At 40.6% G+C, this 72,089-nt stretch overlaps 1 long non-coding RNA gene across 1 annotated transcript; it reads left to right on the top strand.

Annotated features, from left to right (window-relative positions):
* The first annotated feature begins 25,823 nt into the window (after positions 1–25,823).
* LOC126293635 (uncharacterized) lies at positions 25,824–49,552 on the top strand. Its single transcript, XR_007552328.1, has 2 exons — positions 25,824–26,082; positions 48,685–49,552. It is a non-coding gene; the product is annotated as an uncharacterized LOC126293635 (long non-coding RNA).
* The last annotated feature ends 22,537 nt before the right edge of the window (positions 49,553–72,089 follow it).

Here is a 72,089-nt window from a genome sequence, read left to right as displayed (position 1 = left end):
CAGCGCATGCGTAGGCTTGTTAGTGCTAACAGACAAGAAACAGTGGATTAAGTAACAGCAGAAATTAATGTGGGATGTACATCGAACGTATCCGCTATGACAGTACGGTGAAATATAGCGTTCATGGGCTATGGTAGCAAATGACCGACAGCACAACATCGCCTTAGCTCGTGACCGTATCGGTTGGACCCTAAGACGGCAGGGAAACTGTGGCCTGGTCAGGTGAGTGCTGATTGTAGTTAACAGTTGGTGGTAAGGTCCCAGTGTGTCGCAGACGCAACAAAGCCATGGACCTAAGATGTCAACGAGGGACTGTGCAAGCTGATGGTGGCTCGATAATGCTGGTGGCTATGTCTGCATGCACTGAATTGGCTACTTGGAGACCATTTACAGCCATCCATGGACTTCATATTCCCAAGCAATGAGGGAATTTTTAGGGATGACAGTGTGCCACGTCACTGGGTCACAATTGTTCGCGGCTGGTGGGAAGAACATTCTGGACAATTCGAGTGAATGATTTGGCCACTCAGATCGCCCGACATGAATCACATCGAACATTTCTGGGACATAATCGAGAGATCAGTTTGTGCATAAAATCTTGCACAGGCAACATCTATAATTGTTGGCTATAGAGGCAGCATGACTCAATATTTCTGCTGGGGACTTCCAAAGACTTGTCCAATATAGATAGTTTATCCATTCTGAGTACTGAGGATCTCGACAATTCTTGCGTGTTATCGACGTTATACTTGCAAGACATCGGTCGCAGGTATTCCAAGACCTTCGAGAATGTTTTAATTTCAAGTTCGAAGCCAGATAATAAATGACAATAGAAAAATTTTTAGTGTAATGTAATTATAATTTTCAGGTTTTTTTCCTTCAATTGTACTGTGAAACCTTTCTTCTTTCCAGGTTCCATTATTCTGTGTCAGTGGAAATACCTTATAGATCTTAATGACTGAGTTTGCGACTATCAAAATATAGCGACATAAATAGCAGTATCTTTTGACTGCATTGAACTAGAAGCTTAACATTTCTACACCACCAAAAATCTCTATAGACTTCAGTATGTGGTACGAATTTCAACTAGATACTTCTACCCATTCCTGAGAAAAAGGGGCTTACCAGACTGTGAGACAGGCAAACAATCAGATACAAATGACAAAAAAAATATATTTTTATAATTAGAAATTAACAATTTCTGATTTTTCTCTTTGCTTGTACTGTGAAACCTTTCTTCTTGCCAAATTTCATGCTTCTAGATTAACAGGAAGTACACAATAGGTTTTGATGTCTGAGTTGGCGAATTTCAAAATATGTGTCATAAATAGACATACATTTTGATTGGGATTACTTAGAAACTAACGTTTATTATGCCTTCAAGAGACCACAGACCTTTACTCGTCCCTGAGTAACAAAAAATTCTGAACAGACAGACAGAGGGATGGACAACAAAGAGACCCCATAAATGATTCCTTTTTACTGGCTGGAGTATGGAACTCTAAAATATGGATGTAAGATTAGGGCTTAGTGTCCCATCGACAGCACGGACATCAGGGACGGTGCACAAGCTCTGATTGTTTCAAGGTGGGGAAGGAAATAAGCCGTGACTTTTCTCAGGATCCATCTCGACATGTGCCTAGAGCGATTCACGGAAATCACAGAAAGCCTACACCTGGATTATGGGTCACCATCCCCCCCCCCCTTCCCCGCGATTGCGAATCCAGTGAGCCAAACACTGTTTACCTCATCGCAGCACGTGTACACTTATTGAAATTGTTGGAACTGAGTCACATGTCAAAAAATTTGGGTGAATAATAGAAATATAATAAATCGTTACTAGGATTTTTCGATACGATGACTGCTATAAAGAACTGATATGAGTAAAAGTGACAACTGAAAAGTGTCTAGTAAAAAAAGTGCCTGAAAACAATGCCATATCACATATGTTGTGCATATGTTCATATTAAATGATAGTCTATGCCCATCGCTCCTTGTTGCCGGGCCTTATGGCGGGCGACAGTTTGTTATCCCACCATTGTCTGTATTGATATTTCTGTATCAATTTGCAGCATGCTTATGTAGAATGTTGTATCTGTCATGAAAATTCTTTGACTGTGTATGCATGTTTCAGTTTTGTGAAACAGTCTGTCTTACCACTTGTCAATGACCGAGGAGAGCTAGGTCAAAAGCTTGTGGGATATTAACGACCTGACACTTAAACTTTTGAATGATGTTGTTTGTATTATGTTTGTGGATTTAAATAGCTAATGGAATGATGATCGTATAATGAACTGTAAATAACTTGGTCCATAGTTAGGAAACATAGGGTTGAATGTACAAGATGTGGGAAAGCCACGCAGCTACAGAAGTATCCTGGCGGAGTGGAGAAGGTGTGGTTGTCGCGCAAGTGGCAACTCGTCCTTTGTGACAGGTAAGGAGTCTGGGCTGAGCAGTGCTGTGGTTAACACCTCACTAGCAGCAGCAGATCATATTGGCTAATATTTCTGGTGTTTTGAGGCCACAAGAGCTTAAGGGCAGTAGTCATGGACCTCAGATGCTGCATTTGGTGATTCTATTATCATGGCATGGTTTTTGGCGCTGTTGTTGTTGTGGTCTTCAGTCCTGAGACTGGTTTGATGCAGATTTCCATGCTACTCTATCCTGTGCAAGCTTCTTCATCTCCCAGTTCCTCTTGCAACCTACATCCTTCTGAATCTGCTTGGTGTATTCATCTCTTAGCCTCCCTCTACGATTTTTACCCTCAACGCTGCCCTCCAGTACTAAATTGTTGCCCTCCAGTACTAAATTGGTGATCCCTTGATGCCTAAGAACATGTCCTACCAATCGATCCCTTCTTCTAGTCAAGTTGTGCCACAAACGTCTCTTCTCCCCAATCCTATTCAGTACCTCCTCATTAGTTATGTGATCTACCCATCTAATCTTCAGCATTCTTCTGCATATATATAAATATAAATACAATTATATAATTTAATATATAAATATAATTCCGACGCCAAGAAGGTACGTAACAGGGCGAGGCCAACAGTACTGCTATGATTGCATCGCCCCCAGGTTAATAAACACTGCAAATTGTGTCACCAGCCTTCCACTAAATTGTTTGCATTTTGTACTCTGTAAACGGGCAAGGTATTTGTGAAATTTGGTTGAGTTTAATAATAATCATGGTGTTACTAAAAACTCTAATTACATCCATGATTGTCCCAGATCACAAACCTGGACAGGATTTTTCAAATGTTCAAATGTGTGTGAAATCTTACGGGACTTAACTGCTAAGGTCATCAGTCCCTAAGCTTACACAATACTTAACCTAAATTATCCTTAGGACAAACACACACACCCATGTCAGAGCGACGACTCGAACCTCCGCTGGGACCAGCTGCACAGTCTAAGACTTCAGCGCCTTAGACTGCTCGGCTAATCCCACATGGCTGGACAGGATTCCTATCCTAGTGAATTTACTTCTGAGTGTACTGATTTATTACGAAAATGTGGTTGAATTTAATATTGTATTGTCATTTGCACAGCCAATTATAATTTTGAGTAGGTCAAAAGACTGCTTATGAAAGCATATTTGCATATTTAAAAAGTTACAGTCTTCTGTGCTTTACATCATTAATAAATTAATGATAACAGTGCTTACCATTCCTCAGACATACTTGAGTGGTTTTGTTAATGAATATGGTTCTTCAAACCATGAAAGTTTAAGGGCCCTCATGTACTGGGCTAGTTAGTTGAAGCAAAACAAAGGCTCCTTCAGAGCCAGGGTAGTTAGAGTTGTATTTTCTTTAACTGCTTCAAACTGAGTTTAAGGAAGACATATTTACTGTGTTAGCTATTCTAATGCAAGTCAGTTAACGCACAGGCACACAGATCCTGCACTAGTCTATGATGTTATAGAGTATGATCATTTATGGACTCTGTGATTTATATCAGCATCATTTTGCACTCTTCCCTTTTTGGTATTACTACTAGTTGCATGTGTGTTGATGGTTGGTCCCATAAATTGTTATATCTAGTTCATGTAAGGTACATGTTGGGAGTATTTGTTACTGTTTCCTATGTTACTGGCCATTTATTTGTTTGATTTTCAAGTTAGTAGTACATTTATCTGCAAGGGTAGGTTACTGTACTTTAGTGTGAACAGATGTAAAGAAAGAGTTTAGTTTGTGTGTCAGTGAAGATTAGGTTAGACTGAAAATGCCTTCTGCTTTACTATATTGCTTGATACAAGAATGCCTAATAAGGCTGGCGACCGATTTTACTGTTACAACTTTCTTTTGTGGTGGGAGAACGTCTGGTCCCTGACCCACTGGTTTACTGTTAGTTATACTCTGCTGGAGTGTTTTGGAAACGAATCTCAGTTTGATTGTTCTGTTTCCATTACGTTATCTCACGCTCACAACTTTCAAAAATTCCTTGCAAAGGTATAATGTTAGCATCGAATGCCATTTAAGGTGGTCAGTGGTACCGTTATACCTGGACTTAGATTTCGACAAGATAATGCCCACCTGCACACGGCTAGAGTTTCTACTAGTTGTTTTCGTGCTTGCCCAAACCCTTCCTTAGCCAGTAAAGTCGCCACATACCTCCATAATTGAGAACATTTGGAGCATTGTGGACAGGGCCATTGAACGTAGAATTCGTTTAATTTATATAAAAATGAGTAAGATGTTACATTTTAAACTTCATGTTTAGAAAAAACTCAAATTTCATAGTTAATTATCTCAATTTTACAACAAATTTTAATAGATTTGGAAATTCTAGAGTTTTGTATTATGGAGTTTGTGTTTGATATGCATACCAAGTTTAAAAGTAATAGGATATTTATTTTGGATGTTACATGTACCTAAGTACAGAAACTTTGGTTTTGCAGAAAATGGCTGTTAAAGTTTCTGCTTGTTTTTTTTCCATTCTTTTAGAACTGTTCAGCACCATAAGCAGGTTCTCTTTCATTTTCTAAATCAGATTTAGTCCATTTCCCATTCCTGTGATGTTCTCTTCTTGATTTTATCATCTAAAAAAAAAAATATTTATCTTCTTTCACCACATGCTCTCTGTCTATTACATACAAAGCACAGATGCAGTTAACTTCGGGTTTAATTCCCATTTTCTCTAAAACATATTTCCTGGTTTGCACACCATCATTAAAACATGAAACTGTATCATAAACACCAATGGCGAGTGCATTTCTTCCCACAAAAATGGTTTTTGGCAGTCTTTCCCATACACATTGGTTGAAACTTTCATGTGGATATTAGGTACCGCCATGAAGACATTTCTTCAATAAGTTTTCGTTTGCAAGTTTCCTTAATATGGGTTTGATGGCTTCCATTACAGCAGTTTGGTAGATTATTCCTGCGATTATATTCTTCACCACCAGCAACTGACCTTTGGTTGCAGTCTTGAGTCTGTGGTGTAACATTTGTTGTAGCACCCTTCACTGTGAATCGGTTGCCCTGGTGATGTTGTTGACTGTTGAAGCAATGAATTCTAGGCAACTTTTGCGATGATTTGCCACAACCGAACAAAAAACAACACACCAAATGAAAATCGTTTCGAAATTTACAACACCACACTGCAAGCCTTTCAAACCAGAGAACAAAAAAATTCAGCGATCAAAACAATGCACGTCCATAGCAGGTGAGAAAGTATCGATATCAATAGTCCTTTGCTTCTCGTATGACAAACTGCGGCGCAAATGTAAACATTCGAATTTCGAATTATACAGAGCGAAATACACTTAGGTGTGACAGTAGAATGCTTCGTAAAGGGTGGTTCCCCTGCTTCTTGGTACACTTAAGACCAAATAAAGCGCCTTCTAATCTCTCAAATATATATGTTTTATACACGAAACTATTCAGTATGGGTTGGCAAGAAATCGCATATCTATTACAAATCACAGGGATTCAGAGGTCACAGATATCACAATAACAACTTCATAGAATCTGACTGCGATTTCAGTCACAACTAGGAGTCGCAAGTAGCCTTTAACAGTCAATACTGTGTGAGAATGTTGACCGAATTTCGTACTTCTTCCTGTGAACCTATTGTCTAGCTGCGATTTCAGTAAAACGTCGCTTGTAACAACCAAAAAGCACAAAAGCATAGTTAACGTCCAACGCCGTAAGCCATTTGTCGGTCGAATTTCGTACTTCCTCCTCTGAAACCCTCCTCTAGCTGTGATTTCAGTGACAAACCACAAGTAGAAGTCGCAAGTAGCAACTGAAAAGCGCAGTTAACATTCAACGCCATCTGCCATCTGATGGCCTAACTTCGTACTACTGTTTTTCTTTGTGACACGCTATCGAGTCTAACTGCGATTTCTGTGACAAGTCGCAGCTAGAAGTAGCAAGTAGCAACTAAAAAGCATAGTTAAGATTAGACACCGCATGCGATGTGTTGTTCTACGTCCGCACTTCGTTTTGAGAACCTTGGGTCTCACGATATGGATGTATTGTATGGTCCAAGAAATGAACCAGGAAGCTAATTCTTCTGAGAAAAATATTATAGTTTGTTGTGAATTGGTGCAGCTGAGGGATGTGAGGGCCGAACAAATTATGCCAACAGACAGACCATAGCCTAACCTGGAATTTTCTTGACATATTTTAACACACTCTTCATCATAAAAACTAAAACTGCAGCGTAATTTCAAAAACAGATAATGGATACGTCTCTGATAACTATTTTGATGCATATTACACACATATATCGCACACAAACTACTAAAAATGCAATCTATGTAACTTTTACCAAATGTTTAACAGCTGCATACACAAGACGGATAATTTTTCTGACAGTACGATATGCAGTTAAAGTTTTGTCTGTCTTTTTAAGTATTGCTCTAGTATTATTCACAATGTCAATTTGTAACTGTAAGCTCAGAGCGCTTTCCATTGTCTTCGCTTGCACATCATCAGCCTTAAAAGATGCAACCTTCCAACTTAACCTAGACCTTGGGCTACACTTCAGGCCAGTCTGTCATCACAACCAAAAAGGCAGGAGGGATAGACAGATCAGTATCACACTCTAGCAAGTCTTTATCATTAAATACATGGCAGAAAATTTTTGGGTATGGGATGAAAGATGAGAATGAAATTTTCATTATTTACTCATAGTATAGTTCACATTTATTTATCATCCCTTTCACATGATGACTTCAACGACTCCCTGTAACAGTATTCATTTTGCACACTTATGTTATCAAATATGGTTCTTTTACGCTGTGAATTCTTCAGGAATCATCTTGAATCTTCGCGATTATCTCTTCTAGAAGTGAAAGGGCTCATAGAGCAGCCAACAGTACTCATTTTGCAGACTTATGTTAGCAATTATGGTTCTTTTACGCTGTGAATTCTTCAAGAATCGTCTTGAATCTTCACGATTATCTCATCTAGATGTTGATGGGCACATAGTGCAGCCAGTAATCAGAATGCGCACTGTGTCTGGAAAATCACTAGGATTATTAAACTTTTATATTTCTACTATTTACTAGTAATATAATTCACATCATACAACTGTTAATACAAATACTAGTACTAATACTAATACTAATACTAATACTGCCAGGAAGTTTCATATCAGCGCACACTCCACTGCAGGGTGAAAATCTCATTCCGGAAACATTCCCCAGGCTGTGGCTAAGCCATGTCTCCGCACTAACCTTTCTTTCAGGAGTGCTAGTTCTGCAAGGTTCGCAGGAGAGCTTCTGTAAAGTTTCGAAGGTAGGAGACGAGATACTGGCAGAAGTAAAGCTGTGAGTACCGGGCATGAGTCGTGCTTTGGTAGCTCAGATGGTAGAGCACTTGCCCGCGAAAGGCAAAGGTCCCGAGTTCGAATCTCAGTCGGGCACACAGTTTTAATCTGCCAGGAAGTTTCATATCAGCGCACACTTCGCTGCAGAGTGAAAATCTCATTCTGGAAACTGTTAATACTTCTGGTAATGAAAGCAGTAGTAGAAATCAGAGCAGCGAGAAACTTAACATCAGGATTGAGGGTCACGAAGTCAATGAAGTTAAGGAATTCTGTTACCTAGGCAGTAAAATAACCAATGACAGACGGAGCAAGGAGGACATCAAAAGCAGACTCGCTATGGCAAAAAAAGGCATTTCTGGCCAAGAGAAGTCTACTAATATCAAATACCGGCCTTAATTTGAGGAAGAAATTTCTGAGGATGTACGTCTGGAGTACAGCATTGTATGGTAGTGAAACATGGACTGTGGGAAAACCGGAACAGAAGAGAATCGAAGCATTTGAGATGTGGTGATATAGACGAATGTTGAAAATTAGGTGGACTGATAAGGTCAGGAATGAGGAGGTTCTACGCAGAATCGGAGAGGAAAGGAATATGTGGAAAACACTGATAAGGAGAAGGGACAGGATGATAGTACATCTGCTAAGACATGAAGAATGACTTCCATGGTACTAGAGGGTGCTGTAGAGGACAAAAACTGTAGAGGAAAACAGAGATTGGAATACGTCAAGCAAATAATTGAGGACATAGGTTGCAAGTACTACTCTGAGATGAAGAGGTTAGCACAGGAAAGGAATTCGTAGCGGGCTGCATCAAACCAGTCAGTAGACTGATGACAAAAAAAAAATAAAGGCACTTGAGTGGGAGGAGGTTTCACAATTTGCATAAACAATGCCTCTACGTTCATTCGCGCTGTGAATTCTTCAAGAGTCATCTTGAATCTTCCCGATTATCTCTTCTAGATGTGGATGGGCACATCGAGCAGCCAGTAAACGAAATGGGAATTGGATCTGGAAAATCACTAGGATTATTAAACTTTTATATTGCTACTAATTACTACTAATATAATTCACATAATATAACTGTTAATACTTCTGGTAATGAAAGCACTTGAGTGGGAGGAGGTTTGACACTTTGCATAAACGATGCCTCTACGTTCATTCATGCTGTAAAATCTTCATGATTATATCTTCTAGATGTGGATGGGCACATAGAGCAGTCAGTAATCAAAATGGGAACTGCCTCTGGAAAATAACTAGACTTTTATATTTCTACTAATTACTAGTAATATAATTCACATAATACAACTCCCAATACTTCTGGTAATGAAAGCACTTGAGTCGGAGAAGGTTTCATGCTTTGCCTAAACGATGCCTCTACGTTCATTCACGAACTTAGAAACTAACCTTTCTTCTGACGAAGATGGTGAAAAAGATTTTTCCTATTCTTTTGTCACTGATATTTTGAATTATCTCTATATCAAGTGACTGATAATGGGGTTCAAACACTTGTGAAGTTAAGAACTTGATTAGAATCCATATTTTAAACATGAACTCCTATGGTACTGTGTGGTAACTTATGTTATGATTCTCAACATCACACTGTTAACATTTTCACACTTGTTCCATTAATTAAACTAAAGCCAAAGGAAGAACATAGGTAAAACATACTTAATACTGATTGTGTTGTTGAGCTGACAGTTTCTCTGTGCACAAGGGTTTCTTTCGTGTATCATGTAACACCTGAGGAAGAATTGTTGGAAGTATTAATAATATTACTTCAGGTAACTTTTTGTCAGTTGGATTACTGACACATTACATTAGTCCCTCATTAATAAACGCCTATGCAGGCGAGAACACATTTCTGGGTTGCATTGACACAGTTCAATTCTTACTTGTAACTAATGACAGTGATAAAGCGCGTAAATCAGAAGTCACAGAAATCGCGTAAGTTGCAGGACTAGCAGAAGTCTATGTTTTCTCATTCAGATCATACGATTAGAATTACGGGGGTGTAGGACGTCAAAAATTTAAAAAAAAATCGATTTTCCTGAAGTATGCCTATTTTATAGCGCATATCTTCCTGAATAGTAGGGATGGGCTAAACTGTGATTCTCTGATATCAGTGATTTCTGTGAATGCTGCTTTTCGGTAACTGTGATTCTTAACTGTGATTTGTCGCAGAATGACAGAACATATACCTCATGTGACATTATGTTATGGGCTCCATATCTACGATATGCAGTTTTAGTTTCTTTATTGGTTTTCGATTCCCCACAAAGGGAGTGGGCTGGCAGCAGCTTCTTCAGCGTACAGGATGTTTTAAAAACGTAAAAAGAAGACAAGAAATAACAATAGCAGGTGATAAAAACGGTGACTTTTACATTGTAAAATGGCGTAAATTTGTGGAAGTTAAAATATAAAATAAGAGATGGCGATGATAATTTTAAAAAAGCAAACAGGTACAAAAGTAGACAGACAATTAAAAAACACAGCGACAGTCTGGTTTCTGTTTCGTGAGAGATAAAAAAGTGACATGTAGTGACAGTATGGTTTCTGTTCACAACACCAGGGAAAAAAGCACAACACTTAACACTCACTTAAGACACTGCACTAGAAGTTGGGATGGAGACGACACACTACAGCCTAGGGCAGAAGGGGGGAGGGGGATCCGGACACATGATGGGAGAAAAGGGGAGGAGGAGCGAAAAAGAATAGGGGGAGAAGCTGATGGAGGGAGAGGACTCCTAAGGGGAGGCAGGGCGTATGCGAGAGGGAGTGGGGAACAGCAGAGGAAGGAAATCCAAAAGGGCTCGGAAGAGAGAAGGGAGTCAAAGAGAGGGAAAATGGGGAAAAGGGAAAAACAGGATGGGAGAGGGGGAGTGAAGAGGGAGCCTGGGAAAAGGACAGAGGCAGGGAGGGGGAGCTGAGCATCAGTGTTGATAGGAGGGATAAATGGAGGAAGAGAGGGCATCATCCTTGGCAAAGGAGATGAAGGGTCTGGAGATGGAGGGTAGGTGGGACACAACAGTGAAGGCACGGCAGCAGGTGGGGTTGGAGAGGAGAGGAGCAACCAGGGGGGAAGGGAGGCATATATGAAAGGCGAGGCAAAGTGCATGGCGCTAAAGAATCGGGAGGGACTTATAGAGTTGGGCGGGGGGGGGGGGGGGGGAAGAGGGAGAGATCCAGGTGGGACTGGCATAGCAGAGGATGGGACAGATCAAGGAGTTGGGGGTGTGGAAGATGGTAGGGGGATTCAACCCCCATGTCCAGCCGGAGAGGACTTCATGGAGACAGAAGTGGTTGTGGGTTTTGGATTGGATAGAGCGATGTAAGGGGTCCAGACAGAGGCTTGATACGTTTGGGGAACATTAGAATACGGGACATTTTCCACAGGTTAGGGTAGAAGCTGGTGGCAAGATTTGCGTTGTGGAATGCGGTAGGATTTGCAAGGAAGGAGGGAGGGCAGTGTTTGGGGTGGTGGTAGATAAAGTGGTCGTGGCTGGGGGCAGTCTTGCGTTTAGTCCTGTGTATTGTCAGGAGTGTTAAGTTCCGATGGCGGTGTGTGGTCCAAGTAATGGTTTCTAGGAGCAATGGAAGTATCCGTATGTTCGATGATGTCGGGAGAGATGGAACAATGAAATTTTGGATCATCTGGAATAGAGAAGACTTTCGTATGATGCTGAACTGCTAATATAGCTAACAGCATTGGTAGAGCTACTGAAAGCGAATTTGTTATTTCTACACAGGGTGAACCTCTAATTGTAGTTATATTCAATTTGTTTATCAGTTAGAACTAGTAATCGAACAGGATAAAGAAACGTTTTTTAATCCTTTTTCCTCAGTATTTCACGCAAAATTAATCCTCATACAAAAGTTAAAATATTATGGGATATGAAGAGAAGTAGGCTCATGGTTCTCAACCTATCTCTTTAACAGAAAACAGTGCGTGTCTGTATCGGGCTACTACATAAACCATTAGGTGAGGGGTGCCCCCGGGCTCTATTTTAGGTCCCTCGTTTTTCTTATCATATATGAATGACCTTCCATATGCAGTGTCACAAAATGCAAATTTTGTCGTATTTGCAGATGATACAAGTACTGGTATAAAAATCAGTACCTGTCATATCACTGATAATGAAATATTTGTAAGTATCAGCTAATGAAATATTTGTAAGTATCAATCGGTGGTTCACAGCAAATGGATTGTCGCTGAATCTTGACAAGACCCAGTATGTACAGTTTAGTACCTCACAAAGAATACCTGACCCTATAAGTGTAATGTGTTCAAACAATGAAATTAAATCTGTAGACTGTGTCAAATTTTTAGGGCTATAAATTGATCACAACCTAAATTGGAAAACTCACACTGCAGACATAATGAAATGCCTTAGTTCAGCTACATTTTCAGTAAACATGACAGCAGAAATAGGTGATTTAAAAATGAAGAAGTTAGTTTATTCAGCCTACTTCCATTCACTAATGAGTTACAGAATCATCTTGTGGGAAAACTCCTCTCACAAAGAGAACATTTTCAAAATTCAGAAATGAGCCATTAGAATTATATCTGGTATCAGTCCTAGATCGTCATCTAGAGACCTTTTTAAGAAACTTGGTATTCTAACTACTACTTCTCAGTAGATATACTCATTGCTGTCCTTTTTCATTTCCAACATGTCTCTTTATACACAAAATAGTGCAAAACATTATTATAACACCAGAACCAAAAGCAGTCTGTATAAGGACTCTAAAAGCGTAACATTATTACAAAAAGGAATAAAATACAATAGGAACTCATATATTCAATAACATACCAGACCATATCAAAGGCATAATAAGCAGTTCACATAATATGCAAAAGACTGGAGATTTCTCAAACTGGGGAACAATCAAGAATGGGATGCCACAAGGTTCGGTCTTGGGTCCTCTGCTGCTCTTAATATATATTAATGACTTGCCATTCTATATTCACGAAGATGCAAAGCTGGTACTTTTTGCCTATGATACAAGTATAGCTATCACACCCAACAGACAAGAATTAACTGATGAAATTATAATCGATGTTTTTCAGAAAATCATTAAGAGGTTCTCTGCAAATGGGGCTCTCATTAAACTTTGACAAAACACAGTATATATACATTTCCATACAATAAGTGCAATAACACCATTAATAAATATAGACTTCGATCCGAAATCGGTAGCTAAGGTAGAATATTCAAAATTTGTAGGTGTATGCATTGATGAGGAGTTGAAGTGGAAAAAAGACACTCAAGATCTGGTGAAACGTTTCAGTTCAGCTACTTATGCTATCGGGGTCATTGCAAATTTTGGTGATATACACTCCTGGAAATGGAAAAAAGAACACATTGACACCGGTGTGTCAGACCCACCATACTTGCTCCGGACACTGCGGGAGAGCTGTACAAGCAATGATCACACGCACGGCACAGCGGACAAACCAGGAACCGCGGTGTTGGCCCGTCGAATGGCGCTAGCTGCGCAGCATTTGTGCACCGCCACCGTCAGTGTCAGCCAGTTTGCCGTGGCATACGGAGCTCCATCGCAGTCTTTAACACTGGTAGCATGCCGCGACAGCGTGGACGTGAACCGTATGTGCAGTTGACGGACTTTGAGCGAGGGCGTATAGTGGGCATGCGGGAGGCCGGGTGGACGTACCGCCGAATTGCTCTACACGTGGGGTGTGAGGTCTCCACAGTACATCGATGTTGTCGCCAGTGGTCGGCGGAAGGTGCACGTGCCCGTCGACCTGGGACCGGACCGCAGCGACGCACGGATGCACGGCAAGACCGTAGGATCCTACGCAGTGCCGTAGGGGACCGCACCGCCACTTCCCAGCAAATTAGGGACACTGTTGCTCCTGGGGTATCGGCGAGGACCATTCGCAACCGTCTCCATGAAGCTGGGCTACGGTCCCGCACACCGTTAGGCCGTCTTCCGCTCACGCCCCAACATCATGCAGCCCGCCTCCAGTGGTGTCGCGACAGGCGTGAATGGAGGGACGAATGGAGACGTGTCGTCTTCAGCGATTAGAGTCGCTTCTGCCGAGGCACACAGGGCCAACACCCGGCATCATGGTGTGGGGAGCGATCTCCTACACTGGCCGTACACCTCTGGTGATCGTCGAGGGGACACTGAATAGTGCACGGTACATCCAAACCGTCATCGAACCCATCGTTCTACCATTCCTAGACCGGCAAGGGAACTTGCTGTTTCAACAGGACAATGCACGTCCGCATGTATCCCGTGCCACCCAACGTGCTCTAGAAGGTGTAAGTCAACCACCCTGGCCAGCAAGATCTCCGGATCTGTTCCCCATTGAGTATGTTTGGGACTGTATGAAGCGTCGTCTCACGCGGTCTGCACGTCCAGCACGAACGCTGGTCCAACTGAGGCGCCAGGTGGAAATGGCATGGCAAGCCGTTCCACAGGACTACATCCAGCATCTCTACGATCGTCTCCATGGGAGAATAGCAGCCTGCATTGCTGCGAAAGGTGGATATACACTGTACTAGTGCCGACATTGTGCATGCTCTGTTGCCTGTGTCTATCTGCCTGTGGTTCTGTCAGTGTGATCATGTGATGTATCTGACCCCAGGAATGTGTCAATAAAGTTTCCCCTTCCAGGGAAAATGAATTCACGGTGTTCTTATTTCAATTTCCAGGAGTGTACATCTCAGTAAATTAGCTTACCACGCCTATTTTCATTCTCTGCTTTCGTATGGCGTCATATTCTGCAGTAACTGATCATTGAGTAAAAGAATGTTCATTGCACAAAAGTGTGTAATCAGAATAATTGCTGGAACGCATTAAATCAATTGCAAATGAAAGATGGTCGCCTCGCTTTAAACTGCAGTGTTTTAACGGGGTCTGCTGTGTAGAGATGGACGTTAAGATCAATATTGCATGTCACATACCTGTTTGTGGGTATAAGGCACAAATTGTTTATACTGGCCAGGAAGCTACATGTCATATATGTGACGAAACCGGCCACTTCAGACAGGAATGTCCGCGGCGAACTGTTGTTCTTAAAAGTAATTTGATACAGCGTCAGAAGCTTACCTTAAATGATCTGTTACCAAAGAATAGCCCGCAACTACTGGTTGAGGATGTTAACGCAGCGGGCCAAGCTGATGTCTCCCTTCATGATAACAGTCAATTTCACCCGTTAACAACAAAAGGAAACCCTGCTGCCACTACTCGCGAAACTGAAACGCAACCGAAAAAACGACCTCTGGAGATAACTGATAGTTGTTCAGAGCACGAGCTGTCTTGTCCCACCACCTGACTTTGCAAGCAAAAACAGCGCAATGAGGAGGCAGAGGAACCTGAAGGCAAAATGCGAATGGAAACTAATGAACAGAAAGATAATACACATACGGTACCAGAAAATGAAGGGGGTGTAAGCAGCATTAATTTTCAAGAAACGACAGGTGCAGTAGCCGACTGCAAAGATCAGAATCTATCTATTAATAAACAAATTCAGGGAGAGGTTGCAAAACTGCAATCTCCATTTGTTTCCCGCGATCAGGAAGCGAGTGAAATTAATAAAGAACGAGGAAGTTGTTGCCAAACTGAAATCAAGGTCAACACCTCAGGGCAGGCGCCGGCAACCGAAATTGCGAAAGCGGCTGCTGCTGCTCCAGATAAGCCGCGAAGTAAAATACCGACGCAACCAAATGAGAATGTAGCTCGTAACAAAGGGAAGCGAAAATCCGGTAGGGGCGACCCAAGCCCAAAGAATCTTCAGTCCGAAACGGTCGTACACGAATCACTGGAGGAAAAATCAGAAAGATTACCAGGAAATCAGTCTGCTTGCGGTAGAAGAGAAAACATCAGAAGTAGAAAAAAACGGGACAGTAACTAATAAACTGATTGAAGTGTTATTCCATGTTCAGCCTTCCGAGAAAACTGTTACAGCTTAACTGAACCCTGAACCACAGGAATCTAAATTAGTTCATCAAAACAACTACATAGTGACAGCACAATGACGCAGTCTTATTCTGTCACCACTATAAACATAAATAAAATCACGACCGCTTTGAAATTATCGGCCCTTAAGGAATCCGCGACTGATATTGCCCTGTTACAAAAAGTTCTAATTTCGGATTTGGTAATTCCCGGTTTTGTCAGTTACATAAATGTGCCTCCCGAAACAAGTGTTGGAACAGTTATTTTTGTGAGGGAAGAGATTACGGTAAGCGAGGTGGAACGACTGGAATCCGGAAGGGGAATAGGACTAAATATCTATGATGTGACTATCATCAACTTGTACGCCCCTTCAGGAAGTTCTCATCGAGCTGACAGGGCACGTTTCTTCATAGATGACCTGATATACTTGTTGAGGAAATCGCCAAGACAGTTATTACTTGGAGGTGATTTTAATTGTATTTTAAATCGAAAAGATCAGTTACCTAATTTTAATTTCAAAAGTGAACTAAAACAACTAGTTACTGGTTTAGAATTAAAGGATATATGGGAAATCAAATACCCCTCCACTGTTGAGTTCACTCATGTCACGGCAACATCATGTGACAGGATTGATAGACTATATATTTCTAAAAATCTTGAAACTTCCGTGACAAAAGTAGAAACCATTCCTACGTACTTTTCAGACCATTCAAGTGTCTAAGCTTGCATAAATCTAACAAGACGGCCGGTTCGCCGTTTCAAGAATCAGTAGAATTTGAACACTTCCTTGTTAGTAAATCATGATTTAGAAGATCTGATTAAAGAAACATGGGCAATATGCCTGCGAGCCCGTAGTAGATATGCCACTCCTATTGACTGGTGGGTTAAAATGGCAAAGCCAAAGTTGAGGAAAGTTCTTATCAATACAGTGCCCAGAGCGCAAGGGAAATGAAATGCACTATAGAGCATTACTATTCCGTTTTGAGAGATCTATATGATCAAGTCTCAGCAGGTTCCTCACTTCGGATAGCAGACATCAAAAATGTCAAAGCCAAGTTACTTAATATCAAGAGAAGTCAAATGGAAGGGTTGAAAATAAAAACGAAAGCAAATTCGGTATCATAAGATGAAACTACTTCCCTATATCATTTGGTGAAGAATACGAAAAACGGGAGGACTTTTATTGATGAAATTCGAACAAAACACGGTACGATTCTCAGAACCCAGCAGTATATCATGGACGAGATTTATCGCTATTATTGCGAGCTATATTCTGTACATCAAAGTGGTGATGCTTCCTTGGAAGAATTCCTTGATATCCTAGCCCCACAGCTGACAGAAGATGACAACGAAAATTTTCTCGAGATTGTCAGTGAAGAAGACGTGTATGAGACTCTGTGCGCCTCACCACCAAAAAAATCCCCAGGATTGGATGGTCTGCCAGGAGAGTTTTACGTCCGCTACTGACCATAAGTAGGTGCGAAAATCACGGACATTGTAAATGAGGTTATTGAGGGTAAAATAATTCCAGCTGAGTTTAAGGAGAGTAAAATTGTTCTGGTGCCAAAAAATAATAGAAACAAAGATATAAATAATTTTCGTCCAATTTCACTGCTGAATTCTGATTATAAATTAATAGCTAGAATAATAAACAAGAGAATTTCATGCCTTACAGATAAAATTATTAGTCAACATCAGAACTGTGCGCAAGGCAGAATCATTTTTCAAAATCTAACGGAATTCAGGGATATCATTGCAATAACTTCTGTAACAAACATAAAGTGTGCTTTATTGATTTTAGATTTTTATAAAGCGTTCGATGTAGTAAATCATGAATAACTTCTACAGACATTGAAGAAAATAGGTTTCAATTATAGGGTCATGCAGTTGATTACGAGCACAGCAACTGGAATAAATGCTAAAATAGCGGTGAATTGTCAACAATCCAGGCCGGTGCAAATACGAGGTGTTCCTCATGGAAGTCCTTTGTCCATGTCGCTCTTCGCCATTTCGCTGGAACCTTTCCTCCGACATGTCCATGCTAGATTAAAAGGCTTAACATTATCAGGAAATAAAACAGTTATAAGAGCCTATGCTGACGATATAGGGGTCATGATAAGGAATAATGACGAGGTAACCGCGCTAGAAACAGTGACTGATTCGTACTGTAGAGCATCTGGAGCCAATGCAAACGGAAGAAAAGTAAGATGTTAAATCTCAGAGCTTTTGATAACATCAACGTCCAATGGGCAAAATTAGTCCGACAACATACAACACTTGGGATCACCCTGACAGCATGCCCTATGAAAATGCCTGCTTTAAATTGGAAAGATGCAGTAGATAAAGTGCAAGGAGCCATTGTAGAGAATTTAACTCGATACATGAACCAAGTTCAAAGAACACAGTATATCAACTCATGGATCCTTGCTAAGGCTTATTATACTGACCAGCTGTTTCCAATACCGAGAATGATAGCGAGGAGAATAATGTCCAAAATCGCTAACTTTTTGTGGAGAGGTGAAGTGTTCAGAGTACCTGCTAAAGTAGCCACTTTAGATCCTAGAAATGGTGGACTAGGATTGACTGATATAACGGATAAAGCCTCTGCTCTTTTTATCTAAAGGCAAGTTAATTTAATAACAGACTCGCGAGAAAGCATAAGCAGACAACTTTTCGAGATCATTAAACCTCCAAGACTGCTTCCCCCGATTGACGTGCAGAATATCAACAGTCGGTTACAGCACATGAGGATTTTCTATGTTGAGTCTAGTTGTGTCAGTGTCGAACACAGGCAGTCCCAACACTTAACATCGAGAGCCATAATGCGGGAACGAAAGAAAAGCGAAGGAAGGAACAATATAGAACGACAGTTTCAAAACATTGAGTGGACTGAGATTTGGAAAAACATTAGTTCTAATGTGCTCACATCTAATATAAAAACGTCATTGTACAAGACGGTTAACAACATAGTTAGTACCAATGGACTCTGTGAAACAAATTTATATCAACAATGCCACCTAGTTGACACAGTAATACATAGATACACTTGCAGTGGTCACATGAATAGTTGGAAGTGGATCCGGGAACAAATAGCTCTGATTACAAGAACATCCCCTGAGTATATATCGCTGTCATTGATACACAGGCCTGAAGCACGCTATTTCCCAGAAGCAAAATATAACGCTGTGTACTGGTTGCTGGGAAATTTTGTTAACTACGTCCTTAACAAATTAGGATCCGATAGCATCATAGAGTTCAAGGTACACATGCTGTGTGAGTTCCACAAAATTAGAAGGTATTCGAATCACGAGAAAAAATTCGGTAATATGTTAAAAATTGTATTTGAAAGAATGGGCATTGGTTAATATAAAAAAGAAGACTGTTTGACAGTGAGGTATTGTAAGTACCTTAATGATACTATTTAAGATTTTACAGCATATTTGTGATGTGTGCTTTTTCTACTTCAGAGAGCAGTTTTTGAAATGTATAAGCTAATATACAGAACTTATGTGACATTGTGATTGTGTGTCTAATAGTGTCAAAACACAAAACATTAAAGGTGCATTATTGGCTTATACTAGAAATTTGGAAATAGACAGTTTTTATGGAAATGTCCTCATCGATTTGTTAAAACCATAAGATTTTATCTGATAAATGTAATATTCAATGGCTGGCTCATTGCCCTGTTCATTTTTGCTCTGTAATGTGTAAGTAAGTTTCGCAGTGAAAGACTGCTTACATAGATCTAATCACTTCAGATACTTAAGATTCAATTAATGTCCAGAAAGTGTAGTTGGAAGGCTAGTCAACTTTATAATATATCTCCTTTCCGCTATTCTCAAGTATTTCATAAATTGTCTAATATGATTATTAAATTGTTTTATATTTATATTGATCCCACCAACTTGCTGATATCCATCATAAAGAACTAGTTATGCTTCTGAAAGATTGGAGCTCATGTAATTCAAAGTGCAGATTTTACTTCTTCGGGTTGAAGTTTGAATGTCTTTAAAAAAAATTTCTTCTTGTTTAACTTAATTCTTTCTGTTAATTTAGTCAGTAACACAATCTTCTGTTGTCTTTCCTTAACATAAACGTAATTGAAATGATCAAACCATTTTGTTTAAATAACTTCAGGTATGTATAACTTAGTATGTATTTGGAATGTGTAACATTGTTTATTTAATAAATGTTTTTATTTAAAATATTGATTAGGTAAAGACTTGTCATGCAGTGGACCTGGGTTCGATTCCCACTGCTTGCAACTTTTTTCATTTAATTTCATTCCCCGCATTGTTAAACTATTAATAATAAAATTTAAATATACTTAAACAGGTCATATAGTATAACGTAACTGTCAATCTCTCTATATAAAAATGAATGTATGTATGTCTGCCCTCTGTGCGTTCACAAACATTCATCCGATTACGATGAAATTTTAGTGATTTGTTCTCAATACGCCCACGAACGTTCCTAGCCGGAAAAAAAGAAATAAGACACATTCTTGAGGAGATATGACGTCATAAACAATGAGATGCCACTGCAGGAAATTACCCAAATTTATGCATCCACTATTTCAGAATGAGAGCACTTAGTGACTAGCAACAAAAGTTACATACAGTTTCAAACCTTAACGAAAATTTTTCTCGCTGACGCCCCCACAAAATAATGAAAAGAAAAAATGTTGTCGCTTACTACATTTTCTCAGTGTTGAGAGGCCAGACAAACGTGTGGTTCCTGAAGAGGACCAGCAGCCTTTTCAGTAGTTGCAGGGCAACAGTCTTGATGATTGACTGACCTGGCCTTGCAACACTAACCAAAATGGTCTTGCTGTTCTGGTACTGCGAACGGCTGAAAGCAAGGCGAAACTACAGCCATAATTTTTCCTGAGGGCATGCACCTTTACTGTATGATTAAATGATGATGGCGTACTCTTGGGTAAAATATTCTGGAGGTAAAATAATCCTACACTCGGATCTCCGGGCGGGGACTACTCAAGAGGACGTCGTTTACACGAGAAAGAAAACTGGCGTTATACGGATCGGAGGGTGGAATGTCAGATCCCTTAATCGGGCATGTAGGTTAGAAAATTTAAAAAGGAAAATCTATAGGTTAAAGTTAGATATAGTGGGAATTAGTGAAGTTCAGTGGCAGGATGAAGAAAATATTTGGTCAGGTGAATACAGGATTATAAATACAAAATCAAATAGGAGTAATGCAGGAGTAGGTTTAATAATGAATAAAAAATAGGAGGAAGGGTAAGCAACTACAAACAGAATAGTGAATGCATTATTGTGGCCAAGATAGACACAAAGCCCACGTCAACTACACTAGCACAAGTCTATATGCGAATTAGCTCTGCAGATGACGAAGAAATTGATGAAATGTATGAGGGGATAAAAGAAATTATTCAGGTAGTGAAGAAAGACGAAAGTTTAATAGTCATAGGTGACTGGAATTCGAGAGTAGGAAAAGGGAGAGAAGGAAACATAGTAGGTGAATATGGATTGGGGCTAAGAAATGAAAGAGGAAGTCGCCTGGAAGAATTTTGTGCAGAGCATAACTTAATCATAGCTAACACTTGGTTCAAGAATCATGAAAGAAGGTTGTATACATGGAAGAACCCTGGAGATACTAAAAGGTATCAGAAAGATTATATAATGGTAAGACAGAGATTTAGGAACCAAGTTTTAAATTGTAAGACATTTCCAGGGGCAGATGTGGACTCTGACCACAATCAATTGGTTATGAACTGTAGATTAAACTTGAAGAAACTGCAAAAAGGTGTAACTTTAAAGAGATGGGACCTGGATGAACTGAAAGAACTAGAGGTTGTACAGGGTTTCAGGGAGAGCATACGGCAACAATTGACAGGAATGGGGGAAAGAAATACAGTAGAAGAAGAATGGGTAGCTTTGAGGGATGAAATAGTGAAGGCAGCAGAGGATCAAATAGGTAAAAAGATGAGGGCTAGTAGAAGCCCTTGGGTAACAGAAGAAATGTTGAATTTGATTGATAAAAGGAGAAAATATAAAAATGCAGTAAATGAAGCAGGCAAAAAGGAATACAAACGTCTCAAAAATGAAATCGACAGGAAGTGCAAATTGGCTAAGCAGGGATGACTAGAGTACAAATGTAAGGATGTAGAGGCTTATCTCACCAGGGGTAAGATAGATACTGCCTACAGGAAAATTAAAGAGACGTTTGGAGAAAGGAGAACCACTTGCATGAATATGAAGAGCTTTGATGGAAACCCAGTTCTAAGCAAAGAAGGGAAAGCAGAAAGGAGGAAGGAGTATATAGAGAGTCTATACAAGGGCGATGTACCTAAAGACAATATTATAGAAATGGAAGAGGATGTAGATGAAGATGAAATGGGAGATATAATACTGCGTGAAGAGTTTGACAGAGCACTGAAAGACCTGAGTCAAAACAAGGCACCGGAGTACACAACATTCCATTAGAACTACTGACAGCATTGGGAGAGCCAGTCCTGACAAAACTCTACCATCTGGTACGCAAGATGTATGAGACAGGCGAAATACCCTCAGACTTCAAGAAGGATATTATAAATCTAATCCCAAAGAAAGTGGGTGTTGACAGATGTGAAAATTACCGAACTATCAGTTTAATAAGTCACAACTGCAATATACTAACGTGAATTCATTACAGATGAATGGAAAAACTGATAGAAACTGACCTCGGGAAGATCAGTTTGGATTCCGTAGAAATGTTGGAACACGTGAGGCAATACTGACCCTACTACTTATCCTAGAAGAAAGATTAAGGAAAGACAAACCTACGTTTCTAGCATTTGTAGACTTAGAGAAAGCGTTTGACAATGTTGACTGGAATACACTCTTTCAAATTCTGAAGATGGCAGGGGTAAAATACAGGGAGCGAAAGACTATTTACAATTTGTACAGAAAGCAGATGGCAGTTATAAGAGTCCAGGGACATGAAAGGGAAGCAGTGGTTGGGAAGGGTGGGAGACAGGGTTGTAGCCTATCCCCGATGTTATTCAATCTGTATATTGACCAATCAATAAAGGAAACAAAATAAAAGTTCGGAGTAGGTCTTAAAATCCATTGAGAAGAAATAAAAACTTTGAGGTTTGTTTATGACATTGTAATTCTGTCAGAGGTGGCAAACGGTTTGGAACAGCAACTGAACAGAATGGACAGTGTCTTGAAAGGAGGATATAAGATGAACATCAACAAAAGCAAAAGGAGGGTAATGGAGTGTAGTTGAATTAAGTCAGGTGATGCTGAGGGAATTAGATTAGGAAATGAGACACTTAAAGTAGTAAAGGAGTTTTGCTATTTGGGGAGCAAAATAACTGATGATGGTCGAAGTAGAGAGGATATTAAATGTAGACTGGCAGCGGCAAGGAAAGCGTTTCTGAAGAAGAGAAATATGTTAACATCGAGTATTGATTTAAGTGTGAAGAAGTCATTTCTGAAAGTATTTGTATTGAGTGTAGCCATGTATGGAAGTGAAATGTGGACGATAAATAGTTTGGACAAGAAGAGAATAGAAGCTTTCAAAATGTGGTGCTACAGAAGAATGTTGAAGATTAGGTGGGTAGATCACATAACTAATGAGGAGGTATTGAATAGAATTGTGGAGAAGAGAAGTTTGTGGCACAACTTGACTAGAAGAAGGGATCGGTTTGTAGGTCATGTCCTGAGGCATCAAGGGATGACAAATTTAGCATTTGAGGGCAGTGTGGAGGGTAAAAATCGAAGAGGGAGACCAAGAGATGAATACACTAAGCAGATTCAGAAGGATGTAGGCTGCAGGATGTGGGCACAGGATAGAGTAGTATGGAGAGCTGCATCAAACCAGTCCAAACTGAAGACTATAACAACAACAGCAATACTATTCTTAACACGTTTCGCAAACGCGTTAAAAAAGTATATAAAACCACAGGCGTATTCCTAAAAAACGTTGTGCCAAAATTTTAAATCAATTGTTCAACAACCTTCCGAGATTTCTTCCGTTGCGAAGCACGGGCGTACAGCTAGTGTTAAATAAATATCTTAACTGCAGCAATGAAGGACGTTATCGCAAGGTAAGGAAACAGTCTGAAATAGAAATAAAATTTACGACGCAATGAATGGCAGATTTTTTTTTGTACTTATGTCATACTTTTGTAAAAACATTTAAAGCCATGTGGTCCACCGCTTTCACTGTCACTATGTTCCGATTCAGTGTTTGATTAAAATAGAACAGAAATACAATTTACAACAAACTAATAGGAGATTGTTTTTGTTATTTATTCAACCTGTGATCTTTTGTAAAACCACTTCACGCCATGTGATCAATCGCTTTCATTGTCACTGTCTTCCGTTTGTGTGTGTCTGAGTCTTCCTCACTTACATCTGATGTTGCTGTGTTAATGATAATTTCGTCCATAGCAATTTCGACGACACCATCACGTTTCTTCTTCTGTTTTTTAACTTTCTTGCAATATCCCTTCCAATCATTGGCAGTAACGACTGGAAAGCTGCGTCCACAAGATTCAGCATGTTTGTGGCAGCCAAGTCCCCTGAAATGTTGTGCTCCCTAACATGTCTTTTTTTTATCTTTGCCCATGCTAATTCTATTGCGTTTAACTCGCAGTTGTAAGGTGGCGAGCGAATGACCTGCTGGCTTTTGCTTTCAGCCAACAGGTTTACAGCAAAAGACTTCTCAGCTGGCTTATTCGCTCGTACTTTTGCATACAGCTCGTCCTCCCTCATACACTCATCACAGGGGATATTTCTGCGTTACAGCCACTCCAGATTCGCACTTTCGTGTGAAACTTCGTTGGAGTTCTCTCTGTTTGCCTGTTATGGTAAGGAGCGTTATCAATAACTATTACTGAATTAGGCGGAATATTTGGCAGTACCTTCTCTCCGAATCACTTCTCAAAGTTTGCCGAATTCATCTGACCGTGATAATCGCCCTTTGTCGATTTTGCACAGAACATAAGTTGCCCTTCCTTGACGAACCCACTCCTGGATCCGACACTTGCAACTATCAGTCTTCTCGATGAGCTCCCCCATGTAGTGACACCAACGACACTCTCTTCAAGTAATAAGTCACCCTTCCTGTACCAACAATTATTAAACTTTAAGTTATTATCGATCCACGATTCATCGAGATAAAATATTTCTCTGCCTCCTTCCCTGAAGTTCTTCATGTCAACAATGAAACGAGATCGCCAGTGCACAATGTCTGGACGTTCTAACAACCCATTCCCCTTGTTTCCCGCCTTACACCATATGAATCCCATAGACAAAAGTACTTTTCTCAGCGAGACAGTACTCCACTTCCAGCCTATTTTGTCGTGCAAAACTGGAAGCAGTGTTCGCAGGCTCGGCGCTATCTTCCGCACTGAATAAAATTTTGCTATCGTGTCGCGAATGACACGCTGGTTGAAATCATCGATCATTACTTCGATTTCTCCACTTTTTTTTCCTAAGTTAAAAGAGAGAGAAAGATTTATAAGAAAATGCCTTCTGCGCTGCACGTATTTTTTTGAATTTGGAAATGTACTGTAATATGAATGTGTTTCGAAATAATACAGTAACCAGTGGTGTTTCCATAAAAAGCAATACGGTAGCAAGGAAAAATGAAATATAAGATAATTCGGACGAAATAGGGGGCTCCTTCAAAGTGATCGTGAACAAAATATCTGAAATGGAAACTCACCTTTTCTGGCCAGGCGTTTGTGGTGATACGCCAGGATGATTCTTGGAAAACTGTTTGAACCTTCCAATGCTACGCATGCTTTGTCCTGTGTATGAAGCAGCTCTCACTGAAGATTTGTAAATGGGATGAAGCAATTTTTTCTGCTCCCTTTCCCTTTCGCAGCATTCAATCACACGCAATATAATTTTGCGAGCATCGCTACGTAATACTGGTTTCCTTCTATCCGTAGGCCAACCGGTAGGGGTTGTTGGCGATTCCCGAGATGGGCCAGTAACTGCCTCTTCACTCATTTTGATAATGTGTAGTACAACTGCACAATAAAAACACCCAGAACAATACAGCGCAAAACAATAATGAAGCAGACGACAATGGCTACCTTGTACACCACAGTCAGTAATGTTGGCAGCAGTCGAAACTGCGTGCCTACCGCAGCCTCCCGTCGACTTCTATCGATTCAGGACTAGGGAGAGCTCTGCGAAGTTTACGAACTGTAGGTGTCGGTAGAGCGTGATTGGCTGCAATCGCTGTAATTGTTATGTTCGGCGGTTAACGTGTACGTTTGGATGTTTTGTGTCGTACTATTCAAGCTCAGAAGGGAGAAATACAGTGAGAAGAAGAGTGAGACTGATGAAAATCTGTAACGCATACCGGCAGCTTACAAGTCCAGCACAGTTGTGTGTAGTAAGTACAATTTTCTTACAATAACTTAATGAAATTCGCCAACTAGCACATCACGTTGCAAAGACTTGCGTTGTTTGAACTTGAACAAATTTTGTGACGAAAATTACTGCATAATGTGAGGTTAAATTCGTGATTTATCGAGACTTTTAAGTGCAAAAAATGTATTTCAATTTTGCATTTAGTGTATCATTAGAAGTAACAAAGAATTCGGACACTACAAGAAAAAAAAAAAACGTAAGTGCTAATGTAATGTAATGGGAATGGTATTGCTTCTTTTTAATTTTTCTGTATTTTGTATTTGTTTAGGTAAAAGTTACATAGATCACCCGTTGCAATTAATGGTCACAAGAAACCAAAACCTCGGGTTATGCACGGATGAGGCCGTCACGACTATGAGTTTCATGGAGGTCCAATATAAGAGTTACCAGCAGTTTCTGTAACACTTGCACAATCTCAAACGCAAACCCTAGGTACAATATGTGTGTAAATTGTTGTAGACTACATAAAAAGTAACTAAGCCAAGGGAAGGATATTGTTGAAGGATAGACGTTAAGTTTTTTATGTAAATTTTCTTTCCAGCAGTTTATAATTAGTATGTGATGACGGGAAACTGCCATAGTGTATTACTCAGTCGTATGCACAACATATATCAAGTTAGTTATCAGTAATGTGTGCAATGTTTTGTTGTTCCACACACTAACATACATTTTTTTTATTTCCAAATATAATTGTAACGGACAGTTAAAGAGCTTTTACATATTTCATTGCAGCAATCGCAATTAGATTTTCTGGTACTAATTTACTATAATACACTATTTTGAGTTTTGATTTCTTTCTTCTGTTTAGAAGTAAACCCTGTCAGGATTTGGTTCCATGGTCATGTATAATGCTGTTCGTGGTATACAGATTAAGATTTTTCTTTCATATGTACATTATGTTGTGATAGATGTACTCACACAGAATACTGTCAGAAATTCTAGATTCTTGAACAATTCTTTAGTGTGCCCTGTTGCAACTATTTGTACATCTGTTTTCTGTATCTTAAAAGTAGTCTGTATATTCTCACCACTTATTCCGCAGCACATTATCCCAAAACAGGATTGAATGCTTACATCCAAGGTACGCTACTTTGAGTCATGAAGTACTTCACACTGGTGCAAGGATTCACAGGGCATAACATGCTGAGGATAGCTTCTTTGCCACAATTCTCACACTCTGTCCATTTCAACTGACAGTGTACATTCATCCCCAAGAATTTGGTATCAGTTACACAATCTAGTACATCATTACTTACTTCAGTACAGAATCATTGTTTTTTTAATTTGATCGGAAGTTAATACGGTTTGTCTTTTTTGCATTTAAAGTTGATCTATTCTTTAATGAGCAGTCGTGTACATCTCTGAGAGCTTCATTGTATTTGTCTGCTAACTGAGTTGATTTTTGTCTGTAATCACTATGGTGCTGTCATTGGCAAATAACATTTTTTCTCCATACTTGACACTCTGTGGGGAAATATGCACCTGGTTTTTCAGGTATTACTTTAACCAGTTCTGTGCCATACCCCTTAATCTTAATACTTCTAATTTGTGTAGTAAAATTGAGGTGTGCTTGCTTGTGGGGTGATTTGTATTTTTCTTTTGCTGATGAAGGCTGTGGCCGAAATCTTTATGTAAGTGTCTTTCATTGCCCTGTATGCAACATAATGTGTTGTCTTTTCTTGCATTGTCAACAATATATTCAGGTATTTCTGTTTAAGAAATAAGCTTAAGTACAGTGTATGTTTTTGAAGCTGAGTACTAGCCTACATGTTGAAACTGGAAACTACTGGTGTTAGGTACTAAAAACCTTAGATAGAATGCAACATAGTGTGTTTTATCAAGTGTTTGTTCCAACTTCATTCATTAAAGAATACTTACTATTTGTATGCCAAATGTCAATAAACATAGCCAAATATTAATATTCTGCAGTCTTCATTGTGATTAGGCTGGGGGCAGTATAGCTGCGAAACTATAAAGACCTTTTTGAGTAACATTATGGCTGTGTTTTTAAATTTTATTTCAATCCACAAATCATTTATATGTATAAGGTTTTACAACTCCTGGTAAGCTGGGTTTTTAATTCTTTATGGCAGAGACAGTGTTCATTTACTGAACGCAAACTGCAGTCTATTTTTCAGCCACTATTGAGGCTCATTAACTATATGAGACTGCATGTTAATGTGCAAGAGCATTACACTTTGCGCTATTCTATTAGTGCCGTTGATCCTTTGAAATTTACAGAAATAGCACTTCGTTTTCAAGAAAGCAGGGGTATTGTCACATTGTTTTGTCTTTTTCAGATCCAGGTTTGGCTTATTTGTTGCTTCTCTTAAGAGTATTTATGGGGGCACTTTTTGGATTGGTGCCACAAATTCTCATGCCATGTTGGTGTCTAAACTGAATGGGGATATTTTATTATTTGTTTAGCCTCTTGAGCTCCTTTGCTCCCATTGTCCATTGGTACAACTGGATGTCTGGAATGAGTAGGCTCTCTCTTCATTTGTTAGCTAGTTAGTTCAATGTTCCAGGGTTGATTTGCACACTAAATCATAACTATGTGGAATGAGTCAATTTTTGTTTGCGTCCAAATTAATTTATAAATATGGCTGAATGCTGAACATTTGTAAGTTTACTATTAAATATGCAGATGAGACTGCATAATTCCTACTCACCACCATTTACAAATTACAGAAATAGAAATTCCTGTATGAACTACACGGTGTGAAGGAGAAACTTTTTCAGTTCGTTTTTGAATTTTACTGTCTGTCGTACTAAAATGACTGACACTGGGTAAGTTATCAAGAATTTTTGTGGCATCATTCTGCACCCCTTTTCCTTCTAAAGACAACCTCAGTTTGGAGTAATGAATGTCATTTTACCTTATAGTATTGTAATTAAGTAAAGCATTCTTTTTGAACTGCAGTAGATTATTTTAAAAAAAAAAAAAAAAAAAAAAAAAAAAAAAAAAAAAAAAAAAAAAAAAAAAACCTGGAGACTTTAAGGATGGGCTACCCAAGAAGATTATTCCATATGATATTATTGAACGAAAATAAGCAAAATATGTCAATTTAGTGATTTGTCTCTCCCGAAGGTGTGCAATGATTCTAGCTGCAAATGTGAATGAACTAAGTTTTTTTAGGAATTCAATATATATATATATATATATATATATATATATATATATATATATATATATATAGTTTAAATTTTACATCAGTATGCATATCTAAGAATTTTGAAGTTTCCACATTGTTTACACTTTTCCTCACCATGTGAGGTTAGTGTAGTGCCCCCTGATGTGCAGAACTGAAGATGTTGTGTCCTTTTAAGACTGAGAGTGAGACCATTCACAGAAAATCCTCATCTATATTCTGCAAACCACTGTGAAGTGTCTGGCAAAGGGTTCATCCCATCGTACCAGTTATGATGCTCTCTTCCTTACCCATGCACGTATGGAGTGTTGGGAGAATGATTGTTTGAATTCCTCTGTGCATGCAGTAATTATTTTAATCTTATTCTCACAATACTTGTGTGAGCAGTATTTACATAGTTGTGATTTTTTCCTAGGGTATCATTTAAAGCCAGTTCATGAAACTTTAATAGACTTTCTCAGGATGGTTTATGTCTATCTTCAGAGTCTTCCAGTTCAGTTACTTCAGTACCTCTGTGCCACTCTACTGTAGAGCAGACGAACGTGCCACCAATTATGCTGCCCTTCTGTTTATGCATTCAACATCCCCTGTTAGTTCTGTATGGTATGGATTATACACACTTCCACAGTAGTCTAGAACAGGTCACATGAGTGAATTGTAAGCAATTTTTGTGGACTCCCTGAGTGTGTTTGGGGGGTAAGAATAGGCCCGAAGTATTCCTGTCTGCCGTAAGAGGTGACTAAAAGGAATTTCATATGTTTCAGCCTTTATGTAATGGTCCCCAGTAGGGTGTGGCCTCCATTCTTCAAAATTATCTTTAAGAGCGAGCCAAATGGGGAAGGGTACCTTACTTAAATGGTGCATCGTGTCCATCATGCATTGAGATCTTTAGCCCACTTTCTCATCACATTTCAGCCCCACTCATTCTCCATCTCTTGGGCGAGGACACCTTCCTGGGAGTGTTTTCCACCATGTACTATGCAGTGTCACTTTCTGTGTCAACGATGACCACAGACTTCTTCGCACCTGATATCCAGCATGGTAGTCAGCCCATTGTGTTGGGGCCGCCATGAACCCTGTTGGTTGTAGCCCCCAACCACACAGGAATTGCTCTGCTGATGCATGCGTCATTAACCTCCCATGTATGCCAAGGGGTAGATGCTCATCCACCTGGGGCATCGGGAATCCCGGCAATGGCCATCCTGCCAGGTGGCCTTTGCTGCAGGTGGGTGGCACCTGTGGGGAGGGCCCCTGGTCGGAGTGGGTGTAATCAGGGCGGATGACACGCTATGAAGTGAAGTGTATTCCAACATCTCTTGCTGGTGGTGAAACACTAGCAGTCTTTAAGCGATCACGAGCTCAGTTCAACGCACAGAAGTACACCCCAAATCGTTCCCCTCCCTGGCCACACTATGGGAGAAATGTCAGGGTAAGGATGGCAGTGGATCTTATTTGCCCCGGTACCTAGTATGTTAGAGAGCTGATGGGGAATCTTTAATGATGATGAAGCCTCAGTTTTTTGTTGAGCATTTAGAGGACAGGTTTAGGCAGATGGAGGGAGTGCCTAAAATGAGATCTGGGCCAGTCTTGATCAAAACAGCATTCTCTGCCCAGTCTCGGACGTTACTCGCTTGTGACAAGCTGAGGATGTTTCTGTAACCATCACGGCCCATAAGAGCTTAAATATGGTCCAGGATATCGTATTTCACAGAGACGTTGATATGCGGTCTGATGATGAACTGCACGTCAATTTAGTGTGGCGAGATGTACATTTCGTCCGGCGCGTCCACTGAGGTCCGAGGGATAATTAGGTTGCCACCGGTGCCTTCATCTTGGCCTTCATGGGGTGATATATTGCCCGAGGAGGTCAGGGTGATGATATACCACGGAAGTCGTTCCAAGGCGTGGCAGGCAGCGAAAGGCGTCCCCGGGGGCTGATAAGAAAGCCTCCCCGGTGCGTCTAACAAACCGGTTTCAGGCAGTGTCTCTGGCTGAGCCAGATGCAGCTGCCTGCCCTGTTTCAGAGGATCATTCTCAGCCTTCAAGGTCCGGGCAATCGCAGGGGGTGGGCTTACTGGTAGTTGGGAGCTCCAATGTTAGGCGCGTAATGGGGCCCCTTAGGGATACGGTGGCTAAGGAGGGGAAGAAATCCAGTGTGCATTCCGGGAGGAGTCATTCCTGATGTGGAAAGGGTCCTTCCGAACGCCATGAAGAGCACAAGGTGCAGCCAGCTGCAGGTGGTGGCACATGTCGGCACTAATGACGTGTGTCGCTTTGGATCTGAGGAAATTCTCTCTGGATTCCAGCGGCTATCTGATTTGGTGAAGGCTGCCGGTCTTGCTTACGAGATGAAGGCAGAGCTCACCATCTGCAGCATCGTTGACAGAACCGACTGCGGACCTTTGGTGCAGAGCCGGATGGAGGGTCTGAATCAGAGGCTCAGACGGTTTTGCGACCGTATTGGCTGCAGATTCCTTGACTTGCGCCATAGGGTGGTGGGGTTTCGGGTTTCGCTGAATAGGTCAGGAGTTCACTACACTCGGCTGGCGGCTACACGAGTAGCGGAGGCTGTGTGGCGTGGACTGGGCGGTTTTTTAGGTTAGAAGGCCTCGGGAAAGTGCGGGATGGGCTGCAATGTCAAAGGGTGCTTGGCAATTACAGGACGTGCTTGGATCAAGGAACAGTCGGAATTATTGTTGTAGTTGCGCTGGAAAAGTCCCTGAGCTTCAAGCGCTAATAGAAAGCACAGAAGCTGATATCGTTATAGGTACAGAAAGCTGGCTAAAGCCTGAAATGAGTTCTGCAGAAATTTTTACGAAGTCTCAGACGGTGTTCAGGAAAGATGGATTAGGCAGAATTGGTGGTGGAGTGTTTGTCTCTGTCAGTAGTGGTTTATCTTGTAGTGAAGTCGAAGTAGATACTCCGTGCGACTTGGTGTGGGTGGAGGTTGTACTTAACAGCCGAATTAAGTTAATAATTGGCGCCTTCTACCGACCCCCAGACTCCGATGATACAGTTGCGGAACAGTTCAGAGAAAGTTTGAGTCTCGTAACAAATAAATACCCCACTCATACGGTTATAGTTGGTGGGGACTTCAACCTACCCTCGGTATGTTGGCAAAAATACTTGTTCAAAACCGGTGGTAGGCAGAAAACGTCTTCCGAGATTGTCCTAAATGCTTTCTCCGAAAATTATTTCGAGCAGTTAGTCCACGAACCCACGCTAATTGTAAATGGTTGCGAAAACACACTTGACCTCTTAGCCACAAACAATCCAGAGCTGATAGAGAGCATCATGACTGATACAGGGATTAGTGATCACAACGTCATTGTAGCTAGGCTCAATACCATTTCTTCCAAATCCACCAGAAACAAACGCAAAATAATTTTATTTAAAAAAGCAGATAAAGTGCCACTAGAAGCCTTCCTAAAAGACAATTTCCATTCCTTCCGAACTGACTATGCGAATGTAGACGAGATGTGGCTCAAATTCAAAGATATAGTAGCATCAGCAATTGAGATACTCATACCTCATAAATTGGTAAGAGATGGAACGGATCCCCCGTGGTACACAAAAAAGGTCCAAACGCTGTTGCAGAGGCAACGGAAAAAGCATGCGAAGTTCAGAAGAACGCGAAATCCCGAAGATGGGCTAAAATTTACAGACGCGCGAAATTTGGCACATACTTCGATGCGAGATGCCTTTAATAGGTTCCACAACGAAACATTGTCTCGAAATTTGGTAGAAAATCCGAAGAAATTCTGGTCGTATGTAAAGTACACAAGCGCCAAGACGCAGTCAATACCTTCGCTACGCAGTGCCGATGGTACTGTTATCGACGACTGTGCCGCTAAAGCAGAGTTATTGAACGCAGTTTTCCGAAATTCCTTCACCAGGGAAGACGAATGGAATATTCCAGAATTTGAAACACGAACATCTGCTAGCATGAGTCTCTTAGAAGTAGATACCTTAGGGGTTGCGAAGCAACTCAAATCGCTTGATACGGGCAAGTCTTCAGGTCCAGATTGTATACCGATTAGGTTCCTTTCAGATTACGCTGATACTATAGCTCCCTACTTAGCACTCATATACAACCGCTCGCTCACCGATAGATCTGTACCTACAGATTGGAAAATTGCGCAGGTCGCACCAGTGTTCAAGAAGGGTAGTAGGAGTAATCCATTTAACTACAGACCTATATCATTGACGTTGGTTTGCAGTAGGGTTTTGGAGCATATACTGTATTCAAACATTATGAATCACCTCGAAGGGAACGATCTATTGACACGTAATCAGCACGGCTTCAGAAAACATCGCTCTTGTGCAACGCAGCTAGCTATTTATTCGCACGAAGTAATGGCCGCTATCGACAGGGGATCTCAAGTTGATTCCGTATTTCTAGGTTTCCGGAAAGCTTTTGACACCGTTCCTCACAAACGACTTCTAATCAAGCTGCGGAGCTATGGGGTATCGTCTCAGTTGTGCGACTGGATTCGTGATTTCCTGTCAGGAAGGTCGCAGTTCGTAGTAATAGACGGCAAATCATCGAGTAAAACTGAAGTGATATCAGGTGTTCCCCAGGGAAGTGTCCTGGGCCCTCTACTGTTCCTGATCTATATAAATGACCTGGGTGACAATCTGAGCAGTTCTCTTAGACTGTTCGCAGATGATGCTGTAATTTACCGTCTAGTAAGGTCATCCGAAGACCAGTATCAGTTGCAAAGCGATTTAGAAAAGATTGCTGTATGGTATGTCAGGTGGCAGTTGACGCTAAATAACGAAAAGTGTGAGATGATCCACATGAGTTCCAAAAGAAATCCGTTGGAATTCGATTACTCGATAAATAGTACAATTCTCAAGGCTGTCAATTCAACTAAGTACCTGGGTGTTAAAATTACGAACAACTTCAGTTGGAAGGACCACATAGATAAAATTGTCGGGAAGGCGAGCCAAAGGTTGCGTTTCATTGGCAGGACACTTAGAAGATGCAACAAGTCCACTAAAGAGACAGCTTACACTACACTCGTTCGTCCTCTGTTAGAATATTGCTGCGCGGTGTGGGATCCTTACCAGGTGGGATTGACGGAGGACATCGAAAGGGTGCAAAAAAGGGCAGCTCGTTTTGTATTATCACGTTATAGGGGAGAGAGAGTGGCAGATATGATACACAAGTTGGGATGGAAGTCATTACAGCATAGACGTTTTTCGTCGCGGCGAGACCTTTTTACGAAATTTCAGTCCCCAACTTTCTCTTCCGAATGCGAAAATATTTTGTTGAGCCCAACCTACATAGGTAGGAATGATCATCAAAATAAAATAAGAGAAATCAGAGCTCGAACAGAAAGGTTTAGGTGTTCGTTTTTCCCGCTCGCTGTTCGGGAGTGGAATAGTAGAGAGACAGTATGATTGTGGTTTGATGAACCCTCTGCCAAGCACTTAAATGTGAATTGCAGAGTACTATATCCATTCCACGATGGGGTGCGTTAAGTGCTGGAAGTTTGACCATATGTCTTCCCACTGTACTTCCAGTCACATGCCAAGATGGCGGACGCCCGTCACATCCCAATACTCCATGTGCCCCACCTCCCATCTGTGTCAACTGCTGAAAGCTCCATTTGCCTTGCTCGGCAGACTGAAGGATTCTCCAGAAAGAAGGGAAAATCATGGCATACAAGACACTGGACCAACTGACCTACGCTGAGGGTAAGAGAAAATTTGAATGCATGCATCCTGTATGTATGGCATCGTCTTCCGCTGTCACTATAACAGTTCTGGCACCATCAGCTCCGCCAACCCCAGTCACATTTCAGAGCTGGAAGACTATACACCTGCCTCCTTGATGGTGGGGGGCACTTCCCTCCGTGTTGCTCCCACACAACCTACTTCGGGTGCAACATCCCCTCCCCGAACCATTGTGGACGTCCGTCCCCACTTCTAAGGCGAGAAGAGTAAGTCTTCTTTGGCTTCTCTTGCTAGGAAGGGATCCTTTCGGTCACTCCCTTCTCAGGTTTTTGCATGTGGGAAATATGACACCTTCCAGTGGCTGAAAAGCTCAAAAGCAGCTGGTTGTAGGGATTCACGCGCATCCTCAGGACTGAGCCAGTGACATTCTCTCAGACAGGGAAACCCAAGGAGCAGTGAGAGAAATCCAAAAAGAAAACACCTAAGACCAATGAAATTGTGGTGGCACCCACACCACCGCTACCTACAAGCTCTGCGTCTGAGGATTCTGGCGTCCACTGAGGACCTACATCTTGCCAGACCCTCAGACACAATGGATATAGACTGCTCAGACAATAATTCAGTGGCAGCAGGTGACACTGAGGCGTAAACTATTTCATTCAATGTTCCATGCCTCCCCAGTCTCACGATAATGTCATCCTCCAGTGGAATTGCGGCGGTTTTTTTCCACTGCCTGGCTGAGCTACGGCAACTGTTAAGCTTTACAACTGCTATCTGCATTGCCGTCCAGGAAACGTGGTTCCCGGCAGTGCAAACCCCTGTCCTTCGCAGCTATAAGGTATATTACAGGCACCGTAGCAACTATAATCGAATGTAAGGTGGAGTCTGCGTTTGTCCTAAACTCGGTCTGTAGTGAGAAACCCCTCTTGAAGCTCTGGCTATCAGAATAAGTACGCCACGAGAAATAACTGTCGGCAATGTATATTTTCCTCCAGATGGTGCAGAACCCCTGAGTGAATTAACTGCACTGATTGATCAACTCCCTATACCTTTCTTACTTTCGAGAGATTTTATCCCCCATAACCCCTTGTGTGGTGGCACCGTGCTTACTGGCCGAGGTGTCGAAACTGTATTGTCTCAGTTCGACCTCTGTCTCTTAAATACTGGGGCTGCCACACATTTCAGTGTGGTTCATGGTGGTTACTCGGCCATTGATTTATCAATTTGCAGCCCAGGACTTCTCCCATCTCTCCACTGGAGAGCACATGACAACCTGTGTGGCAGTCACCACTTCTCCATCTTCAGGCGTCAGGCCCACAAATGCCTGCCCAGATTGGCTTTAAACAAAGCGGACTGGGAAACTTTCACCTCTGCTGTCGCTGTTGAATTTCCCCTGCATGGTAACATCAATGTGATGGTTGAGCAGGGGACTGCGACAATTGTTTCTGCACCGGAAAACACGATCCCTTGCTCTTTAGGGTGCCAGAGACATAAGGCAGTCCCTTGGTGGTCACTGGAAGTTGCTGAAGCAGTTAAGGAGTGTTGGCGAGTCTGCAGCAGTATAAGTGGCACTCTGCCCTGGAGCACCTCGTAGCCTTTAAATGGCTCCGTGCCTGCATTCACCAACTTATTAAACGATGGATACGTCACCATCCCAAGTCTGGGCAAAGATAAAACATCTTTTTGTGTACCATACCCCAACACGTGTTCCCGGTGTTATCATAAATGGCATTTTATCTACTGACACAAATGCAATTGCTAAGCATTTTGCTGAGTAGTATGCTTGAGCCTCTGTATCGGAGAATTGCCCTAAGCCTTGCACACACGCAAATGGTGGCTGGAAGGGAAAGTCCTCTCATTCTCTACATGCCACAGTGAATCCCACAACACTCCATTTACAGAGTGGAAACTCCTCAGTGCCCTGACACAGCGCCTGGGCCTGATCGAGTCCACAGCAAGGTGACTAAACACCTCTCATCTGATTACAGGCAACATATCTTCATCATCTTCAACTGGGTCTGGTGCAATGGCATCTTTCATCTCAATGGTGGGAGAGCACCATCATTCCGGTGCTCAAACCTGCTAAAACTCCACCTGATGTGTATAGCTATTGGCCCACCAGCCTCACCAACGTTCTTTGTAAGCTGCTGGAACGTATGGTGTGTCGGCAGTTGGGTTGGGTCCTGGAGTCATGTGGCCTACTGGCTCCATGTCAGGGCGGCTTCAGACAGAGTTGCTCTACCACTGATAATCTTGTCCATTGAGTCTGCCATCCGAACAGCCTTTTCCAGATGCCAACACTGTCTTTCTTGACTTATGTAAAGCATACGGCACAACTTGGTTGCGACATATCCTTGCCGCATTGTATGAGTGGGGTCTCTGGGGCCCGCTCCTGATTTTTATCCAAAACTTCCTGTTGCTCCATATTTTCCGTGTCCAAGTTCATGTCTCACGTAATTCCATCCATATCCAGGAGAATGGAGTCCCGCAGGGCTCTGTATTGAGTGTCTATTTTAGTGGCCATTATCGGTCTAGCAGCAGTTGTCGGGCTCTCCATCTCCCCTTCTCTGTATGCAGTCAACTTCTGCATTTCGTACTACTGCTCCAGTACTGGTTTTGCTGAGCGTCGCCTACAGGGAGCCATCCACAAGGCGCAGTCATGGGCCCTAGCCCATGGCTTCCAGTTTACTGCCATGAAAACGTGTGTCGTGCATTTGTCGGCATATTACCGTTCATCCAGAACTGGAATTCAATAACGGTCCATTCACTGTAGTGGAGATGTATCGATTCTTAGGTCTGGTTTTCGATGCTCGTTTGACTTGGCTTCCTCATCTTCATCAGCTTACACGGAAGTGTTGGCAGCACCTCAGTGCCCTCCGCTGCCTGAGCAACATCAACTGGGGTGCAGCTCGCTTCACGCTGCTGCAGCTCTACACAGCCCTTGTTCAATCCTGTCTTGACTATGGGAGTGTGATTTATGGTTCGGCAGTGCCCTCAGCATTGCATTTGCTTGACCCATTGCACTGTGGCAGAGTTGGACTAGTGGCAGGAGCTTTTAGGACACGTGTGGTGACAAGCGTACGGTTGAGTCTGGAGTCCCTCAATCGAAGATCAGACATGCATAACTGCTTGCCAGTTAAGTTGCACACATTCATAGCTGTCCTGAACATCCTAATTACAGTCTTCTTTTCCGAACCATGGCAGTTCACCTCGTCAGCCTAGCTTGGGTCTAACGATTGCGGTTTGTGCGCGATCGCTTGTGTCTGAACTAGAGTCCTTCTGTCCTTCTGCATTTGTTTGACCCATTGCACTGTGGCAGAGTTGGACTAGTGGCAGGAGCTTTTAGGACACGTGTGGCTTTGGGAGACGGAATGGCGTAACAGTATGCACAACAAACTGCGTGTCATTAAGGAGACTTTGGATGTGTGGAAATCTTTCATTTGGGCCTCTGGCAGGGAATCAGTTGTCCTCTGCCAGCTCCGCATTGGCCACGCTTGGGTGACCCACCTCAGTGTCAGTGTGGCACCCAATTGACAGTGGCCCATATTCTGGTGCATCTCCCCACTTTGACTGCCCAGCGATGAAATCTTGGTTTTCCGGACTCATTGCCATTCATTTTACCAGACAACACATTATTGGCTGATTTAGTTTTAAGTTTTATTTGTGAGGGAGTTTTATCATTTGATCTAAGTTTTAGCGCATGTCCTTTGGCCCTCTGTGTCCTCCATCCTAGTGCTTTTAGGGTGGAGGTTTTAATGTTTTGCAAAGCTGCTGTCTTCTCCTTTTTATTCTCGTGATCGGTAAGCCACAGTAATCTGCATTCTTGTTTTACTCCCTTCTGTTTCTAGCATCTCTGTTTTCTTGTCCTCTTTTGTTTCTTGTAGTGTTCATTGTCTTTCCTTCGTTCTTTTTCCTTTCTTTCCATTTTGTGTTACGTCTTTGTCTGTTTTAGTCTAACACTCGTGGCATTGATTTATTAGGAACAAGGGATGACCTCGTGGTTTGGTCCCTTCCCCCCCCCCCCCCCCCCCTTCCCCGCTCCCCCTCTCCCCCCCTCTTTTAAACCAACCAACCCTTGTGAACTAATTGCACTTAAATATTTTACCAATAAACCACAGTCTGCCACCTACTTTACCCACGACTGAACCTATGTGATCATTCAATTTCATCTCACTGTGAAGTGTCGCACCCATGTATTTGTATGAGTCGGCCAATGCCAGTAGTGACTCACTGATATTATACTCGTAGAATACTATGTCTTTTTTTCATTTTGTGAAGTGCTCAGTCTGTTGAGAAATAGTTCATGCCTTATGCAATATCATCAATAATTAAATGCAATTAAATGAAATTTATTTTTGCAGGATGTAATAATTATAGATTAGATTAGACGAGATGAAATGAAGATTTCAGCAAGAAAAACGAATAACTATAAATTGTGATTTATTAGTATAAAAAATTACACAAGCCAACAATGGAAAAACTTTTCTGAAAATGTCTTATTCTTAGTTTTTTTAGGGTGGGAAATCCAAATATAATACTTAAAAACTGTATCATCCAGCATTTCTTCACATTTTACAGTTAAATTTATTAAATTAAGCAATTGTTTAAAGAATTTAACAGCTTTTATGTATTTAAAATAATTTAAAAAGGAGGTGTAATGAATGTAGGAGACATTGATAGCACTGCTGAAACACATTTGCTAGCAAAAAAGGTCGATTCTCAAAAAAGGGTAGATTCTATTTTTGTGTTAACATATGGTGTTAAGTTTGTCAACCTAACCTCACTTTCCAGTTTCTTGTAAATGTGTTCAGTACAGTGTCTAATCGTGGCTGTAAAAACTCTGCTGACAGTTTTTGTCATATTTGTGGTGAATTTGTGATTAAAAAACAATAAGGAAACATTAAGACTTTCTGAAAGAGTGGTACTTTAGATGTAAACTTGGTGATAAAGATAAATCTTGGGTGCTGCATTGTATATATTATGTGTCTGTTGAAGACCTGAGAAAATGGTCCAAAAGGATAAAAAAAAGCCTTAAGATTTGCTGTTCCTGTGATATGGAGGGAGACAAGAAATCATTCTGATGATTGCTACTTTTTCAGTGGTCATAAATCGTAAAACAAGAAGGTAATAAGCTACCCTAACCTTCTGTCCGCCATCTGACCAGTAGGGCATAGTGTAGACTTGCCAGTTCCTGAACCACCAGATGATTTAAATTATGTTCCAACAGAAGTATTTTCTGATGTACGATCTGATTTACATGATTCAAATGATGATCATGAATTTCATTGTAATCCAGAAAGTGTAGAGCCCGAATTGTTTACGCAGACCGAGCTTAATGAATTGGTTAGGGATCTGGGCTTAACGAAAGAAGCAGCTGAATTACTTGGCTCTAGATTAAAAGAAAAGAACTTATTGGCAGTTGAAACCAGCATATACAGGGTACGTTCCGAAAGTAATGCAATTGAATTTCCCGCGCCGCTCCTAGTAGTCGGAGTGGCAGCGGGCCACATGGAGTAGGTGGGGGGGACGCTAAGCTTTGCCGCGAAACCGGTTTCAGTGCTCTCCGAGCTGTGGAAGCGGCAGGACGTCTGTTATTGTAAACCTCTGCGCGCCGACCGTGTCACGGAAACCAACCGAGCGGAAATTTCAAGTGAACTTTTGCAACGTGTTGAAATTGAACCTGATTATTTGGAAAACGTCATCACTGGTGATGAAACCTGGGTTTTTGAATACGACCCAGAAACAAAACGCCAAAGCTCTGAGTCGCACACTGATCAGTCCCCCAAGCCCAAAAAGGCAAGAATGAGCAAATCAAAAGTGAAAACAATGCTCATTGTCTTTTTCGACAGCAAAGGAGTGGTCCATAAGGAGTTTGTTCCTCAAGGACAGACAGTTAACGCTGCCTACTACGTGGATGTGCTGGAAAGACTCCGCAAAAGGGTCGTCAGGACGAGAAAGGACGTCTCCGCTACCTGGCAACTCCATCACGACAACGCGCCTTGCCACAACGCGCTACGAGTCCGCGAGTTCCTGGCCAAACACCAGGTGCCAACGCTGCCCCACCCCCCCTATAGTCCTGACCTCGCCCCAGCTGACTTCTTTTTGTTTCCTAGGATTAAGTCAGCCCTGAAAGGAACCCGTTTTTCGTCCATAGACGAGATCCAATCCGCCGTGACAAAGACCTTGCGAGAGGTCCCAGAAGACGCCTTCCAGGGCGCGTACCGGTCATGGCAGAGTTGCTGGAAAAAATGTGTAGAGGCCCAAGGGCAGTACTTTGAAGAATTTTAAGTGTTTGTGCAAATCTGTTCAATAAATTACTTTTAAAAAAAATAATTGCATTACTTTCGGAACGCACCCTGTACATGTGGCTCATTCCATGTCAAGTGTCCCAGTTTAGAAGATGATCCCGGGTCGACCATTTTCAATTTTGATGACATTTGTACAGGATGTGCCTGAGGGCAGTACATGAACTTTTGCAAAGTTTCAGGCTCACCTGTAACTTGGTTGAGGTGCTAAAGCCATTTTTGTGAAGACCACTTTTACAGAGACCAAAAAGTCGTGAAGAAGTAGTCAAGTTTGACATTCCACTGTTCCTAATGTACAAGAGCTAGACTCTTACTTCTGGGTATACTGGTACAATTTTGTGTGCTCTACACACAAATGTTGCAAGTAGAGTTTAGAAAGCAATCCATTTGGCATAATCTCAGTTCAAAGTGGGCAGCAAATCATGTCACAAGAAATGTTAACAAGGCATAAGTAGTGGAGAAAGTGCGTTGTGGACCTGGTCTTTGCCAAACTACTGTATGTTTGGGTGTTTAGTATGTCACAAATTTTGGCCTGGCTTGTGTGTTTAATTACTGTGCTACTATCCTGTAAATTTGCTAACAAACATGAAAGTATCAAAACATACCTGTGTTCAAAGTCATGTATCTCAAATTGGACACCTAGCACACCAAAGGGACACCAAAATGAAAATAAGTTTTTCTAGTAGAATAAAATGTGCTCTGTTGAATGGTGTTTATGAATGTAATGTGCTAGGTGTCCATTTTGAGATACATGACTTTGAGCACGGGTATATTTTGACACATTCATGTTTATTAGCAAGTTTACGGGATGGTAGTACAGTAATTAAACACTCAAGCCAGGCCAAAATTTGTGATATACTAAACACCCAGACATACAGTAGTTTGGTGAAAGACCAGGTCCATAACGCACTTTCTCCACTGCTTATGCCTTGTTAACATTTCTTGCGACATGATTTGTTGCCTACTTTGAACTGAGATTATGCCAAATGCATTGCTTTCTGAACTCTACTTGCAACATTTGTATGTAGAGCACACAAAGTTGTATCACTACACCCAGATGCAAGAGTCTAGCTCTTCTACATAAGGAACAGTGGAATGCCAAACTTGACTACTTCTTCACGACTTTTCAGTCTCTGTAAAAGTGGTCTCCACGAAAATGGCTCTAACACCACAACCAAGTTACAGGTGAGCCTGAAACTGTGCATAAGTTCATGTAGGGCCTTCTGGTACATCCTGTACAAATTTCATCAGAATTGAAGATGGTCGAGGTGGGGGCCCTAAGACACTTGCCATGTATAGAAAGAGAGAGCAGCAATTTTCCAAGATTTTTCAACAAGAAGGTGATTTAGTGCACTGCTCAGACATTCCTGGTCTGATGAATGAGTTTGACATTGAATAGAAAAAGGAAACTGGAGGCTGTTTATTGATTCTTCCAAAACTAGTTTAAAGGCTGTTTTATTACACAATGGTAACATGTATGCATCTACACCTGTTGGTGATTCTGTACATAATGAAAGAAAGCTATGAAAACATAGAAATAGTGCTAAATAAAATAGGCTATTCTACTCATGGTTGGAGGATATGTAGCAATCTAACAGTAACATGCATGCTCCTTGGTCAGCAAGGTGGCTTTACCAAATTTCCATGATTTTTGTGTGAATGGGACAGTAGGGCTAGGGATCAACACTGGTGCAGAAAGAACTGGCCTGTGAGGGAGTCTTTAAAACCTGGTGAGAGAAACGTTCTACGCAAAAACCTTGTAGATCCAAAAAACATACTCCTACCAGCTCTATATAATAAGTTAGGCCAAATGAAACAGTTTTTAAAGGCTTTGCTTAAAAATGGACCATGTTTTAAGTATCTCTACCAAAAGTTTCTTTATCTTTCAGAAGCTAAACTAAAAGAAGGCGTCTCTGTCGGACCTGACGTTCGAAAATTGATGTTTGATATTAACTTTGAATCCACAATTGCCTTAAATGAGAAAGAACAATTCAAGAAAGTCATTACAAAGTTTTTAGGATATGGAAAAAGACCCACAATATGTTTCTATTATAGCTACAATGTTAAAGTTTAAAACTTTAGGATGTTTAATGAGGCTGAAAGGTCACTTTTTGAACAGTCATATTAATTACTTCCCGGTTAATATGGGAGGTGTTAGTGAGGAGCTAGGAAAGCGTTTTCACCAGGACATTAAAGTGATAGAAAAACGCTACCAAGTCTGCTGGAACACCATCATAATTGGGGGTCTACTGTTGGTCACTTCACCGAGAAGTTCAGCAAGCGACTCATCGGAGAAAAAGGTACACAAGAAGCTTCAAAGGAAAAAAGAGAGACAGAAAATAAAAACCAATTCCACATTAACACATATCATCGTTTTAAGTAGCTTACTGTAATTACAAACCATGCTTATGTTCTAACAAAGTGCTTCATTAATTTCCCCGTTTACTGTATAGCATAGGATTTTTGTACTATATAAAAAAAGTATATTGCTCAAAACCCATGGGTGATTGAAAAAAACCAAGGCTAGATTTGAAATCAGCTCATAAAAATCTGTAAAGATCAGCCATCAAAGTAAAAAACAGTTTTTCAAAAATCATTTTTGTTGGCCTGTTATGAAATGAACTGTTTCCTCGTCCATATGCATAGAAAAGGCATTGCATACCTGACACATAAGTAAATGTAGACCAGAATGAGAAAACAGGGTATAAATGTGTAAAATGAACATCACTATTTCTTCAGACAACACAAATGCCGCGAGTTGAACACCCGTGCCAACGCTCGGTTATATGTCACACATAAGCATGACGGGTCACTACACAAATGCTATTAATGTGTAAGGCAGAGCAATGTTGGAAGCAACTGCCTCGAGGTATGACAGAAATGCAAGATGGTTGTTAGCTGCTGATTTTGAGTGGCCAGTGACTCATCTGCAGCATATGACGCACTTTGTAGCCCCAATTTAAACTGAAGTCGTAAGCTAACCACCGTCCTCGTGATTTGCAATATATCTGAGAAAATGACAATCAACGATCTGTGGCAGAACTAAAATCATTACCATTTTGTTCATGGTCATTGAAGCTAACCTCTATGAGCAAATTCAAGGCAGAAAAATTTCAGGTTCAGCACCATCATTGTTTACCTGAAACTATCCTCACACTGGCCACACAAATTCCCAGTGTTAGCAGCCAATGAGCAGCTCTCGTTGGCTCTCAGTTGCAGATTATAGGCAACACAGGCAGATTCTAAATGGAAAGAAAGAATGTTAGGAAAAAATAAAAGCAAATTAAGATGTCACTATGATGGTGAAAATTTAAAAATAACTCTTTTAGTCCAATTTAGAAATAAAAGTAACTTACATTTGATGAGATTTGAAGCTACGATCTATGTATTAGGTCAATATGCTAACCATTGCACTACACATTACTCTGTAAAATAGATATATTTATGAATAAAGTGATCCGTTCGTTACAATGAATTGCAGCCTTAAAAAATTTGGCTTCGCACAATGTCTTTCAAAGCTTATCTAACACAAGCCGATGTCTCTTTTTTTTCCATCAGTCTACTGACTGATTTGGTGCGGCCCACCACGAATTCCTTTCCTGTGCTAACCTCTTCATCTCAGAGTAGCACTTGCAACCTACGTCCTCAATTATTTGCTTGACGTATTCCAATCTCTGTCTTCCTCTACAGTTTTTGCCCTCTACAGCTCCCTCTAGTACCATGGAAGTCATTCTCTCATGTTTTAGCAGATGTCCTATCATCCTGTCCCTTCTCCTTATCTGTGTTTTCCACGTATTCCTTTCCTCTCCAATTCTGCGTAGAACCTCCTCATTCCTTACCTTATCAGTCCACCAAATTTTCAACATTCGTCTATATCACCACATCTCAAATGCTTCGATTCTCTTCTGTTCCGGTTTTCCCACAGTCCATGTTTCACTACCATACAATGCTGTACTCCAGACGTACATCCTCAGAAATTTCTTCCTCAAATTAAGGCCGGTATTTGATATTAGTAGACTTCTCTTGGCCAGAAATGCCTTTTTTGCCATAGCGAGTCAGCTTTTGATGTCCTCCTTGCTCCGTCCGTCATTGGTTATTTTACTGCCTAGGTAGGAGAATTCCTTAACTTCATTGACTACGTGACCATCAATCCTGATGTTAAGTTTCTCGCGGTTCTCATTTCCACTACTTCTCATTACCTTCGTCTTTCTCCGATTTACTCTCAAACCATACTGTGTACTCATTAGACTGTTAATTCCGTTCAGCAGATCATTTAATTCTTCTTCACTTTCACTCAGGATAGCAATGTCATCAGCGAATCGTATCATTGATATCCTTTCACCTTGTATTTTAATTCCACACCTGAACCTTTCTTTTATTTCCATCATTGCTTCCTCGATGTACAGATAGAAGAGTAGGGGCGAAAGTCTACAGCCTTGTCTTACTCCCTTCTTAATATGAGCACTTCGTTCTTGATCGTCCACTCTCAGATTACAATAATTGTATATGTGATGCTGAATAATGTCTTGTGTGGAAGGATCCAGTAGTGTATGATTATGTATGAAGTGTGTGTGTGTGTGTGTGTGTGTGTGTGTGTGTGTGTGTGTGTGTGTGTGTGTGAAATAAGTGCCAAGCCTGTGATTTGGGATACAAACACATGAAGAAAGAATGCTGGATAAAGAATTGGAACTGAACTGACAAATTGTTGCGGCAGTTTGCCAGCGGTGAATGGTTCAGGTGAGACGTTGAGCACTCTGATTGAAGGAAACCAGCTCCCAATGCGTGAGTTGTCAACTATCAAGTAATTTTAATTGGCCTGCAATAATTCTTTTGTGTGATTTGCTCTGCTGAACATGTACTCAGCCGGGCAACCCACAAAATGAGAGGATTTTTTTCTAAATTGTTGGATGGTGCCTCATCTCACCGAATTCCCTCTGTTCTGTGTGTGAATGGGACACCCTGATGGAAGGACATGGTTTACACTGTAATTCACTATTCAGTCCTGAAAACCTTCAGAAATTAAGAGTGTCATGACTCCCCCCCCCAGCAGTTAGTAATGATTGTTGTCTGTGGGAGGGTCTTTTGCTTAGTTATTCATATTGTGATTTCCTTACTCTGTGCCTCCACGGCCAGAAGAAAGAGTGGTAGATCGTCACTGAATTCCACTCAACACCTACTGTCCAATGTGCAAGCTGTATGTCATCAGACATTAGCCTCACTTTGGCTATCTGCAGTATTCACATTCCTTGAAACAGAAAAGCTTCAGTCCACAAATCAACATGGATTTGGAAAGTGTTGTCAGAGTGAAACTCAGCTTGCCCTTTTCTTGCATGATGTTGTGCAAACCATGTATGGAGGACAACAGGAAGATTTCATATTCCAAGATTCCTGGGAAGCGTTTGACATGATGCCCCAATTAAATGTAAATAAGTAAAATAAAAAAATAAGCTAAACAATACACACAAAAGAAGAAGAAGAAGAAGAAGTAGTAGTAGTAGTAGTAGTAGTAGTAGTAGTAGTATGTATAGCTGAAGTAAGGGCTTCAAACAGTATGCGGTAATGACTCTGGACTGGCACTGTGCAGAGGAACAGTGGGGTTGCTGGCACAAACGTACTGGGTCAAAGTTGATGGAGCGCGGAAGTTCGGCAGTGTTTCAAATTCCTGTTGCACCATTTGGATTTTATGGTTTGCCTGAATCTGCTTAAAAAGTGTGTCAGGCTGGCTCTTTAGAGCTGGATGCACCTCATTTCCTTCTCCAGTACGAGCTCTTGTTCACATACTATTGATCTCATCATTAAACTGAGATACGTGTTACAGTGCTCAGCACTCATTCGGGAGGACGATGGTTCGACCAACATCCAGCCATCACGATTTAGGTTTTCTGTAACTTCCCTAAATCGCTTCAGGCAAATGTCGGGATGCTTCCTCTGAAAGTGCACGGCCAATTTCCTTCCCCACCCTTCCCTAATGTGATGGGACCAATGACCTCGCTGTTTGGTCCACTCCCCAACGTCGACCAGTTAACTGACCTCGTCATTGAGGCATTAAACCTTGATCTTCTTTACATCAAAATTTGGCAATATTATGAAAAGGATAGATTACTACTCATTATATAGAGGAGTTGTTGAGTCACAGACAGACACAACAAAGGGTGGTAAACACGTAAGCTTTTGGCCAGAAGGCTTTCCTCCGAAATACACAACGTGCCCACACAACTTCACACAAATTCAGTCACATACAGGTGACCACTGTCCCTGGCTGCCAATGCGAGACTCAGAGCAACTGCACATGATGCGAGAAGCAATCTAGGGTGTTGGGGGTAAAGAGGTGGTTAGGGTGTGGAAGGGGAGGGATAGCATGGTAGGGGTGGAGGCTGTTAAAGTGCTGCTTGTGGGATAATAAAGGGACAGTGTGGGGGCAGCCAGATGCAGTCAGGACGTTAGATGGAGGGCGGAGGCAGGCAGTTGAAAAAGACAGAAGTAAAGAGACTGTGCGTGCATTGGTGGAGTAGAAGAGTGTGGATTGTGAACAGGTAAGGGATAGGTTGGTGAAGGACAGTGACTAACAAAGTTTAAGGCCAGGAGGGTTACAGGAACATTGGATAAATTGCAGGGAGAGTTTCTAGGAGCGAAATTCAGAAAAAGGTGGTGCTGTTAGGAAGGATCCAGATGGCACTGGCTGTGAAGCAGTCATTAAAATGAAGAAGTTAGTGCCTCGGCAACTGGGTGGTCCAGCTTTTATTCGGCCACAGTTTGTTGGTGGTCATTCGTAGGGACAGGCGGCTTGTTGGTTGTTGTGGTCACACAGAACGGAGGAGCTTAGCTTGTAAATCACATGACTAGTTTCACAGATTGATAACAATGAATCTGAGGCATTGGATTGTTGCTGGTATTGCAGTGCTTGTTTGTGGTGTGGCATTGTCATGCTCCATTTGTGGGCAAACTCTTTGAATTCACGCTTTCAGTTTTTTGAGCTGTTACTTTTGCAACCTGCCACAGCTACATTACATACCACCATGTTACACACTACAGTTGAGTTGTCAAGTGGCAGGGGGCTGCAACTTGTCAGCACAGCAGGGAAGTTGACTGAGTAATACGTATGATGGCATCTAATAGTTTAACCAATACAGAGAGCACAATAAAAGGATTTGGTGCATTACATTTCAACATGGCCTCAAATGTAGGCCAGGTGTTTTGTTTGAGGAACAGTCCTGAGTTTTGCTTAAAATTTTTGTAAGTAGTGTAAACCTCAGAAGTTAGGATGTATGCAGATGAATTTTAGCCTCACTTTCCATTAATACAAGTTAAGTTTTTTAACAACTTGGCTCACCACAGAGGAATGTGGCTGTAGGAATGATGGCTACTATCATATATTTTTCATTTGTTATACTTGTGTGCTGTACAGGATTGCTTCATTTGTTGCAGGAGAATCCAGTGGCACAGCTAGTCATTTCCAGATCTGGAGTCATCGATCTTGATTGGCCACATAAACTCGTGACCTGGAACTGCTGTCCGCCTCAGCTGCCAACATCCACTGCATCTGTCAGGTACTGTGTGTGGTGCGATCTGCACTTCTGGAGCACCTGCCGAATCCGTTGCATCCCTTGATGCCAGGCCGTTGCAGTACTTCTGCCCAGAACCGTGACTTGTCTAGAAATTGGAAAATTCTTAAGGAAGTTGAATTTACTGGAAAAGTTGGGAGAATTCCTGTGGAATTCTGAGACAGTCTGGAGTGACTTGAAATATTCTGGAAACAACCCTTTACGCCGTGGATAACCCGTTTCTCTGTAACGTCATTTCTTTCTGGAGTGCCTGTCCTGCAGTGTATGTTAGTGAACTGTGAATACAGAGAGATTATTATGCACCAGTTGCCCAAATGCATGGTTTCTTTTGTTTGGAAAGGCACTTTGGGAGGACATGACCCCATCAACAAGTTTTATAAATAAGAAAGGCACGACTTACTATTTCACATACTAATGTCCTTGTGTTGAATATCTGTGTTGTCAGCTGGGGAACATTGGCCCACTTTTCCACATGCTTTGACGCATTACACTCTGATTGGTTGACAGGATGCTGCTAAGCTGTAGCAGCTTTTTTGAATCTACATCTCTTGTGATATCAGTGTGGTGATACCAAATTTTTGAAACTGTTTATGCCTGTGAAAACTTTCCAAAAATTTGAGGTAATGTTCCCTTACTCGGGATGGCTTTGTCCTGCGTGTTCAAATTTGTTGACATGAAGTTAAAAAATGCAATGAGCCCATGTTAATCGAACAAAAATGCCAGAATGAAATTTTCACTCTACAGCAGAGCATGCACTGATATGATAGCTCAGTTGGTATGGCAGTTGTCTGCAAAAGGCAAAGGTCCTGAGACAATCCGGGAGTTAAGCTCAGTTGGTATGGCAGTTGTCTGCAAAAGGCAAAGGTCCTGAGACAGTCTGGTAGTTAGTTCTAATCTGCCAGTAAGTTTCACATCAGCATGCACTCCACTGCAGAGTGAATATGTCATTCTGGAAACATTCTACAGGGCATGGGTGTGGCTGAGCCATGACTCTGCAGTAACCTTTCTTCTCTGCTACTCTTGAAAGTTTTGCAGGAGACCTGTGAAATTTGGAAGGCTGGTAACAAGGTACTGGCAGAAGTAAAGCTGTGAGGATGGGTCGTGAGGTGTTCTTGGGTAACTCAGTTGGCAGAATGCTTGCCCGCGAAAGGCAAAGGTCCTGTGTTTGTGTCTCAGTCCAGCACAGAGTTTTAATCTGCCAGGGAATTTCAACCAAAAATGATCATATATTGAATAGATTGTTATTAAAGTTCAGTGAATCATTTATTTCCAAAAACTGATGCAAATAGCTAAAAATTAAGGAGAGAAAACGAACAAGGAAAATATTAATGATTTATTTTTATTCAGTTCTAACATTTCAAAAGCATAACACAAATTAAACATTAACAAAACTGATAATATAAAACTATCCAGTTCAGGATCAGAAAATGGGGTTCTTTTAGGGACATTCACGGAACCCATTCTGAAGGATCTCAAGTATTACACCATCTAGAACCAAACTGAGCACATGGACAGTTTTGTTTATTTAAATGTCCTTTCTCCATGTGCCATTTTTGTACGTTTTGCTTCCAAGACATTATTGGGTACGGAACACAGCAACATTCATAGGCTGCAAAATGTCTGTTGTCTTTGGATATAATGCCCTTCCCTGCACAAAACTGATTCAGGGACACTGACATGTGTGATGTATTACCATCCAGAAACATAACAACTGGAAACTGGAATTTTTTAGCAGTCCTGGTAAAAAATTAACTCCCTGGCAGATTAAAACGGTGTGCCGGATCGAGACTTGAACTCGAGACCTTTGTCTTTTGCTGGCAAGTGCTGTACCAACTGAGCTAACCAAGTGATATGCATTGTATCTACAAAATTCATCGACCGTATAAAAAGTACTGTTTGAACATTTGTTGTTTGAATTAGGGCAATTATTTATTTACACATTTAATGTGATGAGAGTGCATTAAACAGCTTAATGCTGGAGTAGTAAACTACTGTTTGAACCAGACTTAAGATTTTTCAGTCCAATGTGCAGACTGTTTTTGGTTCTTATGTTGTAATAACGATATTTGTTATTATTTATGTATAGAGAAAAGTTGTTACAGACAAGCAAACAAGGAAAATATATAATGTGTGGTAATAAGGATCCCCATCCTTCCAAATAGATACCTGCAAGAATACCTATGGTGGACACCTCTCATTATTAGTGGCTCTTTTTTCTTTTCTTTAATGTTCTTTTTTGTGAGAAGTTAGTTCCCCCAGAACGTAATCGCATACAACATTAATGAAAGAAAGTAGCCAAAGTAGGAAGACTTGATGGTATCTGTTTCAGCCACTGATGCGATAGCCCTTAGTGCAGATTTTGCTGAGCTAAGTCTCTTAAAAAAATTATGAATGTGGGCTGACCAATTACATTTGCTATCTGTATAAGGACCCAGGAATATTGTGTCCTCAACTTAGGTATCATTTGTTTTCTACATTTTCGTCAATTATTTATTTTACATGATCAGGACTCAGGTTGTATAAAACTAAGTAAAATGCATGATGATGAATAAAAATACTCTACAGTAAGCTAGATACTGAAAGTAATGACATAATACTGCAAGACACATGGTTTTCTATTAAATAGACCGCAAGCTCCAAAATTTCGCAGTTCTGATCGCTTTATCACTTGCTGTATAAAGATAGTATGTGGTGCAAGGATAGAGCAGCTTTCTGCAGACCAGGGGATGTGTGTCCTGTAAGTCGCCACACACGCATAATTCCTCCTCAGTGTTTTAACATCACATCCTTCGGTTCCATTGTGTCTTGACACTCGTGTCCTTTGTCGGCTTTGAGCCTTCTGTGCCAAGCTTGCAACAGGTTCCTCTTTAATGTTCTTCCTATTCCTTTCAGTTAATGAATCTTGCCAAAGGTCTGTTTGACGAGTTCCAGGTGCTGACAGAATTGATGTCGTGTGCGTTAAGCTCTTTCTTAATCTCAGCCTAGGTCTTTGTACTTTGTGTCCAAACAGGGGATGCCTGGGGTCAGTTTCCTGTTTCTTTTTCTCAATTTCTGCGGCTTTTCTTCTGTAGGTGTCAATTTCTTCAAGAATAGAATAGAATAGAATATTTTTATTTGCCTTTCAGTATTTTTCATACAATTGGCTTCGTCAAAGTTTACAATGGAGTACAGTTAGGTCAATAAACACTTATATACACAGAATTATTTAGCTTATTTAAGAATTGAAAACATTTATCACTTATCACGAGCTTATATTATAATGAGTATTTCCTAGGAATTCTTCAATTGTATAGAATTCACTGCATTTTAACCAATTTTGCAATACACTCTTGAATTTATTAAATGGGGCTGTACGAGCTGAGTATGGTAACTTATTGAAATATTTTATGCCCAAATGTTTATAGTTATTATGTAAAACAGCTAGCCTCGAGAAAGGAAAATCCAACAAGCAACTATTTCTAGTATTGTGTGTGTGTACATCACATCTCATGCTCAATTTGTCCAGATTTTCTTTAGCATACATTAAACAGTTATATATGTACATGCTAGGTACTGTCATTACATTGAGATATTTAAAGTGGTTTCTGCAGGAATCTCTGGGTGCTAATCCTAGTATACATCTGATGGCCTTCTTTTGCCATCTGAAAATACATTTAGCCCCCGAGGAATTACCCCAGAGCAAAATTCCATACTCCAGATGGGAATGGAAGAAAGCAGAATATGACTGGAGTAACAGCTGTTTGCTCACACTGTTTCTCAATTTGTACAGTAAAAAAAGTACACGGGCTAGTTTGCTGCACAGGTGATTGGTGTGTTCTTCCCAGGAGAGTTTTTGGTCTATGTGCAATCCAAGTAGTTTCACTGCTTTATTTTTACTTTTTGTAGCTTTTAGGTTAAAAATTATTTCTTCTGTTTTTGTATTGTTTATGCACAGTTGATTGGCCTGACACCAGTGACTAGTCATTTGCATTATTTCTCTGTTGTTATCCAGCACAGATTGTAAATTGTCACCTGAGGTTATTAGTGTTATATCGTCAGCGTACAGTATATTCTTACATGGAATATAATTTGAGAAATCGTTAATATAGACAATGAACAGGAAAGGCCCAAGAACCGAGCCTTGGGGTATTCCTCTTTTTATAGGGAGTATTGCTGATCTCTGTTTATTTGCATATACAAGCTGTAACCTATTGCTTAAATAAGATTTGAATAAGGTGAGTGGTATATCTTCAACACCATAGTATTCTTATTTTTTAATGATTATGTCATGAGACACTGAATCAAATGCTTTGCTTAAATCAATAAGTGTTCCAGATATATGCAGCCTCTTTTCATATGCTTCATATACGTTGTTCACCAAAGCTTCAATTGCTTTTACAGTTGATAGGTGAGACCTGAATTGCTGTTCATTTAGTAGAGTGTTGCTTTCAAAATAGCTGTATAGCTGCATATGCATACAATTTTCTATTATTTTGGATATGATTGGTACTATTGATATGGGTCTGTAGTTGTTTGGGAGGCTTTTATCACCTTTTTTATACATAGGTAGTGTAACTATGAGCTTAAGACATTCTGGAAAAATTCCTTCATCTAATACTCTGTTTGACAATGAGAGAAGTGGCATTTTGATTTCCTTTGCTATACGCTTTATGATGAAATTACTGAGTCCATAGTAATCTTCTGTTTTGGAATTGCTTAGTTTGTTTATCGATTTGCAAATGTCATTTAGGGTGATAGGGGTCCAAGTAAATTTCTCACTAGTCTGTTTTGTATGAATGAGTAGTGTTTCTGCATCTGTGGTAGAATTATTGAGTGGAGTGGTAGTGGCACTATTTACAAAATAATCATTGAGTGTATTGCAGTCTATAGGGATGTTGTTTTCTTTATTGATATTATTAATTTCCTGTTTTATGACTTTCCAAGCTGCTTTACATTTATTTTTGGAATTCAAAATATATTCATCATTTGCATTGCACTTAGCCCCTTTTATTTCTGATTTGTAAAGTTTTCTCATATTTATGTAATTTGCCTTGTCTTGATCACTTTTACCAGATTTATCCTTCAGAATTAGGAGTAGTATCGTAAGTTTAAGTTTTGGAGTGTACCACTTGTTAGTAGGCCACTGCTTATGTGTATTATTAGGATGTTGTCTTTTTGTTACAGTGGGGCACGTCTTTTCTACAATGTGCTTAATTTCTGTGAGGAAAATAGTAAAGCATTTGTCAGTTGTTTTATTATTATTAATTTTATGAGACCAATCAATTTCCTGTAATTCATTAATCATGTTATTTACATTGGATTCTCCTAGAAGTCTATATGTTACTTGTCTTTCTTTAGGGTTGAGTTTTGTATTTTCTATTCGAAGCCATAGTCCTGCATGATCTGATATTCCTAATTCTATTACATCACATCCAAGAGTATCTTTATATACATTACTAATTATGTTATCAAGACATGCGTACTGTCTGGTGGGCTTTTCATTAAGACAAAAATAGTTCAGTGATTTCAGAGAATTAACCATATAGATAACATTTTTCTTCTTTGCCCTTATATCTATGTTAATATCCCTTACAATTATAATTTTATGTTGTTTATATTTGGACAACTGCAAAATTAGAGTGTTAATTTTTTCTATAAATATTATTTCATCAGATCTTGGAGTTCGATACACTGACAATTTTTTGTGTGTGCATTACCATACCAGCTACTTCAAATATGCCTTCAAGGCACATTTTGCTAAGGTCTACTACTGAATAATCTAAATCTAGTTTGCTTTTAACATAGATTGACACTCCACCATGTGCAATGCTTCTTCTGCAATAGCTAGTAACTAGCAAATATCCTGAAGGAACACACAAGCCTATTTCAGACTTTCATCCAGTGTTCATTGATACACAATATACTGCAGTTAATTTTATCAAGCCAGTACAGCATTTCATTGATTTTACCACGAAGTGATTGTACATTTATATGTACAAGCAGAACATTATCTGCACAGAAAGGTATTTTGATGTCACAAGGTCTTGTATGTTCATTTATTTTCACCGATTGAGCTAAAACAACACAGTTATCTGAATTAATTACTTTTCTGCATTTTTCCCTTATTGTGGTGTCTAACGTTGTATTGCCTAAAAAAGGAGGTCCATAAGTGTCCATAGAAATAGTGTCTTTTAAAACTAGACAGTTGCGTTCGTGAATTTCGTTTATTATTTTGCTTATCTCGTGACAGAGTAATTTTTTACCCTGGTAATGCTCACCGTGTTCAGTGTGCAGATTTTTCGCCAGTCTGTTAATATCTGCTACATTGCATTTTGCGTAAGTAGAGCATAATTGTTTTATTCTAGCATTGGTTTTACGAATTTCTTTATTCACACACGCATTATACACGAGGTCGTGTCTATGAGGTATCGTCACAACAACAGTGTTTTTCATCATATTTACGTTTAAAAAATCCCTCAAACCTGTTATGCACTTTCCGGCTTTGTTATGAGCTACGTCGTTGGCACCAGTCACACAAACAACGATGCCACTGTTCTTCAGTGTATTCCCGTGTTCTGAGACACCTTCAATAACGTTTTTGGTCTTCGCGCCGGGTTTCGCGATGCCAGTTGCACACAGATCTGTATTCACTTCTTGTAAAATACTAGCTAGCTTTCTCCCGTGATTGTCAGCTAGAAAAAGCACATTGCATTTCTTTGCCTGCTGCCTACGATTCGCGGTGGTTTTGATTTTACTGTTCGCAATTTTAATTTGATTTTCCTGTTGAATGTAATGTTTATTTTCAATGTTTACGAAGTTGTTGCTGTCTTTTGATAAAACACTGAACCTATTTGTGCATACGAGACCGGTTTTGTTTGATGAATTTTGTTGAGAGAAGGTTACTTTTTTATGCGCTTTGGTAGGCAGTTCTTGAGAAGCAGGGAAAATGTTTGAATGGTTTACGCACTTTTGGTCAGTATTTTCACTTGGAACTGTGTTTGAATTATTAACGCACTTTTGGCTGTTATAGGCATTATTTTCCACTATTACACAGTGACGGTTTGTGTACAGGAGCTTCAAATCATTAGTAGTTTTCCGTATTACATTTTTACCTGGTATTTTGCTTGATGCCGTTGTTTGTAACTCGCGGTTTTCGTTTTTGAGATTAGTGAGTTCTCGTGTCAAAGTGCTTATAACTTTCTGGAGACTTATTAAGCGTTCATTTATCTTCTCGATTTCACCTTTACACTTTTCACAGGCACCACTTTTTATAACGTAACTGTAACTTGTAGGAGCACTAATATTGTTCACATGTACACTGGACCCCATCTTGTCTAAGGGGGGGGGGAAGGTTTCTTTGTGGTGTATAGAATCTCTTATGATCAGTTTTATCTGCTGTGAGTGAGACCATTTGAAGTAAATCAGTTTTCAGTGAAAACTGTTCGCAGTTTGTTAGAAACTATTTTCTGAGAATTTGTCAGTGGGGATTGTGGTATCATGTGTGAAAAGGGTAAACTTGTTCTTCTGATCGGAACAAAGGGGCAGGTCATTGATGAAAATAAGAAATAGCTGTGGACCAAAAATAATCTTGTAGGACACTGAAACTTAAGGTGCCCCACACATCTGAAAGCATATTGTCCGTTCTGTGTTACAATCTTCTTTTGATCCTTTAAATATGATTGGAGCCACATGCCGACAGTGCCTGCTAAATCATAAAACTTAGCCTTTTCAAAGGAATTTGATGATTTATGTGATTGAAGGCTTTTGAGAGACTACAGAAAATACCTACTAGTGTCATTCTGTTGTTGATGGCTTCCAAAACTTGATTGTTAAAATAATATTGCTCATTTGGTACAAAGACCAGCACAAAACCCAAACAGACTTTTGTTGAGAATATTGTGGGAGTTTAGTACCTGGGTGCAATAAGAGCGTTAATGGAAAAATGCCAATAATGAGATAAATGGCCTCACAGTTTTGAAAGTGCAGGAATCATTTAATACAACACTAAAGCACTGAGGGACAGATTTATTATCAAGAGTGTGCAAATGTCTAATGTTTTGGCATAACATCGTCATATTTAATGATTAGAAACTCAATGCATAGAATATAGGTTAAACCACCCAGTTATTGGCACTTTAAGAACCTGTTTGTTGGATAAATTAAGTGTTGAGGGCTACTGACAAGGGATTTCAGATAGATTCTGGATTTCCGGAAGGCTTTTGACAAGGTACCATGCAAGTGGCTCGTAGTCAAATTGTGTGCTTGTGGAATATCGTCTGTTATGTGACTGGATTTGTGATTTCCTGTCAGAGAGGCCACAGTTCATAGTAACTGACGGAAAGTCACCAGGTAAAACAGAAGTGATTTCTGGTGTTCCCCAAGGTAGTGTTATAGGCCCTTTGCTGTTCTTTATCTATGTAAACGGTTTGGGAGACAATCTGAGCAGCCGTTTTTGGTTGTTTTCAGATGACACTGTCGTTTATCGACTAATAAAGTCAGCAGAAGATCAAAACAAGCTGCAAAACGATTTAGAAAAGATATCTGAATGGTGCGAAAAGTGGCAGATGACCCTAAGTAACGAAAAGTGAGAGGTCATCCACATGGGTGCTGAAAGGAACTCGTTAAACTTCGGTTACACGATAAATCAGTCTAATCTAAAAGCCATAAATTCGACTAAATATCTAGGTATTAGAATTATGAACAACTTAAATTAGAACCAAAGACTGCATTTTATTGGCAGGACACTTCGAAAATGTAACAAACCTACTAAGGAGACAGCCTACACTACACTTGTCAGATAGGACTGACAGAGTACATCGAAAAAGTTCAAAGAAAGGTAGCACGTTTTGTATTATCGTGAAATATGGGAGTGTGTGTCACAGAAATGATACAGGTTTTGGGCTGGACATCATAAAAGAAAGGCATTTTTCGTTGCGACGGAATCTTCGCACAAAATTCCAATCGCCAACTTTCTCCTCAGGATGCGAAAATATTTCGCTGACACCGACCTACATAGGGAGGAATGATCACCACGATAAAATAAGTGAAATCAGTGCTTGTACGGAAAGACATAGGTGTTCACTCTTTCTGCACGCTATACAAGATTGGAATAATAGAGAAGTGTGAAGGTGGTTCGATGAACCCTCTGCCAGACACATAAATGTGATTTGCAAGATATCCCTGTAGATGTAAATGTGTATGTAGACTTGCCTTGCTTGAAGTAGAGTTCTAACACAAAACATAATATTAAAGTAACAAAAGTTTTTTCTTTATTTTCCATATGAAATAAGTTGCTTAAAAATATGTAAAATTTTAGCAGTTATTGGTACAACTTTCCAATAGTTGGCATCCACATTATACCACCACCACCACCACCACCACCACTGCAAACTTGACGGGACTTTCGTCCACTGAATTATCGAAGGATCGCTCTGGGCCTGCCTTCAGAGTGATTATTAGGTTTGAAATGGCATTGTTATGTCACTAGGACGATAGAGATAGAAAAAGTGAGTGATCAAGATGTCAGCAGAGACCCAACTGCAGTGAGACCGTCAGTTGGGACGATACCGGCGTTGAAGAATCAGTGTCGGATGAGGGTAAGGGAGGTCTCCAACAGCATGACATAGAGCTGTGAGGTGTTCATGAGGAGAGTGTCGGAGAAACTCAAGGGTGTTAGAGGCGCGAAGTTGGATTTGTTGTACGAGCGGCGGAATGTGGAGAAGACGGCGGATGTCGTGGTTGGAGACGTTACGCGGAGCGTTGACTATGATCCGGAGTTATTTACTCTGTACCACCTGGGCCTGGAGAACATGGGTGTCGGCAGCTAGGCCCCACAGTTCGCACCCGTATAGCAGGAGTGACACCCCCAATTTATATCGACCTTAGTTATTACTATTAATATTATTACTCACAACTTGCTATCACGAGCTGTTCCTAATAGTTGGTCCTGCAATAGAAGGTAAAAATTAAGAAAATTAAGAATCAGTTTATTAATTCAGTAAAATTACATAATACTCTATACAGATACAACTATGAATTACAGAAACACCGAATTGAGTTTGTTCTCAGTCCTTTCCTTTGTGTAGTACTATTTCTGAAGAATTGCTATGCATAGGCTTTTGCGTGATGCAAGCAGTAAGAATTCATTCCACTGATTCAGAGAAATCATTTTCATCATCAGTATTGTCACTATCGTGTACCAAGTAACAATTATGGCATAAAAAAGATCATCTGAATCATCTGGGGTATGTATTTGATGCCCACTGGGGATACATGTAGAGTGGAGGAGTTTTTTACAGCTGTTACAGTCATATCCCTTCTTGGAAGAAACACTTCTTGTACATTCCATGAAACTCTTTCTCTCTTTATGCAACCACTCGTAGAAGCTGGAGCATTCTCAGCTTCTGAATACTTAGCTTGGGATGTCAGCTCTGTTGGAATGGTGGTATCGCTCTTCATGTTGTTCTTTTTCTTAATTTGTTCAGTAGCTTGCTTTTGCATTTTCTTCTCTTTCATGCTTTCGTTTTTCTTTCTGTGCGCGCGTGCCCTCACTCACACACACTCACACACATCCACACATATACAGACACAGGCAGATATATAAATGCAAAGAGGATGGGCAGAGATGGCAAAGATGTTGTTGAATGACAAGTGAGGTACGAGGGGCGGCAACTTGAAATTAGCAGAGGTTGAGACTAGGTGGGTAACGGGGAGAGATTATATTGTAGGGCAAGTTCCCATCTCCAGAGTTCTGATAGGTTGGTGTCAGTGGGAAGTATCCAGATAACCCGGATGGTGTAACACTGTGGCAAGATGTGGTGGCCGTGCACCAAGGATGATGCTCATTACCAACAAATACTGTCTGCCTGTGTCCGTTCATGCGAATGGCGAGTTTGTTGCTGGTCATTCCCATATAGAAGGCTTCACAGTGTAGGCATGTCAGTTGGTAAATCACGCGGGTGCTTTCACACGTGGCTCTGCCTTTCATCGTGTACACATTTCAGGTTACAGGACTGGGGTGGGTGGTGGTGGGAGGGTGCATAGGACAGGTTTTACACCGGGGGCAGTTACAAGGGTAGGAGCCAGAGGGTAGGGAATATGGTTTGGCGATTTCATAGGGATGAACCAAAGAGTTTACGAAGGTTAGGTGGGTGGCGGAAGGACACTCTTGGTGGAGTGGGGAGGATTTCATGAAGGATGGACCTCATTTCAGGGCAGGATTTGAGGAAATCGTATCCCAGCTAGAGAGCCACATTCAGAGTCTGATCCAGTCCCAGAAAGTATCCTGTCACAAGTGAGGCACTTTTGGTGTTCTTCTGTGAGAGGTTCTGGGTTTGAGGGGATGGGGAAGTGGCTCTGTCTATTTGCTTTTGTACCAGGTCGGGAGGGTAGTTGCGGGATGCGAAAGCTGTTTTCAGGTTATTGGTGTAATGGTTCAGGGATTCAGGACTGGAGCAGATTCGTTTGCCATGAAGACCTAGGCTGTAGGGAAGGGACCATTTGATATGGAATGGGTGGGAGCTGTCATAATGGAGGTACTGTTGCTTATTGGTGGGTTTGATGTGGACGGATGTGTGAAGCTGGCCATTGGACAGATGGAGGTCAACGTCAAGGAAAGTGGCATGGGATTTGGAGTAGGACCAGGTGAATCTGATGGAACCAAAGGAGTTGAGGTTGGAGAGGAAATTCTGGAGTTCTTCACTGTGAGTCCAGATCATGAAGATGTCATCAATAAATATGTACCAAACTTTGGGTTGGCAGTCTTGGGTAACCAAGAAGGCTTCCTCTAAGCGGCCAATAAATAGGTTGGCATACGAGGGGGCCATCCTAGTACCTGTGGTTGTTCCCTTTAATTGTTGGTATGTCTGGCCTTCAAAAGTGAAGTAGTTATGGGTTAGGATGAAGCTGGCTAAGGTAATGAGGGAAGAGGTTTTAGGTGGGGTAGCAGGTGATCGGTGTGAAAGGAAGTGGTCCATTGCAACGAGGCCCTGGACGTGCGGGATATTTGTGTGTAAGGAAGTGGCATCAATGGTTACAAGGATGGTTTCTGGGGATAACAGATTGGGTAAGGATTTCAGGTGTTCGAGAAAGTGGTTGGTGTCTTTGATGAAGGATGGGAGACTGTATATAATGGGTTGAAGGTGTTGATCTATGTTGGCATAGATAAGTTCTGTGGGGGCTTGGTAACCAGCTACAATGGGGCGGCCGTGAATTTTAGGAAGTAGGTAGAAGGTAGGGGTGCGGGGTGTCGGTGGGGTCAGGAGGTTGATGGAGTCAGGTGAAAGGTTTTGTAGGGGGCTTAGAATCTGAGGATTCCTTGAAGCTCCGCCTGGACATCAGGAATGGGATTACCTTGGCAAACTTTGTATGTAGTGTTGTCTGAAAGCTGACACAGTACCTCAGCCACATACTCCCGACAATCAAGTACCACGATCGTGGAACCATCGTCAGCTGGAAGAATGACGATGGATCGGTCAGCCTTCAGATCACGGATGGTCTGGGCTTCAGCTGTGGTGATGTTGGGAGTAGGATTAAGGTTTTTCAAGAAAGATTGAGAGGCAAAGCTGGAAGTGAGAAATTCCTGGAAAGTTTGGAGAGGGTAATTTTGAGGAAGAGGAGGTTTGTCTCGCTGTGACGGAGGACGGAACTGTTCCAGTCAGGGTTCAATTTGGACAATGTCTTGGGGAGTTGGATCATTAGGAGTAGGATTAGGATTATTTTTCTTCGTGGCAAAGTGATATTTCCAGCAGAGACTAAGAGTGTACGACAGTAAATCTTTGATGAGGGCTGTTTGGTTGAATCTGGGAGTAGGGCTGAAGGTGAGGTCTTTGGATAGGACAGAGGTTTCGGATTGGGAGAGAGGTTTGGAGGAAAGGTTAACTACTGAATTAGGGTGTTGTGGTTCCAGATTGTGTTGACTAGAATTTTGAGGTTTTGGGGGGAGTGGAGCTGGGAGTGGGAGACTGAGTAGATGGTATATTTATATAAAATGGAATCTTCCTCCTCCATACCAGCCTGCTGCAAGGCAGCTTGGATATATCCAGAGGTGGACGGTTGTGCACGGGCTGTCGCATGCAGCAAATCCCACCTGTCCATTAAATTCCGATGCAGACAGTGCATTGTAGCCGTGGTGAATTCCTTGCCACCCTCATTTTTCATCTCGCGCAGATCTACTGCGATGTGGGCGCCAAGGGTACCGTAGCGGTCTTCATGGACAGGCAGAGTTCTGGCAACATCAGCCTTGGCCTTCGGTCTCCTGCTGGCCTCCACCATGACGTCTGTTGCCACGTCTGGTGTGACTTTCCTCCTTTTAGTGGGAGGCCGCTCTTGAAGCAGGGGCTAGGGCTTTGGTTGTGCCTCGTTACATGCGACATGCTCTTGGATCTCATGCTATAAAATAAGAGATGAAAGCCGTTAGTTACATACTTCTTGCACATACATAAATCTTATTTACAGGTACCCACAAGCAGAGGAGTGTGGGAGGAGCAAATTGCAGAGGCTTTCGAGAAGTGTAACTGTTATAACACTATAGGAGCAATGGACAGAAAGCATATTCGTATTAAATGTCCATAAGCTAGTGGATCTCACTTTTTCAATTATAAATCCTTCAACAGTATCATTTGCCATGGTAGATGCTTCCTACAAATTTTTGTATGTTGATGTAGGAACTAATGGGCTTGGTGATGCTGGAGTGTTTTTGAAAAGCAAACTATGTGTCTCATTGACCGATCTATTTTAAACATTCCTGAAGGCAGGAAGCTTAGGAACACAAACGTTGCAACTCCAGTGGTTGTACTGGCAGATGACGCTTTTCCTCTGAGTTATAACATTATGAAGCCATACCCCTTGAAAGGAATCACAAAAGAAGAAAAGATTTTCAATTACAGACTGACATGGGGAAGGCAATTAGTGGAGAGCAGTTTTGGCATTCTTGCAAGTCGTTGCAGGATTTTTCTTACTACCATTAATCTGCCTCCAGAAAAAGTTACCACAATTACCTGCCTGCACATTGCACAACTTGTTAACTGAGAGAAGAAAACACTTGTACACTTGTCAGGAAATAGTGTCTGCCGCAGTAGGAGACTGCACTTGATCTTGAGACACAAAGCACAGAGGACCTACAGCGAATGGAACCAATAGCTTGCCAAGCTGCTTCTGGACTTCCAGTACACGAGAGAGCAGTTAGAGAATACTTTAAGACATTTTACAATGGCGCTGGGAAAGTGCCCTGGCAAGATAATCACATTTAGTTACATAAAATGTAAACAAATGTACATACCTCAAACATTTCCTCAAACGTCGGTGTTGCACGTTCGTTTTCACTTTCTGTGCTTTCTACGTTGCAAACACTCGTCCGCCTCTGTTGCCTGGTCGAGAAATTTGAGCATTTGGAACCAGTAGACTTGTGGACTATACACCGGCTCCACTTCTGCTTTTATGCATCTGCAATATTAGTAATGAAAATAATGTAAACTACTTATAGGTTACGTAAACATTATTGTATGCTTGAAGTCGCTGCAGTGAACAAATTAATGCTAATCATTTGTGTGACATGTAAACTTTACTTGCATAAATAAATAAAAAGAAAGAAATATGTCAATACGTGCTTTTGCTTTCTCATAGGAGCACCTTGTGCGGATGCCATTAATTTTCTTTTTTATGTCTTCAGCCGTACACCCAGCTCATATGAAACTGCTAATAACCTCCACAATATTTTTGTAGCTCTCCAATCTTCGTAATCTATTTTTATATGCAGGGTGCCTCACATTGTAAAGTGCCTCATCAGCTTCATACATCTCTATTAATTTTGTGGTAGACACCACACACCAATTGTACTTTCCGGCCATGTTTACAAACACACTAAAGATGACAGAACGCTGCAGCGATGCTAGTGCTCCATGTGGTAACATATCGCATTGCAGTGAACAGAAGACAAGTGACTTCGTTGATCAAATCTACAGCGAGGCCCTAGCTTTTATCAAATATTTTTGACGAAATTTGTCAAAGTTCCCTATTACACCTTCAAATTTGTTTGACAAAGATATTGGACAAAGAAATTTGATAGCGTAATACCGGCCATAGACCTAGGGGCGGAAGACACATTCTGTTTGATGTTTCTTGAACAGCCAGCTTATCTTAAAGGACACACCGCCGACATATGGTAGGAAAACCATCCTCATTAAAGAAGAAGTCGGAATTCATATAAATAATAATCTGGTCAATAGAGACACAAGATTTACTTTCATTGCCATTGAAAATGTGGCTCGGACATGACAGTACATCAAGTAAGAGGATCACTCCAAAAGAAATGCACACAACTTTTTTTTTTATCCATCTTTTATTCAAAATGTTTGAAAGTTTTACAGTGTGTTCATACGTCCTTTAGGAACAGTATTTTCATTTCTCTACATAATTACCATCCCTCTCAACTGCGTTATGCCATCTTGGAACAAGCGACTGTATACCCGCACGGTAAAATTCTGGACCAACCTGTTAAAGCCACTGTTTGGCACCATGCACAAGCGAGTCATCATCTTCAAATCTTGTTCTACGAAGAGAGTCTGTCAGTTTCCCAAAGACATGATAGTCACATGGAGCCAGTCCAGGACTGTAAGGCGGGTGTTTCAGTGTTGTCCATCAGAGTTTTGTGATTGCTTCCATGGTTTTTGCTCTGACATGTCGCTGTGCATTGTTGTGCAACAGTAAAACATCCTGCTTCTGCCGATGGGTTCGAACGCGACTCAGTCGAGCTTGAAGTTTCTTCAGTGTTGTCACATATGCATCAGAATTTATGGTGGTTCCACTTGGCATGATGTCTACAAGCTAGAGTTCTTCAGAATCGAAAAAAAAAAAAAAAAAAAAAAAAAAAAAAAAAAAAACACTGTAGCCATAACTTTACTAGCAGGAGGTGTGGTTTTGATTTTTTTTTCCTTGGGTGACTTTGTATGATGCCACTCCATTGATTGCCTCTTTGTCTCTGGTGAAAAATGATGGAGCCATGTTTAATCACCTGTCACAATTCTTTCAAGAAATTCATCTCCACCATTCTCGTACTGTTCCAAAAGGTCACTCCGTTTTTCTTGTTTCTTTGTGAGCCACTGTCAACATCCTGGGAACCCACCTGCCACAAACCTTTTTTAACGCCAACACTTCCAGTATTCTGCAAACACTTCCTTCCTCTATCCCAACGTAGTGTGACAATTCGTTCACTGTGATGCGTCTGTCAGGATTCACCAATTCGTTAACTCTCTGCACATTGTCTGGAGAGTGTGCAGTACGAGGCCTGCCGCTGCGAGGACAATCCTCAACATTGCCGTGCCTGCTTTCATCACATAACCTGCTTGCTCTCTGACTAACTGTACTGCGATCGACAGCAGCATCTCCATACACCTTTTTCAACCTCTTGTGGATGTTTCCCACTGCCTCATTTTCACAGCACAGGAATTCTATGACAGCATGTTGCTTCTGACAAACGTCAAGTGTAGCAGCCATATTGAAGACATGCTGTGACGACGCCACTCACGGGAACAGGTCGAACTAAGTTTGAAAACAAGTGGGAAGGATGTATCTACACACTGTAAAACTTTCACACATGCAGAACGAAAACTGTACTTTTACAAAAATAGTGTGCATTTCTTTTGGAGTGACCCTCGTACATTTTCCTCCTTGAGGTGGACGTAAACCATTCTCTCACGTTTTGTTCATTAACACAAGCACTTGCAGCAGTTGCCCCCTTAGGTGTTCCTACAGAAACTTCTGGATGCCTTTTCGAAAAGGCAGGATACCATTTGTAACCAGAGGTGTCATCCATAAAAGGATTAAGATGTTTATTGTTATGAAGAAATTCTCGCATGCTTGCCTGACTATCTAGTCTTCGCCATGGGAATCCCTTCCAAGCACATTTAAAGATCCACCTGAAAAGATAATTAAGAATATTGTCAGAAATAATTAACTTTCAGATGCAAAATAAATAAAAATATTAAAAATTTTTGTTTTTGTTTTATTAGGATGTAACTCATAAAATATTATGGAAAAAGTGTCTCCCCCCCCCTGTTCCTTTGCAGTATTGCAGCAGGTACAAGGTGGTTCCAAATGAAACCACTGCACACTAAATTCAGTGGCTTCAAATGAGACCACCACCAGTAACTTCATTATTTTCCGTGATAGGGCACAAAACAGTACCTTTCTGCTGACAAACACAAATCAACTTTGCAGGAAGATGATGTCCATCTGCTTCTATGTGGATTACTTTTTGTGCTGCAGTGTACACATCGCCTCGATGTGCCGTGTACTAGCAGATGTTTTGATTCTGTTGGGCGTTTTTCCACTGGAACAACAGTTTTACACTTTTTGGCACATGGTTCAGATGATGTGCTTGGGCGATCAAGACTGTCTTTGAAAATACTGGATCCTATAAGGCCAGCTACAACACACCACTGAAATTCCTTTAGCTTTTTCTTTTCATTCGGCTTGGTTAGTCGAAACAATATAAATGCATTTCCAAGACAAATATCAATCGTATGGCAAAACAGTCTGAGCCACCAGTGTCTACATTTTCTGTCAATTGCATAGAAACTATTCATCATGCCCGCTTTATCTACACATCCCATGTTCAAATTATAAGATTTCACTATCTTTGCGCAAGGTATTTTTGTAATTGTGCCATCCTTTTCTTTCCTACCGACTTCTTTCAAAGTTACAGGTGAGTCAATTGTTGATAGTAACATGACATCACGTTCATCTTTCCATTTCATGCATGCAATCCCATCAGAACGAACTGACCAGTCACTTTCTCCTCTTCGCAACCCTTTGTCCAGTTTCAGATGAGGTGGTCCTTTCTGTGGGCCCTAATGGTACCACAGGCTAGGATACGGTCAAGTTTTAGTGTCTGCAAAAGTGGAACATTGGAAAAATTGTCAAAATATATGTGATATATTTTGCCTCCTAAGCCTTTACACAAATCTCTTACAATCCTCTCTCCCAAACATTTCGCCACTGCACCATCTGATTCCCCAGTATATACCTCAAAATTGCAGATATATCCCATTTTGTCAGCTCTGACCCATATTTTGTACCCTCTCTTGGTGGGCTTTTGAAGCATATGCTGTTTGAATGATATTTGCCACTCAAATTTCACCATGTGTTAGTCAACAGATTGCTCCTTAGTTGGAACATAACATTCTTTGAACCTTGTCAGTAATTGATTTATTAGTGGTTGAATTTTATACAATTTGTCGTAACATTTATTCCCTTTTTTTGGCATAAGGGCATTGTCATTTACATGTATGTGAGATAAAATCCAGCTGAATGTTTTCAATGACATAAGTGAAGAACTGTGTTGATCTGAGTTTGGTGTGTGAGGACCAACAATCACGATGTGCGCAAAGTTGTTTGATACCCATTAGAATATTTATAGCCAAACACACCTTGAGCTCATCCTTTTCAAGAGGTCTGTAATTCTTACCTTTCTGAGTCGCATAAAGATTAGTAAGAAATCGACTGGCACCATACCTTCACCTTCAGTTTTCCCTTGATACCAGCTTCCTCTAAAAAATCGACAGAATGCATCGTACTGTCATCCCTTGCCCGTGTAAAATTCAGACCTTGTTAGTGGCACATTATCTTCAGAAATGAAACTGTAATCACTGTCATTTTCAGAACAATTATCACTTTCACTTTCAGAAGCATTAGATATCAATGGTTTTTGCACTTGTGAATCGAGATCATTGTCTTCAGCCAAAATATCACCCTCATTATTACTGGTTCTATCAATCTCAGAGCCCACATCAGAAGGAATTTCTTCTAAAATACACGCCAGAACTTCCTCATCCTTTTATTTGCGAGAAAACATTTTGCGAAACTGCCGCAGTGGTTTCAAATGAAACCACCAGAATAAATACAGAAAAAGTACATGATTTTCATTATTGTTGCAATACATATAGCATGTACTTATATAAGAAAGTATTATGAATTTGTTCCATGTGTGAAACTTTCATTTCGAAGACAAATTCAACCACAAAAAAAGAGAACCAGCACACCACAAACAATAATGGCAATTATACTTGAATCGCTAACTGCGGCCACGTGAAAAATATTGACGTTCAAATTTTCGTCGCTAGGTGACAGCACCATTTACATCCAGAAGCGTGGCTACGAATGTAGCCACTGTGCTCTTGCCACGAAATGAAAATATCATGGGTGGCTTCAAATGAAACCACATCGTCACAGAGGGTTAATTAGCTTGTCAGTGAGTCAAGCTACAGGGGAACCAATACTCGCCAAACAAGGGTGCTTTCCTCCTCTTTGCTCAGTACAGGTGCTGGCCCATGGGATATTTTGGTATATTTATTACTCAGCCGGAATTTTAGTGTTGTTCTGGGAAGCCGGTACATTCTGGACACTGCTTTGAATGAGATGCATTTCTTTACTGAAGGCTTTCTTCACTGTATGAATCTTTTCACCTATGACCCATATTTCATTCAGTTTACTTCTATAATGAAGAAAGAGCTGCAGAAAAATGTTAAAATCAGTGCCAATTACTCTATACAGCAAAAAAAAAACTTTTTTTCAGGACAGAGAGAAAACTTGGTGGACCTAACTAATTTGAACTTGGCGAAAATCTAAGTGCATTTGCAGATTCAGCAAGACTCTTCAGTTTTTCGTTGCGGAGGTTTTTAAATGTTTATATCTATAAACTGATACTAGGGTGGTCTACACTAAATTTAGACAGTATATAACATACTTAATGCCATAAAAATATGTTACTCTAGTGTCCTGGGCCTAATGTACATTATTACAAGAAAAATTGCAACATTCATGTGCTCAATGATAATGCTGATGGTGGTGGGTTGAGCCTTTTTGATCACAACGTCCTTCTGTGGGATTTATATCCTTCACACTTTGAAAACCAACAGTAGTCACTTAACATTGAATGGTTCCATCTACCTTTATAGCGGATTTCCATTCGCAAAATGTCCAGATGGAACCTCTCTCGGTGTTCGTCACTAATCATTCCCAAAATTGCTAGGGAAGAAATCAAAATAAGAATGAAAGAACTGCATGTTTAGTGACATTCTGCATCCAAGATCTTTATAGTTCTGTAAAAGTGTTCCCACTAATATGTCGCTGTTTTCTGCTCATGTGTTCCCCGGGAAACCGTCGAAGACATCCTTAAAAGAATGCCAGGCTACAAGTTCTGACTGACTTAATTTTTCATCGAAGTTCTTATCATGCATTAACTTCCTAATTTGTGGCCCAATAAAAATGCTGTCTTTCAATTTGGTGTCACTTAATTCAGAGAACACTTCATGTAGATAAATGAAACCATTAGCATTTGTGTCCATACCCTTGACAAAATTTTTCATAAGGCCGAGCATAAAGTGCAGTGGCGGAAGGAAAACATATTGAGAATGTTTGCATTTTAAGTGCACATGCATAAAAATCGTTAACTTGCACATGCATAAAAATTGTTAGCATACATCATGCAGAAGTTTTGCAAAGAAAATTATTATTCCATCATAATAATGTTAGCACTTACCAGCAATGAAAATACCCAAAAGAGAACTAAAAAATACAAAGTGAAATCAAATCTGCTTGGTTACTAACTCCCAGATAAAGAGAATGAACATGGTGAAATAGCAATGCTTTCAGGCAAATTTTTCTTACTGAAAACTTGATTTCCATATCACCACTAATAAACCTGTGTTTTTTTAGGTAAGTACTTCTAGGAGGTATATATTTAAAAATGGAAATTACTGGAATACTTAAAAGGATAAAATGCATATCAAGGAATGCAAAACTAAAGAAAGGAACTGCTGTGCCTCTACCCAAGTAAATTTTTGGCATTAAAAATTTACAAAGCAACTGGGGTCATATTTGCTTTGTAAATTGTTGTTGTTGTTGTCTTCAGTTCTGAGACTGGTTTGATGCAGCTCTCCATGCTACTCTATCCTGTGCAAGCTTCTTCATCTCCCAGTACCTACTGCAACCTACATCCTTCTGAATCTGATTAGTGTATTCATCTCTTGGTGTCCCTCTACGATTTTTACCCTCCATGCTGCCCTCCAGTGCTAAATTCTTTGTGAAGTACTACATATAAATTAATTTGAACAGAAGTGTTACTGTGTGCACTGAACGGTGAAGAAAAGTTCACATAAATGTCCAGCATACTTCCTCAGTTTCAACTGAGGGCAGTGTTTAAAATTGCAAAACTTCTGAGTCAGATTTTGCAAATATGAGGCAAAACATGCATTATTTAATTTACACATAATGGTCAAACAAAATTGTGATTAAGTCTAATTACCTTAGAGGGTGAACTCAAAAATTATTTATGCACATTAAAGGATACAGAAAATAGGAAGGTCATATACAGCAAAAAAGCTATGAAGCTAAAATGCTCACACCCACGTGGAATCTTAGCATTTAGTAATTAATAGCAGGACAGTACAAATAAAACTATTGAAAATAATTTTCTTGGTAATTACTCCATACAAAGCACTTCACCATACTTAAGTACCTGTGTATAGATGTCATAAAATGCAATCTCAGTAAGCATGTAGGCATATTTCGCTTAAAGAATTAAACTTTCCAGAACCAGAGTGAGAATTAGAAAAAACTAATCTTCGTCGAGTATTGTGATTGCCCTGGAACAGCCTGGTCGCTTGGTTGTTGCCTACGCCACAATGCCTAAAGAAATTAAAGCACTGTGTTACTGTACATCAAAAACAGGTATAAGCTATAAGCAATGTAAAAAAATTCAGATGATGAATGTATGAAGTGTCAAATGTAACTTACTTGCACCATCAAGAAAGACCTCAGGGTAAATGTTGCTCTTGTTAGAAAGACTTAACCCATTTCTTTCATGTATATGAAATCTTTTCGTCCTCTCACTGATTTCTTATTATTGTCTACTCCACCCTTGTAAGTTTGTAGCAAACATCATTTATTCTCGCACTGTGATGGCGTAAACGTCTTTCCCAAAGCTTCCTTTATATAAATGGACATCTCGTGCCGTATCTGCTGCTTGCACTTCAGGTCTTTGCTCTTACCCAGCAGTTCATTATGAATTCTATGGAATTAAATGACTTTAAAGTCGTTTCTTTTTCCCGCAATGGTTCCGGTGTGGGGCATGAATGAAAGGGTTCTTGTGTGGAAGGGGAATGGAAAATTTGGATCTCTTCCATTACCTCGTAGTCTGAAAATAATATATATATAATAGATTTTTGATATTCTCAGCCATAAATAACATTCACAGTATATCATGGAACACTTTTTACAGTAACCTAAAAGAAATCTTAGTTTGCATCACCTCTTCCCCATTAAAGTAGTTGCTGTTGCACAGAGTCAACACTCAAGGGACAAAACTGAAGATCAACTTCCTCACGTGTGATTGCAACCAGAAATGGGCTAAGAAGTGTACGAGCAGCGCAGGCAGCAAGCACTGAAGTTGTACATCATCGTAGCCGTGCATGCCCAGTAGCCCCTACTTTTTCTATTGTGTTAGTAAGCTGCTCTCTTGCAACTGCTCAAATGAACCTACAATGTTCTCACACGAAAGGAGTTGTTTTCGAGCGACAAGGGTTTTGAATGAAACATTGCGGCTCTACCTACTTGGCTTGGTCCATTGAGCTCAGCGTCATGGCCGTAAACTACACTTGGGCTTTGTTACCAGTGTTAAGAAGATTCTATCTCTGGCTGTTGGCATCTGACTGAATGTTGTAGTCAACGTAATGCTACCAAATACTGATGAGCTCCAAAGAGGTTCTTGTCAAGTTGTATCAATATTACACAGTACACTATCATACTCGTTGAAATAAAACTAGTTATTATCTGATTTAATTACATACACTAGTGGATTAAAGCAGACGCTTACACGCTTGGCTCAAAATACCGAAGGGAAGAGTAGTTGTTTCTATTCATCAATCAAAAGTGTTATAGAATTCACTGATGGTAGACCAACCACATCCTTCGTTCGATTAAAATTAAATCTTCTATGAATTTTTGTCTTTCAATTTCTTCTGATATATCTCAATCATTATGACCATTTTCATCACATTCAACTGCAATTCTATATTTGTGGAATATAGATAAATTTTGCTTCATACATTCAACGTGATTCGAATTTTTGATTCTTGAAGCAGTAAACACACTATTATACTTCTAGAAATAAAAGAGGTATTATCTGAATTAATTACATTCAGCTAATGAAATTACACTAGTTGATTAAAGCAGATGCTTACACGCCGTGCTCAAGATACCGAAGGGAAGGGTAGTTGTTATCATCCATCAAAA

Source organism: Schistocerca gregaria, chromosome 10 (assembly GCF_023897955.1).
Source record: "Schistocerca gregaria isolate iqSchGreg1 chromosome 10, iqSchGreg1.2, whole genome shotgun sequence".
Classification (NCBI taxonomy): domain Eukaryota; kingdom Metazoa; phylum Arthropoda; class Insecta; order Orthoptera; family Acrididae; genus Schistocerca; species Schistocerca gregaria.
The sequence above is the reverse complement of the archived record's forward strand: the minus strand, read 5'-3'. Positions and strand labels throughout refer to the sequence as shown.